A 72,089-nucleotide genomic window follows, 5' to 3' on the forward strand; every position below is an offset into this window, starting at 1 on the left:
CTAAATGTTTTACAAACATCAATTTTTCTGGCCGCTGCTACAGCAGTTGCTACAACAATACCCAAATTTTTCAGTCATGTGTACATTCCTAATTTTTCTGGCCTCTGCTGCTGCTCTGTGGGTACAAAACTCAAATAAAAAAATAAGGCACATAACAGTTATTAAACTGTTAAGAATAGTACAACTTAACACACCACTCATATCTGGTGGACCATTAAATTGCACACGCAGTGCCCCAAATGTGAAGGAGGAGGACCGACCAAGCATCTTTATCTGTCTCTTGGTTGCTCTAAATTTTCTCCGGGTACCATCTATGCCATACCTGTAATCTATTGTGCAAAAGGGTGGCATATGTGGTGTTTCATGCTGTTGTGCCTGTTGCGGGTCGTGGCCCATGGTATAAAAAGGCTGAAGGAGAACGACCTGTAATAAAAAAATAAGGCACATAACAGTTATTAAACTGTTAAGAATAGTACAACTTAACACACCACTCATATCTGGTGGACCATTAAATTGCACACGCAGTGCCCCAAATGTGAAGGAGGAGGACCGACCAAGCATCTTTATCTGTCTCTTGGTTGCTCTAAATTTTCTCCGGGTACCATCTATGCCATACCTGTAATCTATTGTGCAAAAGGGTGGCATATGTGGTGTTTCATGCTTTTGTGCCTGTTGCGGGTCGTGGCCCATGGTATAAAAAGGCTGAAGGAGAACGACCTGTAATGGGTGCCCCAGCAAATTTTTTGAAAAATGTTCCCGGTTCCTCTCAATTATCCCTGGGTTTCTAAAATGGATGCCATACCTGTACTCGAATGTGCAAAAGGATGGCATATGTGGTGTTTCCTGCAGTTGTTTCTGTTGAGGGTGCTGGACCCTCTTATAAAAATGCTGAAGGAGAACGACCTGTAGTGGGTGTCCAAGCATGGTTTTTTGGGCAATTTCACGTTTCCAAACAATTATCTCTGGGTTTCTAAAATCAATGCCGTACCTGTACTCTATTGTTCAAAAGGATGCCATATGTCCTCTTTACTGCTGTTGTTTCATATGAGGGTCCTGGACTCTCTTATAAAAAGGCTGAAGTAGAAAGAAGTGTCCTGGGTGTCCAATCATTTTTTGGGTTCAATTTCCCGGTTGCTACAAATTATCTCCGGGTTTCTAAAATCAATGCTTTACCTGTACTCTATTGTTCAAAAGGATGCCATATGTACTCTTTCCTGCTGTTGTTTCTGTTGAGGGTCCTGGACCCTGTTATAAAAAGGTTGAAGGAGAAAGAAGTGTACTTGGTGTCCATCCAATCAGTTTTTTTATTCCAATTCCCGGTTGGAGAAAATTATCTCCAAGTTTCTAAAATCAATGCTTTACCTGTACTCTATTGTTCAAAAGGATGCTTATGTCCTCTTTCCTGCTGGTGTTTTGTTTGAGGGTCCTGGACCCTCTTATAAAAAGGCCTAAGGAGAAAGAAGTGTACTGGGTGTCCAATCGATGTTTTTTTCTATTTCCCAGTTGCAAAAATGTATCTCTGGGTTTCTAAAATCAATGCTGTACCTGTACTCTATTGTTCAAAAGGATGCCATATGTTCTCTTTCCTGCTGGTGTTTTGTTTGAGGGTCCTGGACCCTCTTATAAAAAGGCCTAAGGAGAAATAAGTGTACTGGGTGTCCACTCAATGTTTTTTTCTATTTCCCATTTGCCCAAAATTAACTCTGGGTTTCTAAAATCAATGCTGTACCTGTACTCTATTGTTCAAAAGGATGCCATATGTCCTCTTTCCTGCTGGTGTTTTGTTTGAGGGTCCTGGACCCTCTTATAAAAAGGCCTAAGGAGAAATAAGTGTACTGGGTGTCCACTCAATGTTTTTTTCTATTCCCCATTTGCCCAAAATTATCTCTGGGTTTCTAAAATCAATGCTGTACCTGTACTCTATTGTTCAAAAGGATGCCATATGTCCTCTTTCCTGCTGGTTTTTTGTTTGAGGGTCCAGGACCCTCTTATTTAAAGGCCTAAGGAGAAATAAGTGTACTGGGTGTCCAATCAATGTTTTTTTCTATTTCCCATTTGCCAAAAATTATCTCCGGGTTTCTAAAATCAATGCTTTAACTGTACTCTATTGTTCAAAAGGATGCCATATGTCCTCTTTCCTGCTGGTGTTTTGTTTGAGGGTCCTGGACCCTCTTATAAAAAGGCCTAAGGAGAAAGAAGTGTACTGGGTGTCCAATCAATGTTTTTTTCTATTTCCCATTTGCCAAAAATTATCTCTGGGTTTCTAAAATCAATGCTGTACCTGTACTCTATTGTTCAAAAGGATGCCATATGTCCTCTTTCCTGCTGGTGTTTTGTTTGAGGGTCCTGGACCCTCTTATAAAAAGGCCTAAGGAGAAAGAAGTGTACTGGGTGTCCATCGAATCATTTTTTTTTATTCAAATTCCCGGTTGCAACAAATTATCTCTGGGTTTCTAAAATCAATGCTTTAACTGTACTCTATTGTTCAAAATGATGCTATGTGTCCTCTTTCCTGCTGTTGTTTTGTTTGAGGGTTCTGGACCCTCTTATAAAAAAGGCCTAAGGAGAAAGAAGTGTACTGGGTGTCCAATCAATGTTTTTTTCTATTTCCCATTTGCCAAAAATTATCTCTGGGTTTCTAAAATCAATGCTGTACCTGTACTCTATTGTTCAAAAGGATGCCATATGTCCTCTTTCCTGCTGGTGTTTTGCTTGAGGGTCCTGGACCCTCTTATAAAAAGGCCTAAGGAGAAAGAAGTGTACTGGGTGTCCATGAAATCATTTTTTTTATTCAAATTCCCGGTTGCAACAAATTATCTCCGGGTTTCTAAAATCAATGCTTTAACTGTACTCTATTGTTCAAAAGAATGCCATATGTCCTCTTTCCTGCTGGTGTTTTGTTTGAGGGTCCTGGACCCTCTTATAAAAAGGCCTAAGGATAAAGAAGTGTACTGGGTGTCCAATCAATGTTTTTTTCTATTTCCATGTTCATATAAATTATCTCAGGGATTCTAAAATCAATGCCTTACCTGTAAACTATTGTTCAAAAGGATGCCATATCTCCTCTTTCATGCTGTTGTTTTGGTTGAGGGTCCTGGACCCTCTTTTAAAAGGCCTAAGGATAAAGAAGTGTACTGGGTGTCCAATCAATGTTTTTTTCTATTTCCCTGTTCATATAAATTATCTCAGGGATTCTAAAATCAATGCCTTACCTTTAATCTATTGTTCAAAAGGATGCCATATGTCCTCTTTCATGCTGTTGTTTCAGGTATTAAACTAATAAGAACAGAACTACCAAAATACAGCCAATGAAGGGCCTTATGAAGACTGAGCCAATGTTAGATTGTAGTAGTTGGTTAGGCTAATCATGATGGCCATGTAGACCACCACCACCGAGAGTCCTGGAAGTAACAGGGATGAGATGAAAGTGCTAAGAATAGTACTACTTGAAACAACCGAGTTAGCCATGGGTGTTAATCCAAGACCGCTTGGCTTTTTTTTTGGTTTGGGTGCAGCTAATCATGCAGGCCATATAGAGCTGCCACCATTCGGTGTTGTATCAGGTATTAAACTAATAAGAACAGAACTACCAAAATACAGCCAATGAAGGGCCTTATGAAGACTGAGCCAAGGTTGGATTGTAGTATTTGGTTAGGCTACTCATGATGGCCATGTAGACCACCACCGAGAGGCCTGGAAGTAACATGGCTGAGATGAAAGTGCTAAGAATAGTACTACTTGAAACAACTGAGTTAGCCATGGGTGTTAATCCAAGACCGCTTGGCTTTTTTTTTTGTTTGGGTGCGGCTAATCATGCAGGCCATATAGAGCTGCCACCATTCGGTGTTGTATCAGGTATTACACTAATAAGAACAGAACTACCAAAATACAGCCAATGAAGGGCCTTATGAAGACTGAGCCAAGGTTGGATTGTAGTATTTGGTTAGGCTAATCATGATGGCCATGTAGACCACCACCGAGAGTCCTGGAAGTAACAGGGATGAGATGAAAGTGCTAAGAATAGTACTACTTGAAACAACCGAGTTAGCCATGGGTGTTAATCCAAGACCGCTTGGCTTTTTTTTTGGTTTGGGTGCGGCTAATCATGCAGGCCATATAGAGCTGCCACCATTCGGTGTTGTATCAGGTATTAAACTAATAAGAACAGAACTACCAAAATACAGCCAATGAAGGGCCTTATGAAGACTGAGCCAAGGTTGGATTGTAGTATTTTGTTCGGCTAATCATGATGGCCATATAGACCACCCCCGAGAGGCCTGGAAGTAACAGGGATGAAAGTGCTAAGAATAGTACTAATTGACAACCGAGTTAGCCATGGGTGTTAGTCCAAGACCGCTTGGCTTTTTTTTGGGTTTGGGTGGGGTTAATCATGAAGGCCAGATAGACCTGCCACCATTCGGTGTTGTAACAGGTATTAAACTGCTAAGAACAGTACTACTTAACACAACCAAGTTAACATGGGTCCCAGAGCATATGTTTTGTTATTATATTTTGTAAGGGTAATCTTGCAGGCCATATAGATCTCCCCCAATATAGTGAGTAACAGGTATTGAAATGCTAAGAACAGTACTACTTAAGACAAAGTTACCATGGGTCCCAGAGCATATGTCTTATTATTATATTTTGTTAGGGTAATCATGCTGGCCATATAGACCTCCCCCGATAGGGTGAGTAACAGGTATTAAAATGCTAAGAAGAGTATTACTTTACACAACCTAGTTACCATGGGTGCCAGACCACATGTCTTGTTATTCTATTTTGTAAGGGTAATCATGCAGGCCATATAGACCTCCCCGACAGGGTGTAACAGGTATTAAAATGCTAAGAACAGTACTACTTAACACAACCTAGTTACCATGGGTCACAGACCCAGAGCAGATGTCTTATTATTATATTTTGTATGGGTAATCATGCAGGCTGTATAGACCTCCCACGATAGGGTGAGTAACAGGTATTAAAATGCTAAGAAGAGTAATACTTAACACAACCTAGTTACCATGGGTCCCAGACCGCATGTTTTGTTATTATATTTTGTCAGGGTAATCATGCAGGCCATATAGACCTCCCCTAACAGGTATTAAAATGCGAAGGAAATTACTACTTAACACAACCTAGTTACCATGGGTCCCAGACCGCATGTTTTGTTATTATATTTTGTAAGGGTAATCATGCAGGCCATATAGACCTCCACCGATAGGGTGAGTATGAGTAACAGCTATTAAAATGCTAAGGACATTACTACTTAACACAACATAGTTACCATGGGTCCAAGACCCAGAGCAGATGTCTTATTATTATATTTTGTATGGGTAATCATCCAGGCCGTATAGACCTCCCCAAATAGGGGGAGTTACAGAGATTAAAGTGCTAAGAATGGTACTACTTAAAACACAACCTAGTTAACATGGGTACCAGACCGCATGTCTTATTATTATATTTTTTCAGGGTAATCAGGCAGGCCATATAGACCTCCCCGATAGGGGGGGTAACAGGGATTAAAGTACTAAGAAAAGTACTAATTAACACAAGCTAGTTACCATGGGTCCAACACCGTGTGTCTTGTTGTTATACTTTGTCAGGGTAATTATGCAGGCCATATAGACCTCCCTTGATAGGGGGAGCAATAGGGATTACAGTTCTAAGAATAGTACTACTTAAGCACAACCTAGTTACCATGGGTCCAAGACCAGATGTTTTCTTATTATACTTTGTCAGGCTAATCATGCAGGCCATATAGAGTTCCAACAAAAGGGGGGGTAAGAGGGATTCAAGTGATAAGAAAAGTTTTACTTAACACAACAAAATTAACATGGGTCCCAGACCGCGTGTCTTGTTGTTATACTTTGTCAGGGTAATCATAACCGCCATATAGAACTCCACCAATAGGGGGAGTTACAGGGGTGAAAGTGCTAAGAATAGTACTACTTAACACAACCGAGTTACCATGGGTCCAAGACCGCATGTTTAATGATTATACTTTATCAGGGTAATTATATATCTAACAAATCTATCTATTTCTCTTCTATCGATTCTATCTAACTATCAATCTATGTATATCTATCTATCCTATCTATCGATCTATCTTCTCTCCGGACTGTTTTGAGACAGCCACTTGTGTTTTTGACAAATTTGAAGTAGAAGGACAGAACAATCATCTTCTTCCATCTCCCGGTTCCAAAAATGAAGGCCATATAGACCTCCCCCGATAGGGGGAGTAACAGGTTGTAGTAAAATGTTAAGAATAGTACTACTTAACACACCACGGGTCACAGACCGCATGTCTTATTGTTATACTCTGTCAGGGAAATTATATATATTTCAAATCGATTTATTTATCTATCAAATCGATCGAACTATCAAACGTATCGATTAAATGTAGATTGCATCTATTGATCGATGTAAATCGTATCTATAAAATGTATATTACATATTTTGGTTGATGTCTCTCATATCTATAAAATGTATATTGCATCTTTGATTCGATAACATTCGTATCTATCAAATGTATATTGCATCTATTGATCGATGAAATTCATATCTATCAAATGTATATTGCATGTATTGATCTATGTACAGTGTATCCATCATATGTATATTGCATCGATTGAGCTATGTATCTATCTATCTATCTACTATCAAATCTATCTATCTCGTGGTTGTGCAAATGGACTGTTTGCGGTTGATTGTGGTGCGTTACACTTGGAGTTTGCTCTGTCACTGTGAAGCGGCCGTAACCCTTACACTACCTGATAGATACAACATCATAACTGATGTTTTAAAGCACGTTATTGCAAACAATTTGGGAATGTTAGGTGATTTAGGCCCTTTATGGGTTAAAAGCAGACTCTGCATAAACTATGTAATTTAAACTATGTAATTTTCCATGGGAGTTTTGCCAGGGATCCCCCTCCAGCATGCCACAGTCCAGGTGTTAGTCCCCTTGAAACAACTTTTCCATCAGTATTGTGGACAGAAAGAGTCCTTGTAGGTTTTAAAGTTCGCCTGCCTATTGAAGTCAATGGCCGTTCGCGAACCGAAATTTTTAAGTTTGCGACATCACTAGTTATTACAGGCTGAAAGCCGATGGATATTTTGGCTCAATTCTATGACACCTAATGGCATGAATGAAAATAATGGTTTTGGAGCTTTCCTATGAATAGCTACCAATGTTACTACCACACTGTTGGGCGTATATATAATTTGCAGATATCATTAACATCATATACCCTATACAATATTGGGCTCCAACAATATCTTGTGCTACCTTTTTTTTCTTTTCTTTATATGTCTGATTAAATGCATATATAAACACCGGTTAAATAACATTCACCTAGATTACGAGTTTTGCGTTAACAGGGGTGCGGTGCTAATGAGCAGTTTTCCCTCACCGCTCACTTACAGACAGCGCTGGTATTATGGGTTTTTAAAAACCCGGCGTTAACCGCAGAAAAGTGAGCGAAGAGCAAAATTTCTCCACATCTCACCTCAATACCACTGCTTCTTACGGTAGCGGTGAGCAGGTAAAACGTGCTTGTGCACGATTTCCCCATAGGAATCAATGGGGGAGAGCCAGCTGAAAAAAAACCTAACACCTGCAAAAAAGTAGCGTAAAGCTCCTAACGCAGCCCCATTGATTTCTATGGGGAAATACTTTTTATGTCTACACCTAACACCCTAACATGAACCCCGAGTCTCAACAACCCTAATCTTACACTTATTAACCCCTAATCTGCCGCCCCCGACATCGCAACAACCTACTTTATATTATTAACCCCTAATCTGCCGCTCCGGACACCGCCGCCACCTACATTATAGTTATGAACCCCTAATCTGCTGCCCAAACATCGCCGAACCCTACATTATATTTATTAACCCCTAATATGCCGTCCCCAACGTCGCTGCAACCTAACTACATTTATTAACCCCTAATTTGCCGCCCCCCATGTTGCCACCACTATAATAAAGTTATCAACCCCTAAATTTCAGTCTAACCCTAACCCTAAACCCCCCTAACTTAAATTTAATTCAAATAAATCTAAATAAAATTAATACAATTCACTAAATTATTCCTATTTAAAACTAAATACTTACCAATAAAATAAACCATAAGCTAATAGTTACAATGTAGCTATCTTAGGGTTTATTTTTATTTTACATGCAAGTTTGTATTTATTTTAACTAGGTAGAATAGTTATTAAATAGTTATTAACTATTTAATAACTTCCTAGTTAAAATAAAGACAAATTTACCTGTAAAATAAAACCTAAACTAAGTTACAATTACACCTAACACTACACTATAATTAAATAAATTACCTAAACTAAATACAATTAATTACAATTTAAAAAAAATATCTAAAGTACGAAAAACACTAAATTACAGAAAATAATAAAACAATTACAAGAATTTTAAACTAATTACACCTACTCTAATCCCCCTAACAAAATAAGAAAGCCCCCCAAAATAAAAAAGCCCTACCCTACACTAAATTACAAATAGCCGTTAAAAGGGCCTTTTGTGGGCAATTGCCCCAAAGTAATCAGCTCTTTTACCTGTAAAAAAAATTTACAAATACCCCCCAACATTAAAACCCACCACCCACACAACCAACCCTACTCTAAAACCCACTTAATCTCCCCTTAAAAAAACCTAACACTAACCCCCTGAAGATCACCCTACCGTGAGACGTTTCCACCCAACCAGGCAGAAGTGGTCCTCCAGACGGGCAGAAGTCTTCATCCAGACGGCATCTTCTATCTTCATCCATCCGGCGCGGAGCGGGTCCATCTTCAAGACAGCCAATCAGAATTGAAGGGATGCCATCTTGGATGATGTCATTTAAAGGAACCTTCAATCAGTCGTCGGACGAAGAAAGAAGAGGATGCTCCACGTCGGATGTCTTGAAGATGGATCCGCTCCGCGCCGGATGGATTAAGAAAGAAGATGCGTCTGGATGAAAACTTCTGCCCATTTGGAGGACCACTTCTGCCCGGTTGGGTGTTTTTTTAAGGGGGGATTGGGTGGGTTTTAGAGTAGGGATGGTTGTGTGGGTGGTGGGTTTTAATGTTTAATGTTACAGGTAAAAGAGCTGATTACTTTGGGACAATGCCCCGCAAAAGGCCCTTTTAAGGGCTATTTGTAATTTAGTGTAGCGTAGGGCTTTTTTATGTTGGGGGGCTTTTTTATTTTGTTAGGGGGATTAGAGTAGGTGTAATTAGTTTAAAATTCTTGTAATTATTTTATTATTTTCTGTAATTTAGTGTTTGTTTTTTTCGTACTTTAGATATTTTTTAAAATTGTAATTAATTGTATTTAGTTTAGGTCATTTATTGAATTATAGTATAGTGTTAGGTGTAATTGTAACTTAGTTTAGGTTTTATTTTACAGGTAACTAGGAAGTTATTAAATAGTTAATAACTATTTAATAACTATTCTACCTAGTTAAAATAAATACAAAGTTGCCTGTAAAATAAAAATAAACCCTAAGCTAGCTACATTGTAACTATTAGTTATACAGGGAGTGTAGAATTATTAGGCAAATTAGTATTTTGACCACATCATCCTCTTTATGCATGTTGTCTTACTCCAAGCTGTATAGGCTCGAAAGCCTACTACCAATTAAGCATATTAGGTGATGTGCATCTCTGTAATGAGAAGGGGTGTGGTCTAATGACATCAACACCCTATATCAGGTGTGCATAATTATTAGGCAACTTCCTTTCCTTTGGCAAAATGGGTCAAAAGAAGGACTTGACAGGCTCAGAAAAGTCAAAAAGTCTTGCAGTCAAGACTGCATCCCTCTGCAAGACTTTTTGACTCAGAAAAGTCAAAAAGTCTTGCAGAGGGATGCAGCACTCTTAAAATTGCAAAGCTTCTTAAGCGTGATCATCGAACAATCAAGCGTTTCATACAAAATAGTCAACAGGGTCGCAAGAAGCGTGTGGAAAAACCAAGGCGCAAAATAACTGCCCATGAACTGAGAAAAGTCAAGTGTGCAGCTGCCAAGATGCCACTTGCCACCAGTTTGGCCATATTTCAGAGCTGCAACATCACTGGAGTGCCCAAAAGCACAAGGTGTGCAATACTCAGAGACATGGCCAAGGTAAGAAAGGCTGAAAGACGACCACCACTGAACAAGACAGACAAGCTGAAACGTCAAGACTGGGCCAAGAAATATCTCAAGACTGATTTTTCTAAGGTTTTATGGACTGATGAAATGAGAGTGAGTCTTGATGGGCCAGATGGATGGGCCCATGGCTGGATTGGTAAAGGGCAGAGAGCTCCAGTCCGACTCAGATGCCAGCAAGGTGGAGGTGGAGTACTGGTTTGGGCTGGTATCATCAAAGATGAGCTTGTGGGGCCTTTTCGGGTTGAGGATAGAGTCAAGCTCAACTCCCAGTCCTACTGCCAGTTTCTGGAAGACACCTTCTTCAAGCAGTGGTACAGGAAGAAGTCTGCATCCTTCAAGAAAAACATGATTTTCATGCACGACAATGCTCCATCACATGCGTCCAAGTACTCCACAGCGTGGCTGGCAAGAAAGGGTATAAAAGAAGAAAATCTAATGACATGGCCTCCTTGTTCACCTGATCTGAACCCCATTGAGAACCTGTGGTCCATCATCAAATGTGAGATTTACAAGGAGGGAAAACAGTACACCTCTCTGAACAGTGTCTGGGAGGCTGTGGTTGCTGCTGCACGCAATGTTGATGGTGAACAGATCAAAACACTGACAGAATCCATGGATGGCAGGCTTTTGAGTGTCCTTGCAAAGAAAGGTGGCTATATTGGTCACTGATTTGTTTTTGTTTTGTTTTTGAATGTCAGAAATGTATATTTGTGAATGTTGAGATGTTATATTGGTTTCACTGGTAAAAATAAATAATTGAAATGGGTATATATTTGTTTTTTGTTAAGTTGCCTAATTATTATGCACAGTAATAGTCACCTGCACACACAGATATCCCCCTAAAATAGCTATAACTAAAAACAAACTAAAAACTACTTCCAAAACTATTCAGCTTTGATATTAATGATTTTTTGGGTTCATTGAGAACATGGTTGTTGTTCAATAATAAAATTAATCCTCAAAAATACAACTTGCCTAATAATTCTGCACTCCCTGTATTGTAGCTAGCTTAGGGTTTATTTTACAGGTAAGTATTTAGTTTTAAATAGGAATAATTTAGCTCTTTATAGTAATTTTATTTAGATTTATTGTAATTATATTTAAGTTAGGGGGGTTAGGGTTAGACTTAGATTTAGGGGTTAATACATTTAATATAGTGGTGGCGACGTTGGGGTCGGCATATTAGGGGTTAATAAATTTAGGTAGGTGTCAGCGATGTTAGGGATGGCAGATTAGGGGTTAATAATATTTAACTAGGGTTTGCGATGCGGGAGTGCGGCGGTTTAGGGGTTAATATATTTATTATAGTGGCGGCGATGTCCGGTTCAGCAGATTAGGGGTTAAAAATTTTATTTTAGTGTTTGCGATGTGGGGGGCCTCGTTTTAGGGGTTAATAGGTAGATTATGGGTGTTAGTGTACTTTTTAGCACTTTGGTTAAGAGTTGTATGCTACGGCGTAATACCAGCGGGTTCCACATAAATCTGTTAACTTAGCCTAACTATAATACTAATTACTTGGTACTTCTTGTTTTGGGCTTTTTCCTTAAATATTACTTAGTGTTATATTAGTATTGTCTGTGTGTGAAATTTTTGCCACACTCGGATTAGGCTAACTATACTGGTTTTGTCTCTGTGTATAACTCTCTGGTCTGTTTGCTTTATATGTAATTAGGACTGTGTCCCCTCTATTTTAGTGGTTGAATTGTTCATACAGTTTTACATATCCGTTTGGGTGAAAATTGTTCCACATTCAGGAGTAGGCCAGTAACTCAGGGGCTATATATAGGCACCCCTATTGGGGTATTTACCCCTTTCACATGTTTGGACAGTGTCCTCTTAATAGACTAATATATGCACATATATAATATTAGGGGGCCCTATATTCACCCCAGTATTTAACTACCAGTGATATCATTACTCTTTGGGTTGTTGTGTGTAGGTATCCATCTGTGCCGTTTTTAACACCATATGTTGTTTGTGTTATCCATCTCCTACAGATTTTTATATTTTTTTTATCATTATTAAAAGTTATATTTTAATGATAGGGGTGCCTACCTCCCCATACTCTCTAGCACTGAGTGCTGCTATAGGTGCTTCTTTTCCATTTATATTCACTCATTACTTTTGGCACTCAGCACCCTCCATAAACTTCCTTTGTTGACTAATATAGAATACTTGTGTTACACACACTCTCCTTTTTCCTAAATATAAATATATATATATCAACAAATTCTATCTAATGATAGCACCTTAATATATTCTCAATATTCCTGAAATAACAGAATGTCAAATGTCATATATACATTATTATATACATTATATACATTATATTATATACATTATTATATACATTATATACATTATATTATATATATTATTATATACATTATATACATTATATTATATACATTATTATATACATTATATACATTATATACATTATATTATATACATTATATACATTATATTATATACATTATTATATACATTATATACATTATATTATATACATTATATACATTATATTATATACATTATTATATACATTATATACATTATATACATTATATTATATACATTATTATATACATTATATACATTATATTATATACATTATTATATACATTATATACATTATATTATATACATTATTATATACATTATATACATTATATTATATACATTATTATATACATTATATACATTATATACATTATATTATATACATTATTATATACATTATATACATTATATTATATACATTATTATATACATTATATACATTATATACATTATATTATATACATTATTATATACATTATATACATTATATTATATACATTATATACATTATATTATATACATTATTATATACATTATATACATTATATTATTAAGAGCATGGGATAGATCGTTCCTTCCAGTCTAGGGAATGCAATACATACAGTATAGTATAGGATCCCCGCACTTTAAAAAGTAAATATCAAAGAAACAGAGATAATAAATCTAAGAAAAAGTGATTTATTTTATTACATGTACAATTTGAGTTCAGATACTAAGATGCATATATTAAAAATACCCCCATACTAATTAAAACATACAGACATCAGACTCACTACTGTGGGAAATTGCTAAATTAGAAAAAATGCAAGAAGCAAAAGTGGCTTTTGAAAAGCAATTCCCACTGTAGAGCCAGTCCATACTCTGTATAATGATTCAGGTAGCATTTCTGCTTAACTATGTAAATTCTCATGCATTAAAGACCAATTTGCAGCCCCTGGCAGCGGGAGAAGAAAGCAAGCAGCTTCAGTATAAATATAAAGTGCACCAAATCTTCAACTTCACTGACGTTTACCAAGCAACAAGCGGCCAGAATTAGTGTGCAGATAGCAATAAAGAAAAGCTTGTATGTGTGCTTCGTTTGTTAGACATTCATAAGGGCGCTTATGTTACAATATAGCATTCCAGGACACAAGTCCTCTGGGTATAGTAATGTTGCGTTGTGTTAATAAAGCATAACCAAGCAGCACAGCAAAAGCAATCTGCTTTATAGTGGTAACATCTGAGGCAATCTGGCTCTCCATGTACTAACAGGCGGGCGGGAGGCACAGTCTGCTGGATGACAGTGAGGATCCAGTCTGCTTTTTATCACCTTGCTTTTGGTGCAATACACCCATGAGGGCATTTATTGTACACTTTTATTGTTCACTTTGAAGAGACTGTTCATGGCCATGCGGTGCCCTCTGTTTTTGCTCATTTGTTTCAGATTGATGCTTGTGGGATAAGAGCCATACCCCACCACAGTGAGCAGTCTGGGCCTACATCTAATGTCAACCGCTACACTGAATTTTTCTAAATAGATTTCTACTAATGGACTTTGGAGTTTGTATGTGTTTTTTACATTTTTGAATATAAGGGCTCCCACTACTTTCATCTTTACAACTTTATTATATTACAAAAAACATTGAACGTCCAGATATGTGCATATATACAGGTAGAAACCCCTTTATCTACTGCTTGGACCAGAAAAGGTTTGGATCTTGGAATATTTGCATCTTTAAAATAGGTCAGTTGGAGAAGGGATGGAACCAAGTGAGAAACAATATCTTATGTAATTTAGGCAATTTTACATGTCATAATGCAGCGTACACATCTAAGCTAAAGGTAGTTTTTTTTAATAATTTTTAATACATAGTACCCTCAGAAAGAGAGTACAGTACTGTAATCAGAAAGGTAATATTTTTGTTGTTTTAAATAAAAAGACTACTATTTGCAAACCAAAGACATAGGCAGAGAAGATTGTGACTTACAGTGAGGGAAAACAGTATTTTTTTACAATTCTATTTTTAAAAAACATAAATTAAATAGTTTGAATTTTGGAACTCTGGATTTAGGGATTTTTTACCTGTAAAAGTTAATTCTTTCCTCAGATGGGGTGAAGTCGCTGAAATGTCACAGAATAAAGTAATTTACTGTTTGTTAAATCCAGGCAGTGCGTCTTGTTATTGGATTGTGTAGGATTTCTTCTCTGCACCATGGTATTGGGACTGATAAAGCAAGTGTTGGTGTGCTGATTTGGTGTGTGTATGTATATACAGTCATGGCCAAATATATTGGCACCCCTGCATTTCTGTCAGATAATGCACCACTTCACCCAGAAAATTGTTGCAATTACAAATGTTTAGGCATTTTAATGTTTATTTCTTTTGTTTATATTGGTATGACACAATAAAGTGGAGGAAAAAAAGCCAAATCTGACACATTCCACGCAAAACTCCAAAAATGGACTGGACAAAATTATTGTCACCTTCTCAAAATTGTAAGAAATAATTGCATTCCAAGTTTGTGATGCTCCTGTAATTTGTAATTAAACTCACCTGTATCAATTAACAGGTGCTGACAATATAGAAATCACACCAGCAACCAGTTAAAATGGTGAAAAATTTACTCAACCTTCCTGTTGTGTGTCTCTGTGTGCCACATGAGCATGGAGAAGACCAAGAGCAGCAAATAATTGTCTGAGGATTTGAGAACAAAAATTGTGGAAAAGCATGGACAATCTCAAGGTTATAAGTCCATCTCCAGAGATCTTAATGTTCCTGTGTCCACTGTGCGCAACATTGTCAAGAAGTTTACAGCCCATGGCACTGTAGCTAATCTCCTTGGATGTGTACAAAAGAGAATAATTGATCAAAGATTGCAATGAAGGATTGTTCGAATGGTGGATTAAGAACCTCGATCAACTTCCAGAAAAATTCAAGCTGATCTTGAGGCACAGATTACTAATGTGTCAGCTCGCACTATACGTCGCCATCTGAATGAAAAAGGACGCTATGGTAGGAGACCCAGGAGGACCCCACTGCTGACACAGAAACATAAGAAAGCCAGATTGGAGTTTGCACAAACTTACCTGAGAAAGCCAAAATCCTTTTGGGAGAATGTGCTGTGGACAGACAAAACTAAATCACAGCTTTTTTTGGTAAAGCAAATCATTCTACTGTTTTTAGAAAAAGAAATGCAGATTTTAAAGAAAAGAATACAGTCCATACAGTTAAACATGGTAGAGGTTCACTGATGCTTTGGGGTTGCTTTACTGCTTCAGGCATTGGATGTCTTGACTGTGTGCATGGCATTATGAAATCTGAAAACTACCAAAGAATTCTATGGTGCAATGTAGGGCCCAGTGTCAGAAAGTTGGGTCTCCGTCAGAGGTCATGGGTCTTACAGGCAGGACAATGACCCAAAGCACATGTCAAAAAGCACCCAGAAATGGTTTAAGACAAAGCACTGGAGAGTACTGAACTGAATAGCAATGAGTCCAGATCATAAATTTATACACTCACCGGCCACTTTATTAGGTAGGCCTGGTAATACAAATTGCTAATCAGCCAATCACATGGCAGCAACTCAATGCATTTAGGCATCTAGACATGGTGAAGACAAACTGAGCATCAAAGTGGGGAAGAAAGGGGATTTAAGTCGCTTTGAACGTGGCATGGTTGTTGATGCCAGACGGGCTGGTCTGAGTATTTAAAAAACTGCCGATCTACTGGGATTTTCAGCCACAGCCATCTCTAGGGTTTACAGAGAATGGTTCAAAAAAGAGAAAATATCCAGTGAGCGGCAGTTGTATGGACAACAATGCCTTGTTGATGTCAGAGGTCAGAGGAGAATCGGCAGACTGGTTGGAGATGATAGAAAGGCAACAGTAACTCAAATAACCACTAATTACAACCAAGTTATGCCGAATACCATCTCTAAATACACAACACGTCGAACCTTGGGCTACAGCAGCAGAAGACCAAACCAGGTGCCACTCCTGTCAGCTAACAACAGGAAATTGAGGCTACAATTCACACAGGCTCACCAAAATTGGACAATAGAATATTGGAAAAACGTTGCCTGGTCTGATGAGTCTCAATTTCAGCTGCGACATTCAGATGGTAGGGTCAGAATTTGGCCTGCCTTGTATCAACGGTTCAGGCTGGTGGTGGTAGGATATTTTCTTGGCACACTTTGGGTTCCTTAGTACCAATTGAGCTTCGTTTAGTTGAGTATTGTTGCTGACCATGTCCATCTCTTTATGACTACAGTGTATCCTTCTTCTGATGGCTACTTCCAGCAGGATAATGTCACAAAGCTCAAATCATTTAAAACTAGTTTCTTGAACATGACAATGAGTTCACTGTACTCCAATGGCCTCCACGATCACCAGATCCCAATCCAATAGAGCACCTTTGGGATGTGGTGGAATGGGAGATTAGCATCATAGATGTGAAGCCAACAAATCTGCAGTAACTGCGTGATGCTATCATTTCAATATGGACCACAATCTCTGAGAAATGTTTCCAACACCTTGTTGAATCTATGCCACAAGGAATTAAGGCAGTTCTGAAGGCAAAAAGGGGTCCAACCCGGTACTAGCAAGATGTACCTAATAAAGTGGCCTGTGAGGGTATATAAAAATATACACACACATTTTATATATATATATATATATATATATATATATATATATATATATATATATATATATATATATATATATATATATATCATGGATAGGATTGCACAGTTATACCATAAGTGATGCCACGGTGCACTGCTAGTACAATATCCAGTTCCTCCAAGAAGCAGTCAACTCACTGGTCTTTTCAATAAAAGATACAAATTTATTTCTTTAGATTAAAAAACAAACGTTTCGGCACTGCATTGTGCCTTTGTCAATGTCACACAAAAAGAATATGCAAAAGCAGAGTGCAACTAAGCACCCGAAATCAGATAACATACACTTAAAAACAACCCCCTTAAATAGAATAAATACCCCTTAAACTTTACCGCCATTCCTGTGTCACGCTCCTTCAATCTCCAGTCACTGATGTCACGCTGACACGTTAGCCGTGCCTAGCGTGATGACGCATAGCACGGCGTTGTCCTGACAACGTCAAAAGCATCACGTCGGAGTGCTGGCCAGATACCAGGAAATCACCAGGGCTAGTCTGCGCATATTCAGAAAGCCATAGTTTCATGAAGCGCAGCGGTTGCTATAAGCAACCAGCATAAACAAGCAAAGTGTTATAGCAGAAGCCGCTCTGGGTGTTACCTGTATGTGGCTAGGATGGAGGCTATTTGGATGTGTTAGTTTCCCAGATGTTTAGACCCTATATCCACATAAGTGAACTTCTACATATGTACTTAAACAGTGAACAACGAGTGCATATACAAATATACAACTCCATATGTATACTGTATAATAGGGTAAGCGCATCCTGAAAGTAAATCACATCCGCAGAGATGAAATAAAGATGGACCAGTATTACATAACAGATATATATACAGAAAGAACTCATGATCACATTATTGATGATAGGACCTGACTCAATTAATTAATACAAATTAATAATTAATCTTGTGTACCCATCAAGCCCATAGAAGTATGGTAGTTACCCAGACAGTGGACACCCAAGGACCCTCAATGTCAAGTGGGCATCAAATCCTGCAGGTGGATATACAAATTGGGAACTATGGCCCCAAGAGGACTTAATACTACATTGGACTTTAGCCCTTTCTATTAAGGGCTGATTTGATGCCCACTTGACATTGAGGGTCCTTGGGTTTCCACTGTCTGGGTAACTACCATACTCCTATGGGCTTGATGGGTACACAAGATTAATTATTAATTTGTATTAATTAATTGAGTCAGGTCCTATCATCAATAATGTGATCATGAGTTCTTTCTGTATATATATCTGTTATGTAATACTGGTCCATCTTTATTTCATCTCTGCGGATGTGATTTACTTTCAGGATGCGCTTACCCTATTATACAGTATACATATGGAGTTGTATATTTGTATATGCACTCGTTGTTCACTGTTTAAGTACATATGTAGAAGTTCACTTATGTGGATATAGGGTCTAAATATCTGGGAAACTAAAACATCATGACGTCAGTGACTGGAGATTGAAGGAGCGTGATACAGGAATGGCGGTAACGTTTAAGGGGTATTTACTCTATTTAAGGGGGTTGTTTTTAAGTGTATGTTATCTGATTTCGGGTGCTTAGTTTCACTCTGCTTTTGCATATTCTTTTTGTGTGACATTGACAAAGACACAATGCAGTGCCGAAACGTTTGTTTTTTAATCTAAAGAAATAAATTTGTATCTTTTATTGAAAAGACCAGTGAGTTGCCTGCTTCTTGGAGGAACTATATATATATATATATATATATATATATATATATATATATATATATATACTTCGGCTGTGTGGTGAAAAGGCAAGTGCTGAAGTATGATGAGGTGTTTAGTCGTCCTCCTCAGAATTGTCAACAATGGAATAACCTCTAAGCAGGTTTTAATCAGTCTGTGACAGTCATGGATAGTCAACCATATGACACAGTATACCAGGCAGAATGCATTTTGCATAGCCATCATTGTGTGCCTAGGAACAATGCATTAAGCATAGTCTAGTACCTCCTCAATACAGAGTTTCTTAGCTCAGTCTTCAGCTGATCTTACAAGGACTGGGAAAGGGGTATTTACATAATACACATAACTTCTGTTGTGACAAAATAGTTTCTGTATCTGCAATGGACCCTTACATGCATGTTGGACCTAATGGGGAGTCCCCCTTGTATAGCCAAGCAGTGTCCTTGTGCCTGTTGGCAAGTCTCTTTGACAATACATTGTCCCCAGACAGCAGAAACTGAAATACTTCCTGGTTCTACCAGGATGTTTTTACGTTTGTAAGGGAATACCATCTGGTAGTGCTCTGATAATCTCTGTAGCATCTTTATTCCTTATCATCATGTAGATAACCTTAGAAGTCCATAGGTCAGATGGTCCAGATGGTGTTCTCTTACAAACTTGAAAACTTCCATGTAGCACCAGCAAGTGTTTCAGTTGTTAGGGTAGGAGCTATCCCATTTTTCTAAGCAAAAGTCCCTCCATGGAGGCAAAAGGAAGAAACAGAACATAGAGTTCCCTGCAGCTCCCATGGCTTTGTCTCTCAAAGTTCTATGCACAGTATTATACAAAAAGAAGGCCTGCAGAATGGTGGGAATCTCTGACACTCATTTTCCTCCCTTGTGTGTCTCTTTCTGTACTTTACCCATATTGACCCCTGATAATCCGACAGTGTGGATCAGGTCCGCAACACCTCGCTGAATGCGGAGAGCAATACGCTCTCCGTATTCAGCATTGCACCAGCAGCTCACAAGCTTTTTCGCCAGCAGGTGTCAATCAACCCGATCATACTTGATTGGGTTGAATTGTGGTGATTCCTGTCCGCCTCATCAGAGCAGGTCGACAGGGTTATGGAACAGCGGTCTTTAGACCTCTGCTTCACAACTGCTGTTTCTGGTGAGTCTGAAGACTCGCCAGAAACACGGGCCCACAAGCTTCATACGGAGATTGATAAATTGGCCTCTTTGTCTAAGTATATGATATTTCAAAAGCACATTTGTTTAAATATAGGTGCAACAAATTGCTTTTCTACAATTACACAGCTATTATTTTGTTTCCTGACCCATGAGGTTCAACATTCTTTTTTTATGTGTCAAAAATGTGCTGGAATTTGAGAAGGGAAAGTTTTCTTTTACATATTTTTTCTCTGCAAGTGAAACAAAGTTTTTATTTTTGTTCAAGCCCAAGCACAGATATGTTCTGCATAAATAGTATTAATTCCCATTACAAGTTCATTATAACAGGTTTTAAAATGATTGCCCCTAACACTCATGGCATATTTTTTAAAACATTAAATTCCCCAACATTTTTAAAGGGGCATGGCGTACTTTGAGTAATATAAAAATCTTTAATTATATGTAGCATAAACTTGGTAATAAATGTTCATTATTACATTTTTCAATAATGTAACTCTAAACCAGAGCTTTCCAAACTTTTCATGTTGGTGACACACTTTTTAGACCTACATCATTTCGCGACACAGTAATTCAGTTGTACTAGCAAACAGAAGGTTAAACTAACTTGTTTTAAGAGATACGGACACATCCGTAAATTATATAATAACACAATGTATTTACAAGTAACAGTATGTAAGTATGTGCAAGAATTAAAAAACAGTTTAATAACACCAATAGCTACTTACTATTTTAATAGGATGTATGAGGTTGATGGGATGAACACAATTTCTGATTATTTGGTGGAATATTAGATGAAGACACTCGCATTTTATCATCAAGCATTTTAAAGCTTCCACTTCCTATCCATATATCCAGAGCAGTAGCAGCATTGCACTACTGGGAGCTAGCTGCAAAAAAACCCACTTTGACTTCTGACTTCAGCTCAGCGTTTAAGCTGCTGCCCTCAGAGCTCTGCGAGTCCGACTGACTACTGCCCGCGCTGCAAACACACTGCTGTCCCACTCACTGACTACACATGCAGTCACGAGCCGATTAAAAAGACTACATGTGCAGTCAGGAGCCAATGTGCTGCCAAAGCCACCAATCGGAATAGTTTCACTTCCCACTGAGCTGCGCCAATAGGTTAAGATGATCTGTGACCCACTAAGTATCAATAAAGTGTCAACCATGTGATATGCGTAGCAGGCTTGCGGAAAGTCAGAAAAAAAAAAAAATTAATAAGAAATTAGTGCTAAAGCAGGGACACACCTACACACTGCCGCCGACATACTAACGTGTCATGAGACACAGTTTGGAAAGCACTGCTCTAAAGATTATGGGCTTCATGTACAAAGCAGCATTAGCTGCAGGTTTGCATATGTGAGCCTGTTTCCCTTAATATATGAATCCGCAGTCATTAGCTTCTTACACTCTTTGCCACCTTAAATTCACATGGAACAGCGCACCTCCAATTTATGTGATAGGTTATTGAATAGGGGAAATCCCTGCTACAAATTGCACTTACTTAAAAGCAAAATGTCACAGGCTCATCAGACAATCATAGAAGTAGACTGTGATCTGTCACTATTGTGGTGTCCACAGTGCTTCTATAGCAGTTGAGGAGCAGTCTTCTTGTTAATCCGTTGATAGGCTAGTGTTTTAATACTCAATGAGTTTCATTTGCTTTAGCTCTGCACACTTCTTCAGGGGTGTCCGCCTTTCGACAGTAGCCAGCATTTTGATTCCTGTGTGAATAAGGAGCCAAAAACCGGACGTTCCCTGATGTCACCTAGCAGGCATCGTATATATGTCTTATTATCAATGCAGTGAATTGCAGGGATTGGAATGGGGAGATGCGGTGGACTGTATGTGCAGTTAGTCAATTTGTTGTCAGACAGCTGATTCCACATCACTGGAAGTGACGTGATTGGCTAATCTGTTGACAGAACACCAGCTACTCTCGAAAGGCAGAGACCCCTGAAGCAGTCTGCAGAGCTAGAGCATATGAGACACTTTGGGTATTTAAACACTAGCTATACTACTACAAACAAATGCTATACTAGCACTGTGTATTTTACCGCACACAGTAGTGATAGATTGCAGTAGACTTATATGATGGTCTGTTTGATGAGCCTGTGATATTTTACTTTGAAGCAAGTGCAATTTGTAGCAGGGATTTCTCCTATTCAATAAACTATCACGTGATTTGGAGGAGCGCTGTTCCCTTTTGTTTTTTAGAGACATAGGGGGGTAGTTATCAATGTGTCAACTTTCCTGCCTTCGCCGGCCCAATACGCCCGCCTAAGCTCGCTTACCATTGCCGCCGTGGACCTGAAAAAATTCGCCTAAGTTATCAATAAATCTGTCAAAAAGCCGCGCACCAAGTACAGGGCGATGAGCAGCGGACTGTGAGAGTTATCACTCATCCGATCTCGCTGCTCTTCTGCTTTTTTACAGCTTTATTGCTAGCCTGTCACTAAACACCCACACTAACTACACTGTTGTACCCCCTATACCGGCGCCCCCGGAGCCCCCCGCAACTCAATAAAGTTACTAACCCCTAAACCGCCGCTCCTAGACCCCGCCGCAACTCTTATAAATGTATTAACCCCTAAACCGCCGCTCCTAGACCCCGCCGCAACTCTTATAAATGTATTAACCCCTAAACCGCCGCTCCCGGACACCGCCGCAACCTACATAATACCTAGTAACCCCTATCCTGCCCCCCCTATACCGCCACCCTCTATAATAAAGTTATTAACCCCTATCCTGCTGATCCCGCACCTGGCCACAACTAAATAAATAGCTTAACCCCTAAACCGCCGCCCCCGGACCCTGTCGCAACCTATATTAAATTTATTAACCCCTAATCTGCCCCCCCTACACTGTCGCCACCTATAATACATTTATTAACCCCCTATCCTGCCCCCCACTACACCGCCGCCACTGTAATAAATTTATTAACCCCTAAACCTAAGTCTAACACTAACCCTAACACCCCCCTAACTTAAATATTAATTAAATATATCTAAATAATATTTCTATTATTAACTAAATTAATCCTATTTAAAACTAAATACTTACCTGTAAAATAAACCCTAAGATAGCTACAATATAAATAATAATTATATTGTAGCTATCTTAGGATTTATTTTTATTTTACAGGTAACTTTCAATTTATTTTAACTAGGTACAATAGCTATTAAATAGTTATTAACTATTTAATAGCTACCTAGCTAAAATAAAGAGAAATTTACCTGTAAAATAAAAACTAACCTAAGTTACAATTACACCTAACACTACACTATACTTTAATAAATTATTCCTATTTAAAACAAAATACTTACCTGTAAAATAAACCCTAAGATAGCTACAATGTAATTAATAATTACATTGTAGCTATTTTAGGATTTATATTTATTTTACAGATAACTTTGTATTTATTTTAGCTTGTTAGAATAGTTATTAAATAGTTATTAACTATTTAATAACTACCTAGCTAAAAGAAATACAAAATTACCTGTAAAATAAATCCTAACCTAAGTTACAATTAAACCTAACACTACACTATCATTACATTAATTAAATAAATTAACTACAAATAACTACAATTAAATACAATTACATAAACTAACTAAAGTACAAAAAATAAAAAAAGCTAAGTTACAAAAAATAAAAAAAATAGGTTACAAACATTTAAAAAATATTACAACAATTTTAAGCTAATTACACCTAATCTAAGCCCCCTAATAAAATAACAAAGCCCCCCAAAATAAAAAAATGCCCTACTCTATTCTACATTAAAAAAGTTCAAAGCTATTTTACCTTACCAGCCCTTAAAAGGGCCTTTTGTGGGGCATGCCCCAAAGAAAACTGCTCTTTTGCCTGTAAAAGAAAAATACAATCCCCCCCAACATTAAAACCCACCACCTACATACCCCTAATCTAACCCAAACCCCCCTTAAAATAACCTAACACTAATCCCCTGAAGATCATCCTACCTTTAGTCATCTTCACTCAGCCAAGCCACCGATGGAACTGAAGAGGAGATCCGGAGCGGCAGAAGTGATCCTCCAAGGGGCGCTGAAGAAATCTTCCATCCGATGAAGTGATCCTCCAGTCGGCGCTGAAGAAGTGTTCCATCCGGGCAATGTCATCTTCCAAGCGGCGCTGAAGAAGTCTTCTATCCGGGCGATGTCATCTTCCAAGCGGGGTCTTCAATCTTCATCCCGCCGACGCGGAACATCCTTCTTTCCCGACGGACTACCGACGAATGAAGGCTCCTTTAAGGGACGTCATCCAAGATGGCGTCCCTTCAATTCCGATTGGCTGATAGGATTCAGCCAATAGAATGCGAGCTCAATCTGATTGGCTGATTCAATCAGCCAATCAGATTTTTCCTACCTTAATTCCGATTGGCTGATAGAATCCTATCAGCCAATCAGAATTGAAGGGACGCCATCTTGGATGACGTCCCTTAAAGGAGCCTTCATTCGTCGGTAGTCCGTCGGGAAAGAAGGATGTTCCGCGTCGGCGGGATGAAGATTGAAGATTGAAGACCCTGCTTGGAAGATGACATCGCCCGTATAGAAGACTTCTTCAGCGCCGCTTGGAAGATGACATCGCCCGGATGGAAGACTTCTTCAGCGCCGACTGGAGGATCACTTCATCGGATGGAAGATTTCTTCAGCGCCCCTTGGAGGATCACTTCTGCCGCTCCGGATCTCCTCTTCAGTTCCATCGGTGGCTCGGCTGAGTGAAGACGACTAAAGGTAGGATGATCTTCAGGGGATTAGTGTTAGGTTATTTTAAGGGGGTTTGGGTTAGATTAGGGGTATGTGGGTGGTGGGTTTTAATGTTGGGGGGGTTGTATTTTTCTTTTACAGGCAAAAGAGCAGTTTTCTTTGGGGCATGCCCCACAAAAGGCCCTTTTAAGGGCTGGTAAGGTAAAAAAGCTTTGAACTTTTGTAATGTAGAATAGGGTAGGGCATTTTTTTATTTTGGGGGGCTTTGTTATTTTATTAGGGGGCTTAGATTAGTTGTAATTAGCTTAAAATTGTTGTAATATTTTTTAAATGTTTGTAACCTATTTTTTTATTTTTTATAACTTAGCTTTTTTTATTTTTTGTACTTTAGTTAGTTTATGTAATTGTATTTAATTGTAGTTATTTGTATTTAATTTATTTAATTTATTTAATGATAGTGTAGTGTTAGGTTTAATTGTAACTTAGGTTAGGATTTATTTTACAGGTAATTTTGCATTTCTTTTAGCTAGGTAGTTATTAAATAGTTAATAACTATTTAATAACTATTCTAACTAGCTAAAATAAATACAAAGTTACCTGTAAAATAAATATAAATACAAAGATAGCTACAATGTAATTATTAATTATATTGTAGCTATCTTAGGGTTTATTTTACAGGTAAGTATTTAGTTTTAAACAGAAATAATTTATTAAAGTATAGTGTAGTGTTAGGTGTAATTGTAACTTAGGTTAGTTTTTAGTTTCAGGTAAATTTCTCTTTATTTTAGCTAGGTAGCTATTAAATAGTTAATAACTATTTAATAGCTATTGTACCTATTTAAAATAAATTGAAAGTTACCTATAAAATAAAAATAAATCCTAAGATAGCTACAATATAATTATTATTTATATTGTAGCTATATTAGGGTTTATTTTACAGGTAAGTATTTAGTTTTAAATAGGATTAATTTAGATAATAATATAAATATTATTTAGATTTATTTAATTAATATTTAAGTTAGGGGGGTGTTAGGGTTAGTGTTAGACTTAGGTTTAGGGGTTAATAAATTTATTACAGTGGCGGCGGTGTAGTGGGGGGCAGGATAGAAGTTAATAAATGTATTATAGGTGGCGACGGTGTAGGGGGGCAGATTAGGGGTTAATAAATTTAATATAGGTTGTGGCAGGGTCCGGGAGCGGCGGTTTAGGGGTTAAACTATTTATTTAGTTGCAGCGAGGTACGGGATCAGCAGTATAGGGGTTAATAACTTTATTATAGAGGGCGGCGGTATAGGGGGGGCAGGATAGGGGTTACTAGGTATAATGTAGGTTGCGGCGGTGTCCGGGAGCGGCGGTTTAGGGGTTAATACATTTATTATAGTTGCGGCGGGGTCAGGGAGCGGCGGTTTAGGGGTTAATATGCATAGAGTAGCTTGCGGTGGGCTCCGGGAGCGGCGGTTTAGGGGGTAATAACTTTATTTAGTTGCGGCGGTGTAGGGGGGGACAGCTTAGGTGTGTTTAGACTCGGGGTACATGTTAGGGTGTTAGGTGTAGACAGCTCCCATAGGAATCAATGGGATGTCGGGCAGCAGCAAACATGAACTTTCGCTATGGTCAGACTCCCATTGATTCCTATGGGATCCGCCGCCTCCAGGGGTGGCGGTTTGAAAACCAGGTACGCTGGGCCGTAAAAGTGCCGAGCGTACCTGCTAGTCATTTGATAACTAGCAAAAGTAGTCAGATTGTGCCGCACTTGTGTGCAGAACATCTGGAGTGACGTAAGAATCAATCTGTGTCGGACTGAGTCCGGCGGAACGAAGCTTACGTCACAAAATTCTACTTTTGCCGGTCTCTAGCCTTTGATAACTAAGGCGAATCAGCTTCGCCACAAATACGCTGCGGAATTCCAGCGTATTTGAGGTTGACGGCTTGATAACTACCCCCCATAGGCCCCTATTTATGAAAGTCTGGCGGACCTGATTCGACAGTGCGGATCAGGTCCGCCAGACCTCGCTGAATACGGTGAGCAATACGCTCGCCGTATTCAGCACTGTACCAGCAGCTCACAAGAGCTGCTTTTGCAACGCCGCCCCCTGCTGACTCGCGGCAAATCGGCTGCCAGCATGGGGGTGTCAATCAACCCGATCGTACTCGATTGGGTTTAGTTCCGGCGATGTCTGTCTGCCTGCTCAGAGCAGGCGGACAGGTTATGGAGCAACGGTCTTTGTGACCACTGCTTCATAACTGCTGTTTCTGGTGAGCCTGCAGGCTCGCCAGAAACACGGGGATCAAGCTCCATACGGAGCTTGATAAATATGCCCCAGTGCGATAACTTAAAAGTTTCAGTAAATGTAATAAGATACTGTAATAGGTTTTGCTAACAAAATGACAGTGGCAAGTCTTTTCTACTACAGTAACAAACCTAGAATAGCTCCTTCAAATAAGAGCAAGTGTCAAAACTGTTGCCGAAACTTAAATGTTCATGTATTCAGAACCATGAAATCAGTTTTTCAGACCAAACCAAAGTGCAAAATTAAGACATTAGAGTATCATTAATCTTCTATAAGATAATACTCATGCATTAGATCATTGGTTTCTTCTAATAGTTGCCTTTTGTATGCCTGTTTGCTTATAACACCCACAAAGGAGTTAAACACATGGTTAAAGTGAGTTCCAGCAATTTGCTATTGTCCCAGAGCTTAACAAGGTCACCAAACCAACCAGGCGCCACATTTATGTGTTTTTGCCAATCACTTGCTATGTTCAGCTAAGGATCCAACTTGTATTGCCATTCCAGAGTTGACTTTAGATATCTGTTGAACCCCTTAAAGGCATAATTGCAGAGGTCACCACTGCTACCAGGCCCATCCTTTTAGGGGGCCTGCAGCCACTGCTTCCTCTAAATTGTGCATGTCAAGGGTCACATTCCAGTTATTACAGCTTTCCTGTGTGCTGTTAACTCTCCAAACAGAGATGAGGTCAGGAAGGCAATTTGTGCAAACATTTTTTAACCCTTTTTATTTTATCTCTCCAAGTTTATCTTTAACATTTAGAATCTATAATTGCTATTTTGTAATTTAACATAAAAGGAAATAAGGGGGCACTCAAACAAAGGGGAAGAAAAAAAAAGAGGAGGCAATCCACAAACAAATAATTATACTATAAGAACTAAAATGGAAAAGTTCAAAAGTGGATAATGAGTCCCAAGTGGAAAATCCAATTTTGGAAGATAGAGAAGAAAGCAAGGGCACAAAGGCAAACAAGGTTCATGACTTTGAAACCTGTCTGCAAGTCTTTGTGTTGAGTGTGCAGTGGACACTGTGGAAACTTTAAGTCTGCTTACCGCATATATACTACTGCACAAACATTTGCTTGTTGTCAGGGTTTTTTCCCTGCTTTGTTTGGCATGTGCTGCTGGCAGCCATTTTACTCACCTCTCTTACTGAATCTGGTACAGTGTGTTATGCTGTTCATTTCCTGCATGCCCTCTTATAGCCAGATTAGTGTACAGCATCCGTGTGAGACAGGATTCAGTCTCAGAATTGTGATGTCATCACTTATTATTTTAAGGGCCTCTGTTCAGTATGCTTTGCCCTTGTGTTGTCTCAGACCTGTTTGTGAGTTCCTGTGTTCCAGTTCCTGTGTATTACCTGGCTGTCTGACATCCCTCCTGGTTCTTGATCGCTGACTTTTTCCTGACTCTGCTGTTCTCCTTGTTCCTGATTCTGGCTCGTCTGACTACTTGCTTTGGCTTCTGACTCTGCTCATCTGACTATTCACTTTGGCTCATGACTCGGCTAGTTTGACTACCAGCTCTGGCTTTGAATCCTGGCTTGTTATTTGACTTGTGGACTTTTTATTATTTTTTTGTTATTTATAAAGGTGTGATTATTTTTCCACTTCTTGTCTCAGTCTGATTCCTGGCACCCTGACATTACGTAAGGGCCATGAATCCTGATGGTGCTAATAATCCACCTTTACCTACCATCATTTCCAGGATGGATGAGCAGGATCACCACTTAGATCAATTTGCACTAGCACTGCAAACCCTGCTGACTCGCACTACACATTTGGACCAGAGTGTCCCACAAGTTATAGCTGCTCCTGTTTCCGCTGCTGCACCTAGTCCTACCAGGAGCATGTCCTGTTCTGTACCTCTACCTCAGTGATATGGAGGCGATCCTATTCAGTGCAGAGGGTTTTTGAACAAGGTGGGCATTTACTTGAGATTTACTTGAGATGTTACCTCAGGTTTTTCCCTCTGACAGAGCTAAGGTGGGATTTCTCATCTCATTACTCTCTGACACAGATCTTGCATGGGCTAATCCCTTGTGGGAGACTAATAAACCTGTGATTTCAAATTACCCTGAATTTGTGGCCTCCTTTCGAAGGGTATTTAATGTTCTGGCTCGCTCCTCCTCTGCTGCTAAAAGACTCATGTCCATTCAGTAAGGTACAAGATCTGTTGCTCAGTATGCCATAGAGTTCTGTATGCTAGCCGCAGAGGTAGGTTGGAACAATGAAGCCCTTGTTGCCGCCTTCTTTCACCTTTTACCAAGTACTGCTGAGCCGATGCAGTTGGGATTAATGCGTCTCTGTGGCGGAGAGGGCCTTTAGGAGGAGGGAGGGGCTCTGCCTCTATTGGGAGTTACAGGGCCACCTTTTAAAGTCTTGTACTACATGGCCGGGAAATGCTTGCACCTAAAGTCCTGTCGGGGGCATACCTTGGGTGGTTATCCTCGTCCCTGGAACCGCTAAAGGAGAAACCTTTGGTCACGGTTGTCCTTTCCTGGGTGGACTCCTCCATAGTCACCCAGGCTCTTGTTAACTCCGGTGCTGCGGGCTATTTCATTGACAGTGCTTTTGTATCAAAGCACTCCTTTTCTGTATTGCCTCGGTCCGTTCCGCTTGCTTTTGAGGACATTGATGGCAGGCCCCTTCAAAGTCTTGTGCACTTCTTCGGTATCTCAATTGCTAGAGGAGTACCAAGAGTTCCTAGACATTTTTGACAAGGTGTGTGCCAGTACGTTTCCTCCTCACTGGTCTTACGATTGTACCATAGACCTGCAACCAAGAGCCATTGCTCCTCGGGGCCAGGTTTACCCTCTGTCTGTTGCAGAGAATTGTGCTATGGAGGAGTAGGTTGCAGATGTTCTGTCGCAGGGATCATCCGCAAATCCTGCTCTTCTGCAGGGGCTGGTTTCTTCTTTGTGAAGAAAAATAGTTAAGACCATGCACCGATTATAGGGGTCTTAATCGTCTTACCATTAAGAATGCTTACCCTATTACGCTCATTACAGAACTCTTTGACCGCCTCAAGGGATTTACGGTCTTTTCTAAACTTAATTTGAGAGGAGAGTACAATCTTCTTTAGGATAAAGGAGGGCCATGAATGGAAAACAGCATTTAACACCAGGAGCGGGCATTATGAATATCTTGTAATGCCCTTTGGTCTATGTAATGCTCCTGCTGTTTTTCAGGAATTTTTTATTGATGTCCTACAAGATATGTTGCAACAGTGTGTTGTGGTGTACTTAGACGACATCCTCATACACTCACCCACACTTGAGGCTCATTGTTCTGATGTCACACTGGTACTTCAGAGACTACGTGAGAATGGCCTGTTTTGCAAACTCAAGAAATGTGAGTTCCATCAGACTCAAGTAACCTTCCTGGGTTATGTAATCTCCATTGCAGGGTTCTCCATGGATTCTGAAAGGTTCTCTGCAGTTCTGCAGTCGCCTCACCCAGTTGGTGTTCGGTCTATTCAATGTTTTTTGGGCTTCGCCAATAACTATAGGACATTTTATAATAACTTTTATTCCTTGGTCAAACCTATCACAAACATGACACGCAAAGAGAATGATCCACTGCATTGTTCACCTACTGCCATTAAGGCCTTTGATAGTCTTAAGACTACCTTTGCTGCTGCTCCAGTTCTGGCTCATCCTAACCCTTTCCTACCTTTCGTTCTTGAGGTTGATGCGTCTGAGACTGGAGTAGATGCCTTCTTGTCTCAATGTCCCACGCCTGACGGTTCCTTACATCTGTGTGGTTTCTTCTCTAAGAAATTGTCTGCAGCGGAGTGCAATAATGAAATTGGTGACAGGGAATTACTGGCCATAATTTTGGCACTCAAAGCAATGGAGGCATCTTCTCGAGGGTGCTAGCGTACAAGTGCTCATTCTTACTGACCCCAAGAATTTAACTTATCTCTCTGAAGTAAAACTTCAGATGGGTGCTATTTTTGTCTCAGTTTAGTTATATGATCTCCTACCTGCCTGGTAGTAAGAATGTTAGGGCTGATGCCCTCTCTCGACAATTTTCGCATTTGTCCAAGGAGGAGTCTGTACCTACTCCAGTTATACCTCCTGACCATATTTTGCCTACCAAATGTACTAATTTGACTTCTCCCTTGGGGGAGGAGATCCTGGCTGCACAAACCAATGTACCTCCTGAGAAACCTAGTGGTAAGTGCTTTGTTCCTGAGAATCTCCAAACTAAACTTTTGCACACTTACCACTATCCTAAGGCTGCAGGTCACCTGGGCAAGAACCAAATGATTTGGTCTATCACTCGACAATTCTGGTGGCCAGGTCTTCATTCTGATGTTGCTGCATATGTTGCCTCCTGCTCAGTTTGTGCACAGAATAAGACTCCTTGACATCTTTCTGTGGGTCTTCTTCAACCTATTGCTAATGGTAAGCACCCTTGGACACATTTTTCCATTGACTTCATTATCAAGCTCCCTGTTTCCAATGGCAATACTGTTATCCTAATGGTGGTTGACCATTTTTGTAAAATGTCACATTGCATTCCCTTGAAGAAGCTGCCTACTGCTCAGGAGCTTGCTTCAATTTTTGCCCGGGAGGTCTTCCGTTTACATGGGTTACCCAAGGAGATAGTTTCAGACTTCGGTAGCCAGTTTGTCTCCAGATTTTGGCTTTCCTTTTGTGCTCAAATGGGGATCCAGCTTTCCTTCTCCTCTGCATATCACCCTCAATCCAATGGGGCTGCGGAATGGTCTAATTAAGCTCTGAAACAGTTCCTCCGTTGCTATGTCTCAGATCACCACAATAATTGGTCTGAACTGTTACCTTGGGCAGAGTTCGCTTGTAATAGTGATATTAATGCTTCCTCACAGTTATCCCCATTCATGGCAAATTATGGGTTCCAACTATCCTTGTTGCCCAATTCATTCATGTCTCAGGGTATTTTGGCTTTGGAGGACTATCTCTGTCAACTTCGTTCCACCAGGGTGCAGATTCAGGATTGCCTTCATCGTTCTATGCAGCACCAAAAGTTCCAGGCTGATCGTAGGCATCTGCCCGAGCCTTCCTACCAGGTTGGTGAGAGGGTTTGGCTGTCCTCCCACAACTTGAACCTTTGTGTCCCTTCCAATAAACTTGCTCCCCGTTATGTTGGTCCTTTTTGAATACTCAGACGGGTCAATCCTGTGGCCTACGCTCTTGACCTTCCTCCTGCAATGCGCATCTCCAATGTTTTTCATATCTCCCTCTTGAAACCATTGGTTTGTAATCAGTTTACCACTGTGTTGCCTTGTCCTCATCCTATCTCTGTTGACAAACATGAAGAATATGAGGTCAGCAGCATTATTGACTCTCGTATGTCCAGGGGCCACATACAGTATTTGGTTCACTGGAGGGGCTATGGTCTGGAGGAGCATTCATGGGTTCCCTCCGCTGATGTTCATGCTCCCGCACTCCTCCATGCATTCCATACCCGTTTCCCCAATAAGCCTTTTGTCCTCCCACAGGGGAGGGGTCGTTGAGGGGAGGGTACTGTCAGGGTTTTTTCCCTGCTTTGTTTGCCATGTGCTGATGGCAGCCATTTTACTCACCTCTCTTACTGAATCTGGTACAGTGTGTGATGCTGCTCATTTCCTGCACGCCCTCTTATAGCCAGACTGGTGTACATCATCCATGTGAGACAGGTTGCAGTTATTATTTAAAGGGCCTCTGTTCAGTATGCTTTGCCCTTGCGTTGTCTCAGACCTGTTTGTGCGTTCCTGTGTTCCAGTTCCTGTGTATTACCTGGCTGTCTGACATCCCTCCTGGTTCTTGATCCCTGACTTGTTCCTGACTCTGTTGTTCTCCTTGTTCCTGATTCCGGCTCATCTGACTACTCACTTTGGCTTCTGAATCGGCTCATCTGACTATTCACTTTGGCTCCTGTCTCGGCTCGTCTGACTACCAGCTCTGACTTTGACTCCTGGCTTATTTGACTTGTGGACTTTATATTATTTTTTTGTTATTAATAAAGGTGTGATTATTTTTGCACTTCTCGTCTCAGTCTGTTCCTGGCACCCTGACATCTGTGCAGTGACACCCCCTGGTCTTAACAAGACAAATGTGATCAGGGTGATTTCTCTCTTGCTGCTTAGTACACAGAGTCCATTGCTTGAGTCATCATTGTAATGATTATATACTTATGCATTGTACTCAATGGTCAATCTCACCACAGATTAGTGTAACTCAATTTCCAACGTCAATGGAATTAGAGAAGTCAGAAATCCACTCACATGTTTCAGTTATGCTTCTTAGTCAAAGATTTCTCTCCTGGTGGAAAATAAATATCAAATCTAAAATGGGTCTTAACTTCTAATAAGGAATGTTGTAACCTGGCACACCAGACTAGGTTCCCATTAATTTGAATTTGCCTTCTAGCAGTTTTTTGTTACCTTTCTATGACATTGCAATCTATTATCTTCCAAGCTTATTGAATTACTAAAGCAACCTAAATGACAAGATATAAACTCAAAAAAAAAAAAAAAAAAAAAAGGTTTCTCAGACTTTTCACCTTTTTTTATTTTGTTGTTTTTTTTTTTGCAGGGGAGGGCTTCATACACCTAGATTGAATCAAAATATAGGTAGCCAACATAAAATGAAAATTTGACAGTTAATTGAATCAGTGCTGAGGACAGCTATCTATTGAGCATAATCGAGTATTTGAGGGGTGGTCTGCACTTGGATCCTAAGATATTAAACTCCTCTCTAAAAGACAATATCCCTAAAAATTGTCTAAACAGATAACAATAGGAAGGGGAGTGGGGTAAGAGAGGGCGCCTACGGCTGAAAATATCAACACTTTCAATATTAGTTTATAAACAAATATTTATTAAAACATGCAGTTTATAAAAAATAGGTTCATATAAAAGGGAGGTCTCCCCAAAGAGTAAGTTAAAATCAAGTCAGAGATAAACCTTGCTAGTAGTATACAAATCTCAGCATCGGATTAAATGGTTAAATATGTCTAAACTTCAAACCTTATGAATATGTTAAAAAGTAAATGGTATACAAAGCCTATACTATATGAGAGACAGGTGAATCTGAGAGAAAAAATGTAGCAAATGTTAACAGCAACAAAGTGTCCAATATCATTAGCAAACAAATGTCACATGAGAAATTGGTTACTTGTTATGGTTCCGGTATGAAACAGTGCTAATAAAAGCAAACTTTCCTCTATAGCAGTGTCTGTAGGAAAATGTTGAACAAATAGATGCGGTTTTTAAGCAGGCATATACCGCTCAAAGTTAAAAGTCAGAGTTGGAACCTGATTATCCGTAATGTTCATTATGATGTGGGAGAATACTTTACCCCTGTTTCTGTGGTGGGTGTTCTGCCAGGTAGAGCGCCTTTTGCTCCTTCTCGAAGTAGCATGTGTGATGAATGATGCATGACCGGCAGCGTCTGACGTCACAGCTCTGTTTAGATGTAGCATACAGGTACTCTTTTCTCCATATGGTAGATAATATCCAATATAGTGATCGGTGGTCCCCTGCACTATAAAGAGATAATTTTAGGATGTGTTTGCGGGGGATCCATGCCAACATTCCTACATTTTTAAGGTTGAAAATATACTGTAGATATCTAATCAAACCCACGCTTTATTGTCTGTGTTGTGACACCATTCTACCAATCTTTGAAGCAGAGTGGCACGTCTATATAAGCTCAGGTCTGGGACTCCTAAACCTTCTCTGTCTCTGGGGAGCATCATTGTATGTTGCTTAAATCTAGGTCTAATACCTGCCCTAATGTAGTCGTCTATAAGTTTTGGTAATGTGGGTAAGAAATCAGTTGGCAAAGGGACTGGAACTGTCTGAAAAAGGTATAGATTTCGATATAAAACATTCATTTTGAGGATCCCTATTCTACCTAACCAATTTAGTGGTTTGTTTTTCCAGGAGGAAAGGTCTTTTGACAGTTCTTCTTTCAATCTTACATAATTGTACCTATAGATGTCTTGGGGGTTTGCTGAGAGGAGGATTCTTAGATTTTTTAGTTTATGAGGTGCTATTGTGATGTTGTGGTTACATTTGAGTTTCTATATTATATGAGGTGGGGTGGTTATATTCAACAATTCAGACTTGGACAAATTAAGGTGGAAGTTGGAAACAGTACCATATCTCTCTAGTTCAATCAGTAGTTCTGGAATGGAGTTTTCTGCATTAGTCAGGGTGAACAAGATATCTTCAGCATATAAGGCTTGTTTGAATACTGTGTCTTGAATTTGTATGCCCCGTAATGGTATTATTCAGTCTAATTTTATGGGCTAAAACCTCAATGGATAAAGCAAAAAGTAAAGGGGACAAGGGGCACCCTTGTCTTGTGCCATTTTGGATTAGGAATGAATATTATAGAACCCCAATAGTTCTAGCATTTGGGTGAGAGTATAAGGAAAAAATTAGGTTAGTAAACATCTGGTCGCATCCCATCTCCTCTAGAGTTCGACGCAGGAAGGCCCATTCGACTCTGTCAAATGCCTTCTCTGCGTCTGTGAAGAAGAGCACCAGAGGAATATTTCTACTTTTTGCTAGTGTGATAAGTTGTAGGACTTTTGTGGTATTATCCCTGGCTTCTCTGCCAGGGACAAATCCCACCTGATCATTATGAATTAGATAGAGCAGTAATCGTTTAAGCGATTGGCCAGTAGTTTTGCTAATAATTTAATATCCCTGTTAAGGAGGGATATGGGCCTATAGTTGCCAAATTTGGTTACTGGTTTGCCCGGTTTGGGAATGAGAGTAATGTGTGCTTCTAGTAGGTTAGCAGATAGGGAGGGTGAGTCACGTAAGCCATTGAAGAGTGGAAGGAGGTGTGGCCCATCTGGACCAGGAGATTTTCCAGAGGGAAGATTTTTTTATGGCTGTTTTCAGTTTGTCTGCTGTAATGGGGGAATATAATGAGTCTGCTTCTTCTTTTGTGATAGAGGGCAGCTTCAGGTTTTGAAAGTAATCTTGGAGGAGGGTCTGTTTGAAGTCTGGTGGTGTCTGTGTGTCCAAGTCTTGTGTAGTTTTCTGTATATTATAAAGATAATTTTTTAGCTGTTTTTTACGTATTGTTCTTGCAAGCAATTTGCCTGGTTTATTTCCCTCCAGGTAATATTGTTGTTTTAAAAACATAGCTTGTTTTTTTTCTCTTGCAGATCATGTCGTAATTCTGTCCTAGCCTTTGTTAGAGATTGTAAGGTATCTTGTTTTTGGGAGTATTGCTTGTGTTCTTTTTCTAGTGTTAGGAATTGATTGATTATTATGGCATATTTTTCTCTATATTCTTTATTTAGTTCGGATTTATGTTTAAATAGGACTCCCTTTATAACACTGTGCTTCCCATACCATAGCTGTGGTGGACGTGGGTGAGTAGTTTAGTGTGAAGTGTTCCTGGGGCATGATCTTACCATGTAATGCTTCCGATATCACAAGTGGAGGTCAATGAAAGTCAGATGGAATCAGTAAATATGTAATCCAATCCGCCAAGTGTTGTGTGGTTTGAGTTTAGTTAGAATGGATCTGATTGTGGGAATGCTAGTTGAATTGTTAGTATCCATTTTAGGGTCTAAAGGGGTGTTGAAGTCTCCTGCTAGAATCACAGTGCCAGATGTGTTTTCTAATATCAGATTTGATATTTTCCTAAAAAAAGGTGTTGATCTGTATTGGGAGCATATGTTAACCAAAGTGATGGGATGGCCATACAGCTGGCCTACAAGTATAAGATATCTACCCTCAGGGTCTTTTATATTGTGGTTTATTTGTAGTAGGAGTTGTTTATTTATTAAAATTCCCACACCATTTTTTTCCTTGTGTCTGAGGTATAAATGGATGTATTGTAAGAGGCGATAAACCACTGGGGTTCTTTTCCCCTCATATAATTATTTTCTTTCAGAAACATGACATGACTGCCCATCTTGTTTAGTTCTCTTGAGACTATGGGGGGTAGTTATCAAGCCGTCTACTTTTCTGCCTTCGCCGGCCCAATACGCCCGCCTAAGCTCGCCTACCTTCGCCGCCGCGGACCTTGAATACGTTTGCTTAAGTTATCAAATAAATCTGTCAAAAAGCCGCGGGGCGATGAGCAGCGGACTGTGAGAGTTATCACTCATCCGATCTTCTGCTTTTTCCCAGCTTTATTGCTAGCCTGTCACTAAGCACTCACACTAAACTACACTGTTCTATCCCTATACCGGCGCCCCCGGAGCCTCCCGCAACTAAATAAAGTTACTAACCCCTAAACCGCCGCTCCTAGACCCTGCCGCAACTCTGATAAATGTATTAACCCCTAAACCGCCGCTCCCGGACACCGCTGCCACCTACATTATACCTAGTAACCCCTATCCTGCCCCCCCTACACCGTCGCCCTCTATAATAAAGTTATTAACCCCTATCCTGCTGATCCCGCACCTCGCCGCAACTAAATAAATAGTTTAACCCCTAAACCAGCGCTCCCTGAACCCGCCGCAACCTATATTAAACCTATTAACCCCTATCCTGCCCCCCCTACACCGTCGTCACCTATAATAAATTTATTAACCCCTAATCTGCCCCCCCTACACCGTCGCCACCTATAATAAATTTATTAACCCCTATCCTACCCCCCACTACGCCGCCGCCACTGTAATAAAATTATTAACCCCTAAACCTAAGTCTAACACTAACCCTAACGCCCCCCTAACTTAAATATTAATTAAATAAATCCAAATAATATTTCTATTATTAACTAAATTAATCCTATTTAAAACTAAATATTTACCTTTAAAATAAACCCTAATATAGCTACAATATAAATAATAATTATATTCTAGCTATCTAAGGATTTATATTTATTTTACAGGCAACTTTCAATTTATTTTAACTAGGTACAATAGCTATTAAATAGTTATTAACTATTTAATAGCTTACCTAGCTAAAATAAACTGAAATTTACCTGTAAAATAAATCCTAACCTAAGTTATAATTACACCTAACACTACACTATACTTTAATAAATACTTTAATAAATTATTCCTATTTAAAACTAAATACTTACCTGTAAAATAAACCCTAATATAGCTACAATATAAATAATAATTATATTCTAGCTATCTTAGGATTTATATTTATTTTACAGGTAACTTTGTATTTATTTTAGCTAGTTAGAATAGTTATTAAATAGTTATTAACTATTTAATAACTACCTAGCTAAAAGAAATACAAAATTACCTGTAAAATAAATCCTAACCTAAGTTACAATTAAACCTAATACTACACTATCATTAAATTAATTAAATAAACTACCTACAAATAACTACAATTAAATACAATTACATAAACTAACTAAAGTACAAAAAATAAAAAAAGCTGTTACAAAAAAAAAAAATAAGTTACAAAAATTTTAAAAATATTACAACAATTTTAAGCTATTTACACCTAATCTAAGCCCTCTAATAAAATAACAAACACCCCCAAAATAAAAAAAATGCCCTACCCTATTCTAAATTAAATAAAGTTCAAAGCTCTTTTACCTTACCAGCCCTTAAAAGGGCCATTTGTGGGGGCATGCCCCAAAAAGTTCAGCTCTTTTGCCTGTAAAAGAAAAATACAACCCCCCCCAACATTAAAACCCACCACCCACATACCCCTAATCTAACCCAAACCCCCCTTACAAAAACCTAACACTAATCCCCTGAAGATCATCCTACCTTGAGTCGTCTTCACTCAGCCGAGCAGCGATGGAACCGAAGTGGACATCCGGAGCGGAAGAAGTTAATCCTCCAAGCGGCGCTGAAGAAATCTTCCAGCCGATGAAGTCATCATCCAGACGGCGCTGAAGAAGTCTTCGATCCGGGCGATGTCATCTTCCAAGAGGCGCTGAAGAGGTCTTCTATCCGGGCGATGTCATCTTCCAAGCCGGGTCTTGAATCTTCCTCCCGCCGACGCGGAACCTCCTTCTTCACCGACGGACTACGAGGAATGAAGGCTCCTTTAAGGGACGTCATCCAAGATGGCGTCCCCTCAATTCCGATTGGCTGATAGGATTCTATCAGCCAATCGGAATTAAGATAGGAAAAATCTGATTGGCTGATTAAATCAGCCAATCAGATTGAGCTCGCATTCTATTGGCTGTTCTATAGGGCGGGAGGAAGATTCAAGACCCGGCTTGGAAGATGACATCACCCGGATAGAAGACCTCTTCAGCGCCTCTTGGAAGATGACATCGCCCAGATCGAAGACTTCTTCAGTGCCGCCTGGATGATGACTTCATCGGATGGAAGATTTCTTCAGCGCCGCTTGGAGGATTAACTTCTTCCGCTCCGGATGACCACTTTGGTTCCATCGCTGCTCGGCTGAGTGAAGATGACTCAAGGTAGGATGATCTTCAGGGGATTAGTGTTAGGTTTTTGTAAGGGGGGTTTGGGTTAGATTAGGGGTATGTGGGTGGTGGGTTTTAATGTTGGGGGGGTTGTATTTTTCTTTTACAGGCAAAAGAGCTGAACTTTTTTGGGCATGCCCCCACAAATGGCCCTTTTAAGGGCTGGTAAGGTAAAAGAGCTTTGAACTTTATTTAATTTAGAATAGGGTAGGGCATTTTTTTATTTTGGGGGGTTTGTTATTTTATTAGGGGGCTTAGATTAGGTGTAAGTAGCTTAAAATTGTTGTAATATTTTTAAAATGTTTGTAACTTATTTTTTTATTTTTTGCAACTTAGCTTTTTTTATTTTTTGTACTTTAGTTAGTTTATGTAATTGTATTTAATTGTAGTTATTTGTTTTTATTTAATTAATTTAATGATAGTGTAGTATTAGCTTTAATTGTAACTTAGGTTAGGATTTATTTTACAGGTAATTTTGTATTTCTTTTAGCTAGGTAGTTATTAAATAGTTAATAACTATTTAATAACTATTCTAACCAGCTAAAATAAATACAAAGTTACCTGTAAAATAAATATAAATCCTAAGATAGCTAGAATATAATTATTATTTATATTGTAGCTATATTAGGGTTTATTTTACAGGTAAGTATTTAGTTTTAAATAGAAATAATTTATTAAAGTATAGTGTAGTGTTAGGTGTAATTATAACTTAGGTTAGGATTTATTTTACAGGTAAATTTCAGTTTATTTTAGCTAGGTAAGCTATTAAATAGTTAATAACTATTTAATAGCTATTGTACCTAGTTAAAATAAATTGAAAGTTGCCTGTAAAATAAAAATAAATCCTAAAATAGCTAGAATATAATTATTATTTATATTGTAGCTATATTAGGGTTTATTTTAAAGGTAAGTATTTAGTTTTAAATAGGATTAATTTAGTTAATAATAGAAATATTATTTAGATTTATTTAATTAATATTTAAGTTAGGGGGGCGTTAGGGTTAGTGTTAGACTTAGGTTTAGGGGTTAATAATTTTATTACAGTGGCGGCGGCGTAGTGGGGGGCAGGATAGGGGTTAATAAATTTATTATAGGTGGCGACGGTGTAGGGGGGGCAGATTAGGGGTTAATAAATTTATTATAGGTGGCGACGGTGTAGGGGGGGCAGGATAGGGGTTAATACATTTAATATAGGTTGCGGCAGGTTCAGGGAGCGGTGGTTTAGGGGTTAATACATTTATTATAGTTGTGGTGGGCTCCGGGAGCGGCGGTTTAGGGGTTAATATGTATAGAGTAGCTTGCGGTGGGCTCTGGGAGTGGCGGTTTAGGGGGTAATAACTTTATTTAGTTGCGGCGGTGTAGGGGGGACAGATTAGGGGTGTTTAGACTCGGGGTACATGTTAGGGTGTTAGGTGTAGACAGCTCCCATAGGAATCAATGGGATGTCGGGCAGCAGCGAACATGAACTTTCGCTATGGTCAGACTCCCATTGATTCCTATGGGATCCGCCGCCTCCAGGGGTGGCGGTTTGAAAACCAGGTACGCTGGGCCGTAAAAGTGCTGAGCGTACCTGCTAGTCATTTGATAACTAGCAAAAGTAGTCAGATTGTGCCGCACTTGTGTGCGGAACATCTGGAGTGACGTAAGAATCAATCTGTGTCGGACTGAGTCCGGCAGATCGAAGCTTACGTCACTAAATTCTACTTTTGCCGGTCTCGAGCCTTTGATAACTAAGGCGAATCAGCCTCGCCACAAATACGCTGCGGAATTCCAGCGTATTTGAGGTTGACGGCTTGATAACTACCCCCCTATGGACCTTTTACCCAGGCTGTTCAGTTCCTTTGCATTAATTGTTGATAGTGTGATAGAGTGGTCACGGAATCTGCTGTGTCCTGTAGGCATGATGAATGTAGGGCAGGAATTAAAAAAAAAAAAAAAAAGGTAAAAGATCAGAGGGGAAGGAAGTTGGTCAATGTGGAATTAGAGAGAATGTAGGGGAGGTCAATCACTCCGTAATCTGGAGAGTTTGGAATATAAAGTAACTGCTAAGTATACAGAACAGTGAAACTAAATTTGCAAGTTGAGATTAAAACTGATAGCTCTAAACAAATAAGAACAGAGTGCAAATAACCTGTAAACTTAACAGGTGAAAAAATAAATCAATATAATTAACATGGGGTAATATCCCCGCAGCAGTACATGATAGTATGAAGTGCTCTACTAGCTAAGAGCAAGTGCACATGGCATGGTATTGTTTCAGAAGGGTAGGGCAGAAAGGGATATGGTGGTGGGAGGGTATGGGGTAAAGGAGCAGTGGAAAAGTGAGGAGATGTAGGTAGTGTGAGGTGGGGGAAGTTGATGGTAGGGGTGAGAAAATGGAAAGGATGGGGAGAGCAAGAGGGAGGGTGGGAGAGAAGTTGGTATCTGTATTTTACATACTCGTAAGCCAAACAATTGAATAATAGTATTACAAAGACAACTATGACCTTTTAGAGTTATGCCACTGTTAAGACATAATATATATTTAAAAGGTGTCAGGGTTAATGTCCAGGTCGTGATATAATTTTATGCTTCTAAGAGCATTTCTAAGGGTTTCTTGACACTGACACTGAAGAATAAAGTGGTTAGCTTACTTTTACTGTATAGGTCCGTTGTCATTGGTGCAATATGGTCCCTTATGGTGTTACTTCTGATTGAAGTGCTTCTCCTTGTGAGAGGTCCATCTGGGTATTTTTTCTGCCAAGTTCAGGCCTGTTAGGTGGACCGGATTTCTTGGTGAGCTCTGTGTAGAATTCCTCAGTGTCAGATCCTGGTTTGTAGATAACAGTTCTGTTGTTGAGGGTGGCTATGATGAAGACCGGGAAACCCCATCGATAAGGGATCTTTTGATTGCGGAAGGTTGATCTGAAGTGGGAGTGTTCCCTTCTCTTTTGTAGAGTGACTGGTGAAAAATGTGGACTTCCGATCCAGCGTGGGTTAGTAGATGCTTGGCTCTTGCCCCTTTGAGGATTCCCTCCTTGTCCTGGAAGCTTAGAAATGTAACTATTATGTCCCTGGGAGGAGCTTTTATAGAGGGTCTTGGCCTTAGAGCCCTATGTGCTCTTTCTAGCACAATAGGGGGAGAAGAAGGAATTCCTTTGATGAAGCGAAACAGAGCTTGTAAATATCCCTCAATCGCACGGGGGAGCACTGTTTCTGAAACCCCTCTGATACGGAGGTTGTTGCATCAGCCTCTGTTATCTAAGTCCTCCACTTTTTCAGTGAGGGCTTCAAAGATTTCAGAGTGAGAGCGAAGTGTAGCTGTGTTCTGCTGTATATCAGTTTGAGCAGTCTTTTGCATGGTTTCTACTTGGGAAACTCATTCATCTAGTGCTGAAATATCTTTTCTAAGCTCTCCAAAAAGGCTGCACATTTCCTGGAGGATGTTTTTAACATCTTCTTTAGATGAGAGTTGTGAAAGATCTGCTCTTGTTATTGGGCTTTCTAGAGGAGAGTCAGGCATGTATTTGGGCTACTACCGCCTTCTGATGCTTAGAGGTGCAGTCAGCTGAGCTCTCAATGGGGTGTTCAGGTGGTTTAAGATATGAATTAAACATTTTAGGTATAGGGTTCTTGTCCACCTTACCTTGTTTCTTATTCGGCATAACTACAAGAATCTAAACACTACTGTTGTGTCTAGAGGTAGGGTATTTGTGGTGTCTGCTTTATTAGCACAAATATGCCCAATTTATGCTGCTTGCAGGTTATCTCAGGGAAATAAAAGTACTCTCCTTCTTATGTGCCTAATCAAAGCCCTCCCAGTTGTAACTTATTAGTGAGCGTGTGAAGTCTGAGTAATGCTGGAGGCCTAAATATTGATGCGGTGTGGACTTGTTGAAGAGGCCTTCCATGTGTGTGAGGCCTAACAGCACCCTTATGTGTTAGACTCAGATCGCCGTAGAAGGGAGCTTAAATTATAGGAAGATGAGAAGTATGGTTAACTTTTAGGGGCAACCAGAACTTACAGATCCTCCACCACAGTCTGGTAGCCATTTGCTCCATAGAGAGGAACTCACTAGCCACTGTATCAGGGCAGCCTTAGATCATGAAGCATTTGTGGATCAGTAGTTCTTTATGGGTCTATGTGTAGGTTATACGTTACTGCTCTTGTTATGGGTGTTGTTGTATAGATTCTGGAGTGACACGTGGTTCACCGGTCTGTCTGTATTCTCAGTATGCGGCTGGCTTTAGAGAAGGACCTGCAGCGCTAAGCTTCTAGATGGCTTTCTGTGTGTCTGGCAATGTCAGGGTATGTAGCCTTCCCTCCCAAAGTGAAAAGAATAGGAATAGGGTTCAGGTCATGCCTTTAATTTGGGAATTTACTGCTTTGGGGATAAGGAGCTACTCTAATGTGCAGCCGTGTGCCAGTGTGGTCATACTCCGCCCCTCCATTGTCTTTTTATTATGTATTTGTTGATTTTGCAATTCTGTGTCTAATGGTCTTTAAAGTTCTGAAAATTTTAAATTTTCTCAGAGCTAGAAATGCACTCTGCTGACATCACAAGGCTAATACTGCTACATATATTTACCTAATTAGCTTTAACATGCAAAACAACTCACTTTGGGCCTGATTATAAAAACTTTGCTAGGTCACTAACACTCACAGGGGCTGCCCACAGAAATTCCGAAATAGTGGGACAATTGTCAGATTCCATGACGTACAAAAAACTTCACTGTGATCTACTCGAGTTTCAAAAAAAATATTGATGAATATGATGTCCACTCAAGGCTTTTTGGATAAAAATACCCTGGCATTCCTCACTACTGATCATTGAAGAATACCAGTGTTTTATATGCTACCAAAAATCCACAAAACTATAGAATTACCACCTGTGAGACCGATTGTCTCTGCCATTGGCTCCATTTTACAACCTATAGCAACTTATATGGATGTTGTCTTACAAACATTGGTTAAAAATATGTACTCATACCTTAGAGACTCTAGTACTCTATTACAAGATTTACGATCTCTCAGTGACATTGAAGAAAATGACATTCTGGTCACACTTTATGTGACCAGTTTATATACTGTCATTCCACACATTGAGGTAATTTGTGCAGTTAGGAGGCAATTGTCTAGGTATCCTTATATTGGACCCCCAGCTGAGAGTGTCCTGTACCTTTTGGAACTCTGTTTAACATACAACTATTTCCGTTTTGAAAATCAATTTTTTCTACAATTAAAAGGCACAGCAATGGGTTCCAAATTGGCCCTATCCTATGCAAAACTTCAAGGAAGAGAATACAGATTTGTTTAAAAGAAGGGAGATAATATATTTCAAAAGATACATTGATGACTTGTTTATCATTTGGAGGGGTTCCACACAAGATCTAGAAATCTGGTTTAGTGAATTAAACTCCTGTAACCAATCGCTGAAGTTCAAGATGCTACATGACAAGCTAAAAATTGATTTCTTGGATGTTTACATTAAACTATATTAAACCAATAATCTACCCTAACTATTATACTAACATTACATTAAACTCCAAATTAAAATAATTATATTATATATTTAAAAACCTAACCCTACTCAAATAATTTAAATCTACTATTAAAAATTACAAAGTTACAAAAAACTAACAACTAAGTTACACAAAATAACAAACACTAAGTTACACAAAATTACAAACACTAAGTTACACAAAATAAAAAATTATTTGGCTGATTGGAATAGCCAATAGAATGCAAGCTCAATCCTATTGGCTGATTGGATCAGCCAATAGGATGAAAGCTCAATCATATTGTCTGATTGCAAAAGCCAATAGGATTTTTTCAACCTTAATTCCGATTGGCTGATAGAAATCTATCAGCCAATCGGTATCTAAGGGACGCCATCTTGGATGACGTAATTTAAAGGAACCTTCATTCGGAAGAAGACATCGAAAGAAGAGAATGCTCTGCGCCGGATGTCTTGAAGATGGAGCCGCTCCACACCGGATGGATGAAGATAGAAGATGCCGTCTGGATGAAGACTTCTGCCCGGTTGGATGAAGACGTTGGCACGCTTGGATGAAGACTTCTGCCGGCTTCGATGAGGACTTCTGCCTCTTTGTTGAGGATGGATGTTGGGTCTTCAGAAACTGTAAGTGGATCTTCAGGGGTTAGTGTTAGGTTTTTTTAAGGGTTTATTGGGTGGGTTTTAATTTTAGAGTAGGGTTTGGGCTAAAAAAGAGCTAAATGCCTTTTTAAGGGCAATGCCCATACAAATGCCCTTTTCAGGGCAATGGGGAGCTTAGGTTTATTAGATAGAATTTTATTTTGGGGGGGTTGGTTGTGTGGGTGGTGGATTTTACTGTTGGGGGGGTGTTTGTATTTTATTTACAGGTAAAAGAGCTGATTTCTTTGGGGCAATGGCCCGCAAAAGGCCCTTTTAAGGGCCATTGATAGTTTATTTAGGCTAGGGTTTTTTTTTATTTTGGGGGGTCTTTTTTATTTTCATAGGGCTCTTAGATTAGGTGTAACTAGTTTAAATATTTGATTTTTTTTTTTATTTTGTGTAACAGTGGTTTTTTTTTGTAACTTAGGTGTAAAGTTTTGACTTTATTGTCCCTTGAATACTTTCCACACATACTATATTTTACTACTGTAGGAATTCTTGACTCAACATGCTGGTCACGTTGTATTGTTGTGGTTTTGGCTATATGTCACTACTTTTTTTTTTTTTTTACTTTTAAAGCTTTATTAGCAATAAGATTAACAATACAAGTGAGTTCCCAAACACAGTGGGAAATGCGAAACAAATTGTATGAGGATCACAATACAACAGAGAGAACAAGAAAGAGAAAGGAAACTGGATATGGCCCAGTCAATTTTCTCCCAGTTGCAAATGGAATCATAACTAATACAGATAAACAATCAGTAAGGAATTATAACTGGTACATTATGAGAGGAAGAGGAAGGAAGAATAGGAAAAGAGGGATGAAAGAAAAGGAGGAGAAGAAAAAGAAGAAGGGAGGGAGACAGAAAGAGGGAAGAAAGGCTCTTGTAGAGACATTACATAAACAAGGATAATCCGAAGAGGCCATCTACATAGCTGACCTAGGGAGCCAATGAGGCTTGAACACTTTAGCCCAGTCTTCCCAGGTCAACTCGAAAAGATCTATTTTATTCAGGGTGTAAAACACATTTCTTTCCATAGAGTTGATGTAGGCCATAATGTCTGCAAAGGAGGACCAACTTGGTGGCTTCTGGGATTTCCAAGCTCTGGTAATCGCCAGTCTAGTGGCCGAAAAAAGGTACACACACATATAGCTCTGGAACTTAGGGAGGGTGTGTAGGCCTACATGTAATAAAGCAGTTTCTGAAGTTTTTGGGACATGTATATTTAACATGGTTAAAAGAGTGTATACCCTATGCCACAGGTGCTTAATCCTAGGGCAAGCCCACCAAATATGGAGAGAATCCCCAGGTTTCCCACAAAGCCTCCAGCACTGGGGCGTGCTGATCAGTTTAAGTTTAAAGAGTCTCATTGGAGTAAAATACCAGTGAGAAAGCAATTTATAGTACGATTCATAAAGGCTTGTGCAGTGTATGGCTTTTGCAGTAAGATCAAAGGCCCTAGCCCATAGGGACTGGGGGTAATGCACATGCAATATATCTTCCCATTTTTCGATATGTAGTGCCTTATTTTCTGAGGTTGCCCCCTCCACAAGCCAGTAAAAAAGGGTCATGGGTCTGCAAATTTTCCCCTCCTTTTTCCACAAAGTCTCCCATATGGTCAAAGGACGGGAAAGGGGTTGGGTGAATCCCCAGGATCTCAGAAAACTTTTAATTTGAGTGTATTCAAAACGTAGCTTAAGAGGAGCGACCGGCGTACCGGTTAGTTGGGACAAAGGACGGAAAGTATCTGGGGAGTGGGGTGAAATTAGGTCAGAGACCGATGTAAGGCCCAAATTGGACCACGCTTTGGGGTGCGAGTCAGGGAGGCCCAACAACAGGCCAGTGAGCGAGTGGATAGGCGAGGGGTGGGGGGATATCTTAGGATAGTGTCTCAATTTATCCCAGGAACTCAGGCATTTGTTTATTATGAAGTTCTCAATGTTAAGTGTGCGTCGACAGTGTGGGGGAATCCAAATCAGATCATGTAAATGAACATTATTGGGGAGGGATGCCTGCTCTAAGGCACGCCATTTGCTCGCACTCAATCTGTTTCCCCATTGTGAGATATGGGAGAGCATGGCCGCTTCGTAGTAACGGGTAACAGAAGTAGAAGCCACTCCTCCAGATGATTTCGGGGACTGAAGAAGTTTGTGGGCAACCCTGACTGGTTTGCCCTGCCAAATATACCTCAAAAAAACACTTTGAAATGGTGAAATAAAAATTCCTTAGTGTTTGATATTGTTAGGGCTAAGATTAAACCCATATGTTTGCAATAATGCCTGGATGTAGTCCGCTGGGAATCCCTTAGCATATACCTCAGTCTTTGAGGTATTGAGCTTATAAAAAGACATGTCACCAAAGCGTTGGAGCAAAGATAATAAGGCTGGAATAGTAGTGTGGGGAGAGGATGTGAATATAGTGATATCGTCGGCTGGCGCCGTGAAGAGTAATTCCTGAGATAGAGGGATCTTGACGTGTGAGATCAGCGAGGGGTTCTATAGCAAGCGCAAAGAGCAGGGGAGACAGTGGACACCCCTGGCACGTTCCATTGGTCAAAGGGAAGGAGTCAGAGTAGAATCCCAGACCTCTGACCTTAGCCGACAGGCACGAGTACAAAGCTCTAATGAAGGAGACTGATTCAGACGGAAATTTGAAAACATCCAGTACCTCCCATAGGTATTCCCACCAAACCCGATCGAACGCCTTTTAGGTATCAAGAGAGATAACCGAAAAGGGCTTACCTAGTCTAGTAGCTTCCGTCACAATATTCAGTAGGCGTCTAGTGTTATCGGGACCTTCTCGGTCCTGAAAAAAATCCCACTTGGTCCGTATTGATTAAACTAGGTATTAGAGTCGCCATACAGTTCGCTAAAATCTTAGAATAGATTTTTATATCGGGGGTAATAAGGGATCGGTAACTGGGACACAAGGAAGGGTCCTTCCCAGACTTAGGTATAGTGACAATTGTAGCTTCCAGGTACTCCCTTTTAAAGAAACCCCGGGAGCCAGAGTATTGAAAAAATCGGTGAAGGATGGGGATTAGAACCTTTTTGTAAGTTTTATAGAATAACGCAGGAAATCCATCCGGACCGGGGGCCTTGAGTGGTTTGAGGGAGTCGAGTACCTGTTTAATTTCAAGCGTGGATATAGGCGCTTTAAGAGAATCCTGCTGTTCGTCAGTCAAGGTAGGGAAGTGGAGGTTTTTGAGGGTCTGCTGAACATTGAGTCATGGAGTGAGGGTAGGGGACTCTGAATTCTGAATGTTATAAAGCTCCTCATAGTAAGAGGCGAACATAGAGCCTATTTGTTTAGGCAGCGTGGAGGAATGACCCTTATGTTTCAAGATTTGAATTCGGGAGGCGCTTTCTCTATGCCTAAGCTTATTTGCCAATATAGTGTCTGCCTTATTCCCTTTATAATAAAATAACTGTCTAAGTTTTAGCAACTTTTGTTGCATCCGTTGTAGCTCTAAAGAACATATATGAGCTTTGAGTTCTTTCATGGCAGTGGACTGCGCTGGGGAGGGGGAGAGTCGATTAAGTTTCTCTAGTTCATTGAGCTTACTAAAGGCTTGTGAAAGGGGCAACCTACGAGATCTCCTAAGGATGGCCTGCTTTCTTATAAGCAAGCCTCTAGCTGAGGCCTTAATGGCTCCCCAGAGGGTATCATCAGCGACAGCTTGAGTGTCATTTAAAGCTATTAACTCTTTTAGGTCTTTTTCCAGTTCTATTCAAAAGGGAATATTGGATAGGATAGTGTGTGGCATAGACCATGTTGGTGGGTGTGAGGAGGTGGGTGAATTGCAGACTATAAATGACACTTGGTCGTGGTCTGACCATGTGCATGGGAGGATCTGGATATCCTTAACATGGTCTAAGGTTTGGGGTTGACTAAAGATGTAATCTAATCTAGTGTAGGTTAGGTGAGGGGAAGAATGGGTATAATCCCTGTCCATGGTGTGGAGGGTGCACCAGGTGTCAAAATAGCCAAATGCAAGCATAAGGGATCTAAATTTAAGGGAGAGGGAATCTAATCAGTGGTCCTTAGAATTCAGTTTGTTAGTTTTTTTATCCAGAAGGGGGTCCCAGATAAGATTAAAGTCTCCACCCAAGATAACTCTACCTTGCTTATATTTATCGACTGTCTTAAGAATTTTGCTTAAACATTTGCACTGACCTGAGTTAGGGAGGTAAATCAATACTAGAGTGTACGTGCATTGGTTTAGTCTGCAGCCAAGAATAATGTATCTAGCTTGGGGGTCAATTTCTTGAAAAGTGATTTTGCAAGCCAGCCACTTGTGAATTAAGATAGCGACACCTCTGGCCTTTGTGGTAAAGGGGGCTAGGACTAGAGTTGTGTAGTGTTTGGAGAAAAGTGTGGGAATGTTACCAACTTTCCAATGTGTCTCCTGAAGGAAGACAACATCCGGATTTGAGTGTTTGAGTGATCTGAGGAAGACACTACGTTTGCCTGGCGAATTTAGCCCTCTTACATTGTGTGTAAGGAATTTTAAGGTATCCCTGTTAGCCATTTAAATAATGTGGGAAGCATTCTGAGAGCAAGAGCATAAGGAGGAAAGAAGGGAGAGAAGAGAAAAGAGAGAATAAGTGAATAGAGTAAGAGATTCTTTTTTGTTAAAAATCTGATAAATTGTTGTGGTGGAAATAGTCCACCAAGGTGAACCCAAAATTAGGGTTAAATGGGGGGGGGGGGGGAGAATACCAAGGTCTAGCAGAGAGACCGGGGCAGTTTGACCTAAGAATGTGAATACAGCAATAAACATTTGAATAAAACGATAAACAGAACTTAACTGTCAAATAATTTAACCAAAATAAATACTTGACCCTGGGTACTCCTAAGCTGCATTGAAGGCCACAGCCAAATACCCAGGGCCAAGGGTAGCAATGAATACATACAGAAAATGTGGTATATACTCATCTTATAACTGAGAATCTAGGCCTATGGGGCATAAAGTCAAAAAGTATGGGTATTCAGGGGATCTCATCTTGAGGAGTGGGCAGGTGTTTCTGCCTTTTAGACTGTTGCTCCTTGACCTGCCACTCAGGGGCCGAAGCCCTAAGCCTAGATTGGGTAGCAGGTGGTTGAGGAGTGTTCATAGGTGGATGCAGGCCACAGGATTCAAGCAGTGTGAAGCCTTGATTGAGATTAGCCACCGTATGTGAGTGGTTGTCTTTTGTAATGAGTATTTTGGTAGGAAAGCCCCATCTGTATTTTATATTTTCACGGCTCAGAACTCCCGTTATTGGGGCGAGCAGCCTCCTCTGCTGGAGGGTATATTGAGATAAGTCCTGCAGCAACTGGATATTCTTAAACTTTTCAGGAAGGGTAGGTTTATGAAAGGCTGCCTGTAAAATCTGGTCTTTCAGGCTGTAGCTGTGGAAACATGCCACTACGTCCCTGGGCTTGTCTGACGCAAGCGCTCTAGGTCTCAGCGCTCTATGGCAGTGCTCCAGAGTGTTAGGAGTCATAGTGAATGTTCCCAAAAGTTCTTTGAATAGCTCTGAGAGGTAGCCGTTTAGTTCAGCAGGTGAGATATCCTCTGGAATGCCACGGAAGTGAATGTTGCTACGGCGCGAACTGTCTTCCAGGTCAGCCAACTTGTGCTCCAATTGCGTGATCTGATCCGCTAGAGATTCATAGTATGTCAGGAGATAGGTGTGGTCAGTAGTCAGGTCATCTTGTTTGCGTTCCAAATCATCAACCCATTCCCCAACCTCAGAAATGTCTTTCCGGAGCTCAGCCGAGCTGTGATGGATCTCTTGAGTGATTGATTGGGTTTGGGCAGCCAACAATTTCTGCATAGTTGTCTCTGTGATGTATTTGAAAGAAGATACACATGAGTTGACACTGGATTGCGAATCCACATCGTGGGAGTCCTGATCAGCGTGGCTAGAAGCCGACTGAGACGGTACTCTGGAAGTTTGAAGAGAAAAATGGTCTAACACTGTCTTCTTGGCCTTGAACTGAGGCTTAGACTGTGTCCTGGAGCCATGCAGCATTGTGAATATGGGCAGACAATAACCCTGGGGCGAGAGACTTCAAAATATGCTTATTAAATAATCATCGGATGAGGAACCCCTGTAAGCTGTAAAGAAATCAGTTAAGTCATGCAAGTGCAAGATATAGCATAGATTAGGACATTAGACAAAGGGTGAGCTGTGCACAATTATGCATAAATTGCTAGATAAGGTCAACCGCCCCAGCCATGTAAGCTCTTCTGCCTACCTCATCAGAGAGGAAATACACTCCTCGCAGGGTGCCCAACAGGGCAAAATAGAAAAAGCAACTGATGTGGCGACGAAAGAGCTCCAGGGAGGGAAATTAGGGACAATGTTCTGCCTAGGGATGCGCACACCAGTGAGCAAGCTGGAGGGAGCAACTCTAGAGGCTTGAAACCAGACCCTCACCTTGGGGAAGAGGGGATACGACCTGAAGGAAGGGAAAGGGAAGTGGGAAGTGACCCTGGGCAGGAGTGGGAAGGTGAGGGGTGGTCACATAAACAATACCCTTATAATATATATGAATAGGCACAGTGCTGAAAGATAGAAATGGAAGGGGATAGGGACTTAGGGCTTGAAAGAATATGCAAACAATTTAGGTGAGATCATTTAAGGACACTCCACTCTGAGCCTGGACCTCAGAGGCACATAAGCTGGCGCAGCAGCAAAGTCACAATCACATTCCCCTCAGTACCCACTGAGGTGTTTAAGGCTAATTTGTAATGGAGTAAACCTGCAGAAAAGTTTATTGATGAACCTGTATGATTAGAGACCACTGAGGGGATCAGAAGGGGCTCCTGGTATATGATAAGGTCCAGTTCTGTGTTATAGTGGGCGCTTCAAAATCCCAAGAAAATTAAGAGCCCAACTTATCTCTATCATCCACTTAGACCTGTGGGCAGATGGAGGTATTAGCTGTGGCAGTCTCTGGGACACAGATAGGCTATAATACGGTTTATTTAAAGGTAAACAGTGCTGGGATGTGTACTGAGGTATACTAAGGCTAGTTCTATTTTCTCCTTAGGCTAGATGCTTGTGCAAAGGAGGCTACCTAGAGATGCCAGTATGGAATAGTAGCAGATTATATGGGACCTGCACATATATGAAAAGGCCTTCCGGATTCCCAGTGTTATATATATGAGGGCACCTCTTGCAAAATGAACATCTGTCCTGATATTATGAGGTCTCAGGGATAATGGGGGGAGACCAAATATGTAGGTGGCCCACGCAAATAAACCCCAAGCAGTGTGTCCCTTTAGTGTGTCAGACTTGCCCTCCTTATCTTACACCACCTCAGGCCGGATGTGGAGGCCTCCGCTTCAGATGCGTCTGTGTAGGTCGTGGTTCATGTGCCTAAGCAGTTGGAGAAAAATCGAGAGGCAGCTTCAGCCTGTTCGGCAGGCTTCAATCAGGCATAAGCAGCAGGCGGCTCAGCTCACCGGACTTTCTGCTCTCACTAGACAAGGACACCGCTCGGGATAGGAGGGCCCCCAACAAGATGGCGGAACTTCGCTCCAAAAGTGTTAGAGGTGCTTGAGGTCCTGGGGTCGCCGGGAAAGAAGGTAGGAGCCCGCTTGTCTAAGTTTGTGCTGGGTCCTATGGCCACTCGGGATGGCAGACTATGTGGCCATATGGGATGCTTCAGCGGGGAGGTGGGACACAGGCGGAGTGGGGTTGGAGGGTGTGGGAGCAAAGTCCCCAGATGAATATGCGGGAGGCAAACTAACCTCTTAACTTATAGAGAGGCAGTGGTTTTCTGCTCCGGAGCGGATCCCCGACCCTCCGGAGCACTTGCAGGACCCTACAGAGGGACTGAGTGACAGCCAAGTCAATACAGACGTCAAAAAGTAGCCACAAAACTCCCTTTTCTTAGGTTATCAGTGAAGGGTTACTACCGTTGCGTGATGTCCAGCAGGATTGCCCCAAAATATAGGCAGTTGATATGCGTAAAATGCACTTTTGTACCCTAAATGTCAGGAGCTTCCCTCCTGCACGTCTGCTATTGATGGCAGTTAGCTCTGCCCCCACTACTTTTATAGTATGTGGGGACAGCTTTTGCAAGGTGTAGATTGTTATGTTGTGCACAATGTCCTCTACAGTATGCACAGGTGATGTTGCAATGTAGGTTGGTGTGAATCTTGGTGAGAAGATTAGGCTCTTTGAGACTACATTTTGTGTTATTTGGTTTGATTATTCCCTCAGTTGAATCCTGCCCCGATAGCATATAGTTTTGTGTCCCTTCTGTTAGATATAGACGCTGTTTGTGTTGTCTTGACAACGGCTTTATGCTGTGGGGGAGGAGCATACATTTATGTAGATATTTGGTAGAGCTTAAGTTTAGTGTATTAACTCTTATAGTTAGCATACCATTATATATTATATAAATTGTAAATAGCTTGTTATAGAAGCCTATAGATTTGTACATGCTTAGTACGTTACCATGACGACAATGTAATTACATTTAGTACCCTCGAATTTGTATTCTTTGAGTGTTGTAATGCGTTTAGCTTTTTCGCTACTGCTATGATATTATGCCCAATGCTTTTGTCAATTATGTCAATGTATTTAATCTTTCTTTTTTCACTAGTGGGCTGTACACATGTTGCCAGGGGCGGTGACGTCACGAGAGGGGCGGGCCAACCCGGGAGAGTGTGGCGGCAGCGTTCTTGTAGTGTACTTATGGTGAAGGGTAAGTTTTGTTTGTTTCATATGCTGGTCTGAGGTCGGACTTTGGGTCCAAAAACGTTTACCATAAAGCGTATTTGTTAATTCAAAAGTCCCGTGGAGTGCTCTTTCTTTCTTCTACTTTATATATTTTTGGTGCACCCAGGACATTTTCTACATAGTCAGGAGTGCGGTCTGAACTTTGTTTATATATATATATATATATATATATATATATATATATATATATATATAAAAACAACATGTACATTTGTTTAAATAATGTTAAGACTTGGCTAATATGCAATTCTATAAAAACACAACAGTAATGACTTACAACGTGTTTACAGTCCCTTTAAAGAACAAATATTTTAACTTAAATATATATTTTCAGAGTTAAATGTATGCATAGTTTCTTTCATAAAAGGTTATATCCAGAATCTAGTGCAATAAATCACAAACCTACCAGATTGTTTTCTATAACATATCTAAAATTGTAAATTTTCCAAAACTAAAAATATCATTTGAATGGTATAAGAACATACTTCCATAGATTGCAAATCTGTTTTATTTTCTTAAGAAATTCTGTCAGCTTTCTGCTTCCTTGCTGAGTCACTCAGACAGATGGGAGATTGCAAACTTGTACAGTACAAAACCCACGTAATCCTCTAATGTAGCTTCCAAATAATCAATGTGATGTGCAAGTCACATCGCTTATGAAGATATGAGGCCAGAATGAAAACCATTACAGTTATACACTCCCAGTAGGCAACAGAATAAAGAAAGCTTTTTTTATTAAGTCACCGCAAAATGCATCACTAAAACAAGTAGAAGATTTGTTTATGTGAATTAGATATTTCATTTAAATTTGATTATGCTAAACCATAATGGGACGTGTCCCAGAAATTAATTGTTTGATTATTTATTAAAAGGAAGAATTGCTAAGGCTGTTACTGTAATTGCATAAAGTGTTACTGTATTTGCACAGAAGTGTTCACAAACATTTCCTAGGTCACATGATGGCTTCTGGGGGACAGAACAGATAGCTGTTACACTGGGGAGCATTTTACTAAAAACAGGTATCGCTTTGCTCATGATTGTATTTGTATCTATTTAAAACTGCTTCTTCATCCTCTTGTGTTTTCACACACTATCATTACATTCATTTATTGACCAAGAGGGTTCTCAGATTGTGTTTTGTGAGGCTGTGTGACCATAAACTGCTTTAGCCTATTTGGTGCAGTGTCTAAAGTGACATAGAAGCCAAAATTAAACTTGCAGCTACACATATTCAGCTAGATTACGAGTTGTGCGTTACGGCTCTTAACGCTGAAAATATGGTATTTTCAGCGTTAAAACAGCACCGCAGCCATTACAAGTCTTGTCGTATTGGTGTACCGCAAGCCTTTTAGCCAATAACGCAACATCAGTACTGTACTCGTAAAAAATACGTTTTTTAATTGGATTCCCATAGCGCTGGTATTCCGATTTTTGCGGTGAGGCTAAAAAGCGAGCGTTACACTCTAAAATGATAAGATCCGTAAAGCCATCTAAAGTCAGTAGTTATGAGTTTTACGCTACAAAGCTGTAACATAAAACTCATAACTAAAGTGTTACAAAGTACAGTAACACCCATAAAGTACCTATTAACCCCTAAACCAAAGCCCTCCCACATCGCAAACACTAAATTAAATTTATTAACCCCTAATCTGCCGCTCCCGATATCGCCACCACTTTAAAAAAATATTAACCCCTATTCCGCCGCTCCCTGACATCGTCGTCACTATAATAAACGTATTAACCCCTAAACCACCATCTCCCGCATCGCAAACACTATTCAAATATAATTAACCCCTAATCTGCCGTCCGCCAACATTGTCCCCACTATACTAAAATTATTAAGTCCTACACCGCCGCCACTATAATAAACCTATTAACCCCTAAACCGCAAGCCCCCCACAACGAAATATACTAAACTAAACTATTAACCCCTAAACCGAAAGCCCCCCACATCGCAATAAACTAATTTAAACTAGTAACCCATAAACCTAACAACCCCCTAACTTCAGATTAAAATTACAATTTCCCTATTTTAAATTAAATTAAAACTTACCTGTCAAATTAAAAAAACTAAGTTTAAACTAACAATTAAACTAATATAATTATTAAACTAAAATTAAACTAACTACCAATTAACTAAAACTAAACTACACATTAAAAAAATCCTAACACTTCTCTAAAAATTACAAACGATCTAATTGCAAAAAAAAATACTAAATTACAAAAAATAACAAACACTAAATTACAGAAAATAAAAAACAAAATTATCAAAAGTAAAAAAGAATTACACCTAATCTAATAGCCCTATCAAAATAAAAAAGCCCAACCAAAATAAAATAAAACTACTTTTTGTGGGGCACTTCCCCAAAGATATCAGCTCTTTTACCTGTAAAAAAAAAATACAAAGACCCCCCCAACAGTAAAACCCACCACCCAACCAACCCCCTAAAATAAAATAACCTAACTCTGAAAAAACCTAAGCTACTCATTGGCCTGAAAAAGGGCATTTGGATGGGCATTGCCCTTAAAAGGGTATTTAGCTTTTTTACATTGCCCAAACCCTAAACTAAAAAATAAAAACACCCAAAAAACCCTTAAAAAACCTATCACTAACCCCCTAAGATCCACTTACAGTTTTTGAAGTCCCTCTTGAACGATCTTCCAGGCAGCGAGAAGTCTTTATCCAGACGGCCTCTTCAATCTTCATCCTGGCGGCGAAGTCCTCATCCAAGCAGCGAGAAGTCTTCATCCAGACGGCCTCTTCAATCTTCATCCAGGCGGCATCTTCTATCTTGATCCCAGCGGCGCAATGCGGGTCCATCCTGAAGACATCCAGCGCGGAACATCCTCTTCATATGGTCGCCGCCGTACACTGAATTTTCAATGGAAGGTACATGATTCAAGATGGCGTCCCTTGCATTCCTATTGGCTGATATTTTTTAATCAACAAAAAGAAATTAGGCTTGTTAAATCCTATTGGCTGTTCAAATCAGCCAATAGGATTTAAGCAGCTCTCATTCTATTGGCTGATTCTAATCAGGGCCCTTGGTAGTTTATTTTAGATTAAGCTTTTTTGTTTTGGGGTGATTTTTTTTTTATTAAAGGGTATTAGAATAGGAATACTTTTTATTTTTTTGGATAATTTAGTTGTTGTTTTTTTAGTAATGGTAGGTTTTTTTATTTTTTGTAATGGTAGGTTTTTTTATTTTTTGTAATGTTAAGTTTTAGTGTCAGGCAGGTTAGGTTTTATTTCACAGGTAAGTTTGTATTTATTTTAACTAGGTAGTTAGTAAAGAGTTAATAACTATTTACTAACTAGTCTACCTAGTTAAAATAAATACAAACTTACCTGTGGAAAAAAATAAAACCTAAGCTAGCTACAATATAACTATTAGTTAGATTGTAGCTAGCTTAGGTTTTATTTCACAGGTAAGTTTGTATTTCGTTTTAAATAGGTATTATTTAGTTAATAATTGCAATTTTAATTAAGCTCTATTTTAATTATGTTAAAGTTAGGGGGTGTTAGGTTTAGGGTTAGGGTTAAGTTTAGGGGTAGGTGTAGGAGTTAATAATAGTTTAATTTAGGATGTTGCGATGTGGGGGACTTGCGGTGTAGGGGATTAATAGGTTTATTTAGTTAATAATTGTAAGTTTAATTTAGCTATATTTTAATTATGTTAGAGTTAGGGGGTGTTAGGGTTAGGGTTATGTTAGGTTTGGGGTTACGTTAGGGTTAGGTTTAGGAATTAATATAGTTTAATTTAGGTTGCTGCGATGTGGGGGGCTGGTGGTTTAGGGGTTAATAGGTTTATTATAGTGTGGGCGATGTTGGGGTGCAAGGGAATAGGGGTTAAAAACTTTAGTATAGTGGCGGCGGCAGATTAAGGGTTAATACCTTTATTTAGGTGGCAGCAATATTGGGAGCGGCAGATTAAGGGTTAATAACTGTAGGCAGGTGTCAGTGATGTCGGGGGCAGCAGATAAGGGGTGTTTAGACGTAGGGTTTATGTTAGGGTGTTAGGTTTAAACTGTATTTTTTCCCCCATAGACATCGATGGGGCTGCGTTACGGAGCTTGTCTTTCCACAATTTACAAAAGTAAATTGGAAAATTTTAAAAACTCCACACACAGGTAAAATTTCTTATAAATCCAAAATGTCCTCTTTTATCTCAAAATATGTGTTACAGCTGTGGGAAATACCACCAAGTGTGGATGTTACTGACTCAACTGAGAAATTCTTTCAAGATCCAATAGACTTTTGAATCCTTCTAATGCAAATTATTTTAGTGTTCAGTTCTTCCTTCTATCCATCAGTGGCCATGAAGTGCATCAGTTGGAGTTACTCAAGGAGTTATTTTTCCACAACTGACATTGCTGAAAATGTACTTTTATCCAACTGGCCAATCTCATTCTCTGCTATGCTTCCATCGGGGCCTACAAAATATGTTTACACTATTCTCTTTCTTCAAAAGGTTTTTTCTTAACCCAAACCCCTCAGATAATTGTTTCATTCTGACTTTCCTGATCACAGTGAAAGTTCTTCTGCTTGACAATTGGCTTAAACAACTACTGTACTGCAGTGTCTTCAGTATCATGAGTGTATAATCAGCCTTCAAAAAATAGCTGCCAGATAACCTCTTCTAGGATAAACTTTGTGGAGGCTTCTTGAACTCCTGTATTAAGACCATAGCACTCCTGTTTGTCAGAAAACATTAACTTGTCTGCAATACCTCTGACATTAAGACAAAACTTTACTGCTCCTTTACATGAGAGCTTCTGTGGTTCTGGTGACATTACCATTCCATTTGCCCATTTTTTCATGCATATTTTAAATTTTTTACTTTCTCAATAACTAGGACCTCACCCGTGAGCATCATTTACAGGTTGTTGTGCTTTCTAACTGTTAGTGGCATGATATCACATTCTAATAGCAGGCCTCACACTACTGAGTGACGGTCAACACTGATGCCAGCCATTCCAGACAGGAAGCAGGTTGGAGGAACTGCATAGTTACCCATTAATATTCTGGAATTTCAAGCAAATTATCTTAATGAACTCAAGGAAATATCAATGATAAGCCCACTTACAGAGGCGGTGAGACTGAGTACTTTTTTTGTACAATTTTAACCTTGTATTTCGTATAGACGTTGAACAATATATGGCCCAGATTACGAGTTTTGTGTTAGAGGCTATGCAGTGCTAAAGAGCAGTTTTCACCCAACGCTCATTTACCTGCAGCGCTGGTATTACGAGTTTTTACAAACCCGTTGTTAAAAGACAAGAAGTGAGCATTGAGCAAAATTTTGCTCATTACCGCACTCCAATACCAGCGCTGCTTAAGTCAGTGGTGAGCTGGTGTAACGTGCTCATGCACGATTTCCCCATAGGAATCAACGGGGAGAGCCGGCTGAAAAAAAGTCTAACACCTGCAAAAAAGCAGCATAAAACTCTTTAATGCAGCCCCATTGATTCCTATGGGGAAATAAAATTTATGTCTACACCTAACACCCTAACATGAACCCCGAGTCTAAACACCCCTAATCTTACACTTATTAACCCCTAATCTGCCGCCCCCAACATCACGACGCCTAAATTATAATTATTAACCCCTAATCTGCCGCTCCGGACACCGCCGCCACCTATATTATACTTATGAACCCCTAATCTGCTGCCCCCAACGTTGCCGACACCTACATTATATTTATTAACCCCTACTCTGCCACCCCCAATGTCGCCGCCACTATAATAAACATATTAACCCCTAAATCGCTGCACTCCCGCCTCTCAAACATTAGTTAAATATTATTAACCCCTAATCTGCCATCCCTAACATCGCTGCCACCTACCTACATTTATTAACCCCTAATCTGCCGCCCCCAATGTCCCCACCACTATATTAAAGTTATTAACCCCTAAACCTAAGTCTAACCCTAAACCTAACACCCCCTAACTAAAATATAATTTAAATAAATTGAAATAAATATTCCTATCATTAACTAAATTATTCCTAAAATTAAAACTAAATACTTACCTGTAAAATAAACCCTAAGCTAGCTACAATATAACTAATAGTTACATTGTAGCTAGCGTAGGGTTTATTTTTATTTCACAGGCAAGTTTGTATTTATTTTAACTAGGTAGAATAGTTATTAAATAGTTATTAACTATGTAATAACTACCTAGCCAATTAAATACAAAAGTACCTGTAAAATAAAACCTAACCTAAGTTACAATTACACCTAACACTACACTATAATTAAATAAATTAACTAAATTAAATACAATTAAATAAATTACATACAATTACCTAAATTAAATTATCTAAAGTATAAGAAAAACAAAAACACTAAATTACAGAAAATAATAAACAAATTACAGAAATTTAAACTAATTACACCTAATCTAATAGCCCTATTAAAATAAAAAAGTGTGTGGTGAATGGTCCCTGAGCCTCCAGCACTGCATCGTACATCTGCGGTAACACAGCTAACCCGGCATCTCGTAGGAGAAAATTGTCTGGATGACTAAAAGAGTCCAGGAGGCCTTTGTGACACTTCTCAAGTGTCTTGGATCCTGTAAGTATAACAATTGCGCTATAGGGGTTCCCTATGTTATTGATTCTGCACCATGGTTGCGCCTTCTTTCTTATTTTCTAACATTAAAAGACTATAAGGATTGGACCGTAGAGGACTGGGGTAAGGTCATCTTCTCTGATGAGCCTAATTCTTAGCTTTTCCCAACACCTGGTCATCTAATGGTTTGACAGAGATTTGTAGAAGCAGACAATCACCCATTGTGAAATTAGGTGGAAGATCAATGATAATCTGGGGGTGCAACAGCAAGGCTGGAATTGGGCAGATTTATCTTTGTGAAGGACGCATGGATTAAGTCAATTACAAGGTTGTCCGTGAAGAATACTTGTAAGTCGGATAAACTAGCCATGTCCAGAAATGAGCGTAAATACAAATTTCTGAAGTCATCAGTGACTTAAGGAACTTTAGAAACTGCCGGCGCCTAAGAAAATAAAAAAAAAAGTCAAATCTCCAGTAAAAGTCTAACTCGCTCCAAAAAATAAACCTGACACATAAAACCCCTATATCTGCCATCAAACCCACATCGCAACTAATAATAAAAGTATTAACCCCTAAACCGACAACCCCCGCAACGCAATAATTAAACTATTAACCCCTGATCCACCATTCACATACATCGCGATCTACCTAATAAATGTATTAACACCTAATCTGCCATTCACCCACATCACAATCTACCTAGTAAAAGTATTAACCCTTAATCTGCCATTAACCTACATTGCAATCTACCTAGTAAAAGTATTAAAACCTAATCCGCCATTAACCCACATTGCAACAAACCTTTTAAGTCTATTAACCCTAGATCCGCCAAACCAACACAACGTAATAATCCTATTAAAACTATTAACCCCTAAACCGCCAAACCCACACAATGCAATAATCCTATTAAAACTATTAACCCCTAAATCCCCAAACCCACACAACGCAATAATCCTATTAAAACCCACATCGCAACTAATAATAAAAGTATTAACCCCTAAACTGACAACCCCCACAACGCAATAATTAAACTATTAACCCCTGATCCACCATTCACATACATTGCGATCTACCTAATAAATGTATTAACACCTAATCTGCCATTCACCCACATCACAATCTACCTAGTAAAAGTATTAACCCTTAATCTGCCATTAACCTACATTGCAATCTACCTAGTAAAAGTATTAACCCCTAATCCGCCATTAACCCACATTGCAACAAACCCACACAACGCAATAATCCTATTAAAACTATTAACCCCTAAACCGCCAAAACCCACACAATGCAATAATCCTATTAAAACTATTAACCCCTAAATCCCCAAACCCACACACACAATAATCCTATTAAAACTATTAACCCCTAAACCGCCAAACCCACACAACACAATAATCCTATTAAAATTATTATAGGATTACTATAAGATTACTATAAACCCCCTAACCTAACACTTCCTAACCTAATACTCCCTAAATTAACCCCAATTACCTAAATTAAAAAATACTGTTACAAACAATTAAAATAAAAAAGCTAACATTACTGAAAAATAAAAAAATCAGATTAATCTAAGATTACAAAAAATTAAAAAATCTAATATTACAGAAAATAATAAACAAAATGATCCAAAATAAAAAAAATTAAACCTAATCCCTATGAAAATAAAAAAGCCCTCCCCCCAAAATAAAAACACCCCTTAATCTAATGCTAAACTACCAATAGCCCTTAAAAGGGCCTTTTGTAGGGCATTGCCCTAAGTTAAACAGCTCTTTTCCTTAAAAAAATACTAAGTCCCCCCTAACAGCCAATAGGATTTCAGTAGCTCTCATCCTATTGGCTGATTTGAATTTGAAAAATCAAATCAGCCAATAGGAATGCAAGGGACGCCATATTTAATCGTGTACCTTAAATTCACTATTCAGTGTACGGTGGCGATCGTACAAAGAGGATCCTCCACGCTCCATGGTTCCGCAATCGCCGGTCTTCAGTTCCACGGTCGCCTGTCTTCAGCTCCGCGGTCCTGGATGAAGATAGAGGTCCCCGCTTGGAAAAAGATGTTGGCCGCTTGGAAGAAGACTTCACCACCTGGAACAGAACCTTGTCCACTGGACATCAGGAATGGTGAGTACCTATTTGGGGGTTAGATTTAGGCTTTTTTTTATTTATTTTTTTAGATTAGGATTTTAATGGACTGAATGCCCTTTTAAGGGCAATGCCCATACAAATGCTTAGGGTAGCTTAGGTTATTTTAGTGTTAGGTTTTTGTTTATTTTGGGGGGTAGGGGGTTTTACTGTTAGGGGGGCACTTAGTATTTTTTTTAAGAAAAAGAGCTGTTTAACTTAGGGCAATGCCCTACAAAAGGCCCTTTTAAGGGCTATTGGTAGTTTAGATTAGGTGTTTTTATTTTGGGGGGCTTTTTTATTCTCATACAGCTAGATAACGAATTGTGCATTCATCTTTTAACGCTGAAAATATGGCATTTTCAGTGTTAAAACAGCACCACAGCCATTACGAGTCTTGTCAGTATAGGTGTACCGCAAGCCTTTTAGCCTGTAATGCAACGTCAGTATCGCACAATGTTTTTTCAGGGGATTCCCATAGCGCTGCCGTTACGAGTTTTGCGGTGAGGCTAAAAAACCTGTGTTACAGCCTAAAACGACAAGATCTGTAATCTAAAAGCAGTAGTTATGAGTTTTACGCTACAAATCTGTAACATAAAACTCAGAACTAAACTCTTACAAAGTACACTAAACACCCATAAACTACCTATTAACCCCTAAACCAAGGCCCTCCCACATAGCAAACACTATATTAAATTTACTAACCTCTAATCTGCCACTCCCGATATCGCTGCCACTTAAAAAAAATATTAACCGCTATTCTGCCCCTCCCCGACATCGTCACCACTATAATAAACTTATTAACCCCTAAACCGTTGCTATTAACCCCTAAACCGCCGCACTTCCACATCGCAAACACTTTAAATATAATTAACCCCTAATCTGCCATCCGCCCACATTGCCCCCACTATACTAAAGTTATTAAGCCTTACACCGCCGCCACTATAATAAACCTATTAACCCCTAAACCACAAGCCCCCCACAACTAAATAAACTAAATTAAACTAGTAACCCCTAAACCCAACGTCCCCTAACTTTAGATTAAAATTACAATTTCCCTATCTTAAATTAAATTAAAACTTACCTGTCAAATTAAACTAATATAATTATTAAAATAAAATTAAACTAACTACCAATTAAATAAAACTAAACTACACATTAAAAAAAATCCTAACACTACTCTAAAAATTACAAAGTATCTAAATACAAAAAATAAAAAAGACTACATTACAAAAAATAACAAACACTAAATTAAGAAAAATAACAAACGAAATTATCCAAAATAAAAAAGAACTACACCTAATCAAATAGCCCTATCAAAATGAAAAAGCCCACCCAAAATAAAAATAAAACCCTAGCCTGCAATAAACTACCAATAGCCCTTTGTAGGGCATTAGCCTAAGTTAAACAGCTCTTTTACCTGTAAAAAAAATACAACAGTAAAACCCACCACCCAACCAACCCCCCAAAATAAAAATCCAAACTCTAAAAAAAACTAAGCTACCCATTGCCCTGAAAAGGGCATTTGGATGGGCATTGCCCTTAAAAGGTCATTTAGCTCTTTTACAAGCCCAAACCCTAAATTTAAAAAAAACACACCCCAAAAAACTTAAAAAACCCTTGAAGATCCACTTACAGTTTTTGAAATCCCATTTGAACGATCTTCATCCAGGCGGCAAGAAGTCTTCATCCAGGCGGCCTCTTCTATCTTCATCCAGGTGGCGAAGTCCTCATCCAGGCGGCGAGAAGTCTTCATCCAGACGACCTCTTCAATCTTCATCCAGGCGGCATCTTCTATCTTGATCCGGGTGGTACATCCTGGTACATCAGCCAATAGAATGAGAGCTACTTAAATCCTATTGGCTGATTTGAACAGCCAATAGGATTTTAGCAGCTCTAATTCCTATTGGCTGATTCAAATTTTTCAGCCAATAGGAATGCAAGGGAAGCCATTTTGAAACGGCTCCCTTGCATTGAAGATTAAGTGTACGGCGGTGACCGTATAAAGAGGATGCTGCACGCCGGATGTCTTCAGGATGAACCTGTTCCGCGCAGTCGGGATCAAGATAGAAGATGCCGCCTGGATGAAGATTGAAGAGGCCGTCTGGATGAAGACTTTTTTGCCGCCTGGATGAAGATCGTTCAAGTGGGACTTCAAAAACTTTAAGTGGATCGTCGGGGGTTAGTGTTAGGCTTTTTTTAAGGGTTTTTTTGGGTGGGTTTTTATTTTAGACTAGTCCTAAAGCCCGTTCACATGGGCCATTTTTTGCAGTACAGCGGTCCCACCCCTTGCTCTCTCTCCCCCTCTCTTTTGCTCTCTCACCCCCTCTCTTTTGTGCCCTCTCACCCCCTCTCTTTTGCGCTCTCTCCCCCTCTCTTTTGTGTTCTCTCTCGCTCCACCTCTCTTTTGCTCGCTCTCTCTACTCCCTCTCTTTTGCTCCCAATCTCTCCCCCTTTCTTTTGCTTTCTCTTCCCCTTCTCTTTTGCTCTCTCTCCCCCTCTCTTTTGCACTCTCTCCCCCTCTCTTTTGTGCTCTCTCCCCCTCTCTTTTTAAGTTTTCTCTCCCGCCTCTTTTGCATTCTCTCTTTTGCGCTCTCTCTCTCCCCCCTCTTTTGCACGCTCTCTCTTCCCCTCTCTTTTGCCCTCTCTCTCTCCCCCTCTTTTGTGCTCCCTCTCTCCCCCTCTCTTTTCCTTTCTCTCCCCCCTCTCTTTTGCTCTCTCTCCCCCTCTCTTTTGCGCTCTCTCTCCCCCCTCTCTTTTACGCTCTCTCAACCCCCTCTCTTTTGCGTTCTCTCTCTCTTTTGCGCTCTCTCTCTCCCCCCTCTTTTGCGCTCTCTCCCCTCTCTTTTGCGCTCTCTCTCTCCCCCTCTCTTTTGCGCTCTCTCTCCCCCTCTCTTTTGCGCTCTCTCTCTCCCCCCCTCTCTTTTGCTCTCTCTCCCCTTCTTTTGCTGTCTCTCTCCCCCCTCTCTTTTGCTGTCTCTCTCCCCCCTCTCTTTTGCTGTCTCTCTCCCCCTCTCTTTTTCTGTCTCTCCCCCCTCTCTTTTGCTCTCTCTCCCCCTCTTTTGCTGTCTCTCTCCCCCTCTCTTTTGCTGTCTCTCTCCCTCTCTCTTTTGCTATCTCTCTCCCCCTCTCTTTTTCTGTCTCTCTCCCCCCTCTCTTTTGCTGTCTCTCTCCCCCCTCTCTTTTGCTGTCTCTCTCCCTCTCTTTTGCTCTCTCTCTCTCCCCCTCTTTTGCTGTCTCTCTCCCTCTCTTTTGCTCTCTCTCTTCCCCCTCTCATTTGCTCTCTCTCCTCTCATTTGCTCTCTCTCTCCTCTCTTTTGCTGTCTCTCTCCCTCTCATTTGCTCTCTCTCCCCCTCTCTTTTGCGCTCTCCCCCCTCTCTTTTGTGCTATCTCCCCCTTCTCTTTTGCGTTCTCTCTCCCTCTCTCTTTTGTGCTCTCCCCCCTCTCTTTTGCGCTCTCTCCCCCTCTCTTTTGCGCTCTCTCTCCCCTCTCTTTTGCACTCTCTCCCCCCCTCTTTTGTGCTCTCTCCCCCCTCTTTTGCGCTCTCTCCCCCCCTCTCTTTTGCGCTCTCTCCCCCTCTCTTTTGCGGTCTCTGCCCCTCTCTTTTGCACTCTCTCCCCCCTCTCTTTTGTGCACTCTCCCCCTCTCTTTTGCGCACTCTCCCCCCTCTCTTTTGCGCACTCTCCCCCCTATCTTTTGCACACTCTCCCCCTTCTCTTTTGCGCACTCTCCCCCTTCTCTTTTGCGCACTCTCCCCCCTCTCTTTTGCGCACTCTCCCCCCTCTCTTTTGCGCACTCTCCCCCTCTCTTTTTACGTTCTCTCTCCCGCCTCTTTTGCATTCTCTCTTTTGCGCTCTCTCTCTCCCCCCTCTTTTGCACGCTCTCTCTTCCCCTCTCTTTTGCACTCTCTCTCTCCCCCTCTTTTGTGCTCCCTCTCTCCCCCTCTCTTTTCCTTTCTCTCCCCCCTCTCTTTTGCTCTCTCTCCCCCTCTCTTTTGCTCTCTCTCTCCCCCCTCTCTTTTACGCTCTCTGAACCCCCTCTCTTTCGCATTCTCTCTCTCTTTTGCTCTCTCTCTCTCCCCCCTCTTTTGCGCTCTCTCCCCTCTCTTTTGCACTCTCTCTCTCCCCCTCTCTTTTGTGCTCTCTCTCCCCCTCTCTTTTGCGCTCTCTCTCTCCCCCCCTCTCTTTTGCTCTCTCTCCCCTTCTTTTGCTGTCTCTCTCCCCCTCTCTTTTGCTGTCTCTCTCCCCCCTCTCTTTTGCTGTCTCTCTCCCCCTCTCTTTTTCTGTCTCTCCCCCCTCTCTTTTGCTCTCTCTCTCCCCCTCTTTTGCTGTCTCTCTCCCCCCTCTCTTTTGCTGTCTCTCTCCCTCTCTCTTTTGCTATCTCTCTCCCCCCTCTCTTTTTCTGTCTCTCTCCCTCCTCTCTTTTGCTGTCTCTCTCCCCCCTCTCTTTTGCTGTCTCTCTCCCTCTCTTTTGCTCTCTCTCTCTCCCCCTCTTTTGCTGTCTCTCTCCCTCTCTTTTGCTCTCTCTCTTCCCCCTCTTGTTTGCTCTCTCTCCTCTCGTTTGCTCTCTCTCTCCTCTCTTTTGCTGTCTCTCTCCCTCTCATTTGCTCTCTCTCCCCTCTCTTTTGCGCTCTCCCCCCTCTCTTTTGTGCTCTCTCCCCCTTCTCTTTTGCGTTCTCTCTCCCCCTCTCTTTTGCGCTCTCCCCCTCTCTTTTGCGCTCTCTCCCCCTCTCTTTTGCGCTCTCTCCCCCCTCTCTTTTGCGCTCTCTCCCCCCCTCTTTTGTGCTCTCTCCCCCCTCTTTTGTGCTCTCTCCCCCCTCTTTTGCGCTCTCTCCCCCCTCTCTTTTGCGCTCTCTCCCCCTCTCTTTTGCAGTCTCTGCCCCTCTCTTTTGCACTCTCTCCCCCCCTCTCTTTTGCGCACTCTCCCCCTCTCTTTTGCGCACTCTCCCCCCCTCTCTTTTGCGCACTCTCCCCCCTATCTTTTGCACACTCTCCCCCTTCTCTTTTGCGCACTCTCCCCCTTCTCTTTTGCGCACTCTCCCCCTCTCTTTTGCACACTCTCCCCCCTCTCTTTTGCGCACTCTCCCCCATCTCTTTTGCACTCTCTCCCCCTCTCTTTTGCGCTCTCTCCCCCCTCTCTTTTTCGCTTTCTCCCCCTCTCTTTTGCGCTCTCTCCCCCCTCTCTTTTGCACTCTCTCCCCCCTCTCTTTTGCGCACTCTCCACCTCTCTTTTGCGCACTCTCCCCCCTCTCTTTTGCGCACTCTCCCCCCTCTCTTTTGCGCACTCTCCCCCTCTCTCTTTTTTTTATTTTTTTATTTTTATTGAGGTATATTTAAGGCATACATGAAACAGAAAGAAAAGCTCTTGCATTGCATGTCACATACAGTAATTTTTAGTGTTGCAAAAGAAATAAGATAAACATAAGGAAAAAGCAAATGTAACAATTTACATATCATGCAAACATGGGATACATAGGATGCCAAACATTTAAGTGCCTTCTAAGTATAATCCTAGGCCACTCTTGGACCATCACAAGCATTAAGATGCAAGAAGGCATGTGCAAACAAAGGAGGCCACCGACGGATCTCATGAGTATACCTCGATTTTATATAATTTTATCTCATGCTTATGTGGATAGCGCGTATGTTAGGTTAGGTGTTATAAGGATAATATTGTTACGTGAACATATATGTATATTTGTACAATCTTGCATAGGTTATATGAGAAATGAGGCTGAATATAATGATAAACTGCAAGATTTTGCTAACAAAGAGGGTAGATAAGGTGCGGTATAATCGAGAAAAAACGCATATTCAGTCCTCCTGCTAAAGGAGGCATATTATGTGGGGTGGGGGGTAGGAGGTGGTGAGTTACCTATGATAAGCGGACATAGGTCAACTGAATGTCTTCTAAGTTTGTCAGTCACGAGCATATGAAAGGGATTGCAATTAGGCCAACTATTGTAGGTGGTTGTTTAAACCCAGTAAGTAAAGACATAGTATGTCTCTGAGTAAGGTCTTGTGGGCGTATGGATAACCAGGGGAGAGGTAGATACAGATTAGCTACATATAAGAGAAATGTTGCATTATGGGTATTGCTAATGAGTGAATCCTAAAAGGTAGGAGTGGTAACGCAGGGCCAACCTGCAACAGAAGCATATCTGGGGTATTGCATTGATGTGGTGCCTCACAGTGTAGTTGTGACCATAGAATCTAGTCATAGGATTTGCACATACTACTTATTAAAGATAGGAGTCGCTCATATCAGCAGAGAAAAGAGATGTCATATGTCCCCATTGCACAAAATCAGTTTAAAAAGAAGAGACATATTTAATCAGCAACATGCTGCTGTCAGCTAGTATGCAAAGGGATAGAGTAGTAGCTATGGTAGTGTAGTATATTCAAACGTGCTGTAGCTTGGTTCATTTAGCAGTAACATTATCATCTGCACGTGTGCTCACAGCCAGCCCCATACTACTGTAAAAACATTTGTCTGGCTTGGGACACATCTATAATATAAACATATTTTCACCGTGGTGTAGGACCAAGATTAATAAACAAACACATGAGTTATAGTAAGCACCCAGAAACAGACAGTCATTGACAGACACTTCAGATGGGAGACATGAACTCATGGGATACAATGTGCAGGGTAGTATAGGCTTTCAAAGGAGTAAATTGTCAAAACAAGGTAGGGCTGAACTGTAAGACCCATGATATATGTTAGGGTGGAGGCTACAAATAGATATTACTATAAAACTGTGGGACAATTTTAAAACTTAAGTTAAATGACTTTCATAAGACATATAGCAAGACCTTAGTGTCTCTCAATTTGTAGGCTGTATCAAATGTTAGAACCAACACTCACAGATATAGGGGAGAATGTTGCTATGAGAATAAAGAGGTCACTGTGATCTTGCAGTGAATAGAATATATATAAACAGTAAGTACGGTGACCAGTAACACAAAAACAGGATCTCCCTGAAAATATTACTGTAGCTAACAGTACATGAAAATTACAAGAACAGTAGGCCAGTTATCTAGTTGTATGAGAGCAGTAGACTTTGAGATAGCATTGGTAGGTCCATCTTATAATCATCTGCACGTGTGCTCACAGCCAGCCCCATACTACTATAAAAACATTTGTCTGGCTTGGGACACATCTATAATATAAACATATTTTCACCGTGGTGTAGGACCAAGATTAATAAACAAACACCTGAGTTATAGTAAGCACCCAGAAACAGGCATGATGAGCAGTCATTGACAGTCACTTATTCAGATGGGAGACATGAACTCATGGGATACAATGCGCAGGGTAGTATAGGCTTTCAAAGGAGTAAATTGTCAAAACATACAGCACATAGGGGCAAGCAGTAACTAAGAAATATATGATTACCCATTAGGTTAGCTAGCGATCCAAGCATTAAGTATGTAATGGCATTACCCTATAAAGGAGAACTGTAATTCTCCTTTCCCTAAGTTGGGACCTGGCTGCTGAGTGTGGGCCCTACACCCAGCGCAGGTGGTCTGTGGCGTCCGGGAAGTATTTATGGGTGAAGGGAAGGAGCATATGGAGAGTTCTTAAGAGGTTAAACAGTAATAAATGGTCTAGGAGCATAACCCATACACCACACAGCTTAACTAAAAAAAAGTAGGTAGGTACACATAAACAAGGTAGGGCTGAACTGTAAGCCCCATGATATATGTTAGGGTGGAGGCTACAAATAGATATTACTATAAAACTGTGGGACAATTTTAAAACTTAAGTTAAATGACTTTCATAAGACATATAGCAAGACCTTAGTGTCTCTCAATTTGTAGGCTGTATCAAATGTTAGAACCAACACTCACAGATATAGGGGAGAATGTTGCTATGAGAATAAAGAGGTCACTGTGATCTTGCAGTGAATAGAATATATATAAACAGTAAGTACGGTGACCAGTAACACAAAAACAGGATCTCCCTGAAAATATTACTGTAGCTAACAGTACATGAAAATTACAAGAACAGTAGGCCAGTTATCTAGTTGTATGAGAGCAGTAGGCTTTGAGATAGCATTGGTAGGTCCATCTTATAATCATCTGCACGTGTGCTCACAGCCAGCCCCATACTACTATAAAAACATTTGTCTGGCTTGGGACACATCTATAATATAAACATATTTTAACCGTGGTGTAGGACCAAGATTAATAAACAAACACCTGAGTTATAGTAAGCACCCAGAAACAGGCATGATGAGCAGTCATTGACAGTCACTTATTCAGATGGGAGACATGAACTCATGGGATACAATGCGCAGGGTAGTATAGGCTTTCAAAGGAGTAAATTGTCAAAACATACAGCACATAGGGGCAAGCAGTAACTAAGAAATATATGATTACCCATTAGGTTAGCTAGCGATCCAAGCATTAAGTATGTAATGGCATTACCCTATAAAGGAGAACTGTAATTCTCCTTTCCCTAAGTTGGGACCTGGCTGCTGAGTGTGGGCCCTACACCCAGCGCAGGTGGTCTGTGGCGTCCGGGAAGTATTTATGGGTGAAGGGAAGGAGCATATGGAGAGTTCTTAAGAGGTTAAACAGTAATAAATGGTCTAGGAGCATAACCCATACACCACACAGCTTAACTAAAAAAAAGTAGGTAGGTACACATAAACAAGGTAGGGCTGAACTGTAAGCCCCATGATATATGTTAGGGTGGAGGCTACAAATAGATATTACTATAAAACTGTGGGACAATTTTAAAACTTAAGTTAAATGACTTTCATAAGACATATAGCAAGACCTTAGTGTCTCTCAATTTGTAGGCTGTATCAAATGTTAGAACCAACACTCACAGATATAGGGGAGAATGTTGCTATGAGAATAAAGAGGTCACTGTGATCTTGCAGTGAATAGAATATATATAAACAGTAAGTACGGTGACCAGTAACACAAAAACAGGATCTCCCTGAAAATATTACTGTAGCTAACAGTACATGAAAATTACAAGAACAGTAGGCCAGTTATCTAGTTGTATGAGAGCAGTAGACTTTGAGATAGCATTGGTAGGTCCATCTTATAATCATCTGCACGTGTGCTCACAGCCAGCCCCATACTACTATAAA

This window comes from Bombina bombina, chromosome 6, assembly GCF_027579735.1.
Source record: "Bombina bombina isolate aBomBom1 chromosome 6, aBomBom1.pri, whole genome shotgun sequence".
Classification (NCBI taxonomy): Eukaryota; Metazoa; Chordata; class Amphibia; order Anura; family Bombinatoridae; genus Bombina; species Bombina bombina.